Raw genomic sequence first — 69535 nt, 5'->3', positions numbered from 1 at the left:
CTCCCGAGTAGCTGGGACTACAGGCGCCCGCCGCCTCGCCGGGCTAAGTTTTTTGTATTTTTTTTGAGTAGAGACGGGGTTTCAACGTGTTAGCCAGGATGGTCTCGATCTCCTGACCTCGTGATCTGCCCATCTCGGCCTCCCAAAGTGCTGGGATTACAGGCTTGAGCCACCGCGCCCGGCCATTTTTTTTTTTTTTTTTTTTTTTTTTTTCATAGAGATGGGGTGCTCACTGTGTTGCCCAGGCTGGTCTGGAACTCCTGGACTCAAGCAGTTGGCCTGCCCTGGCCTCCCGCTGTGCTGGGATTATGGGCATGAGCCACCATATTGGACTTCCCCTTATTATAATTACTAGTGAGACCTTTTGTCTCCCTTCCTCTAAGAACCCCTCAAGTGCACAGATTTTTTTCATTTTTGTATTCCAGCTCCTTCTCGCAGAGTGTGGTATAGAGACGACTGATCATTGTTGAAGGAAAGAAATGAATAAATTAATGAACAAACAGACAGATGCAGCAACCCCCACCCTTGCCTCCTGCTGGGCTTCTCCTGTCCTGAATCACTCCTGACTGGGGCACACTTGCTTCCCACATGTCAACTCCAAAAATTTCCTTTCTTGCCAAAGTCTGTGTTTACTCATTTTAGCCATACCCCTCTTCCTTGTTTTCTTTTTTTTTTTTAATTTGGTGTGCCACTGGCATGAATCATCCTAGTGTTTGTCTGCATGCCAGACTGCCATGGAGAAAGGGATATGTTTTTTGTTATTATTGTTATTATTATTTTTTTTTAGATGGAGTCTCACTCTGTCCCCCAGGCTGGAGTGCAATCCCCACTCACTGCAACCTGCACCTCCCAGGTTCAAGTGACTCTCCTGCCTCAGCCTCCCGAGTGGCTGGGATTACAGGCGCGTGATACCACACCCAGCTAATTTTTATATTTTTAGTAGAGACAGGGTTTCGCCATGTTGACCAGGCTGGTCTTGAACTCCTGACCTCAGTGACCCGCCCGCCTCGGCCTCACAGAGTGCTGGGATTACAGGCATGAGCCACCGCGCCCCGCGGATGTATTTTGAAATACACTACTTTGGCCGGGTGCGGTGGCTCACGCCTGTAATCCCAGCACTTTGGGAGGCCGAGGCAGGCGGATCACCCGAGGTCAGGGGTTCAAGACCAGCCTGGCCAACATGTTGAAACCCCGTCTCTACTAAAAATACCAAAAATTAGTCGGGTGTAGTGGTGGATGCTGTAATCCCAGCTACTCAGGAGGTTGAGACAGGAGAATTGCTTGAATCCGGGAGGCAGAGGTTGCAGTGAGCCGAGATTGCACCATCACGCTCCAGCCTGGGCAACAAGAGCGAAACTCCGTCTCAATAAATAAATAAATAATAAAAATGAAATGCACTCATTTACTATTCCCCAGTTTGAGTGATTTCTCAGTCCTTCACCTACTTCCTCAACCCGCTTTCTCTCCCACCTTTGCTGCACACCCCAGGGGTCTTCACAATCTCCTTTGTCCACTGAGAAGGACTGAGAAGATTCCTTTGTCTATCGCCAGCCCGTGCCAGGGAGACTCCATCAAAGGGAGTCCGCAGACAGCTTGGCCTGTGTAAAGATTTCAGAATGGGAGAGGAAGAGCAGTCCAGAAGTGATGGACGACCCCAGGGAACAGCATATTGATTGGAAGCTGTTTCAATATGTATATTTCAATGCACCAAGAAAAAGAAAAATACAGGTTCCTAATAAGCATCCATTTCTGAATGTGTAAGTTCCCTGGGAGGAGAGTTTCCAGTCTGTCATTTAATTAAAGCCATGGTATGATTCTCTTCTGGCCCAAGGAAATCGTTACCAATACCACTAATTTTTTCCACAAGGATCAACAGAGCTGGAAACGCCAGCATCCATCTGTAAACAGATCCCAGGAGCAGCCTTCATTGTCCCCAGCTGGTGGAGAGTTCAGCTTTATGACTTGGCTCTGGGCCCTCATGGGGACAGGGGTAGGGTGCTGACATTTACTGAATCCACACCTCTAGTTGCCATACATTTTTAATCTCATCTAATTCCTCACAACAACCCTGTGAAGAAGGTATTATTGTCGTTGCTTCAGACAGACAGAAACGGAAGGTCAAAGAGGTTAGAAGCCACACAGCTAGTCTGCTGGAATTTTTTTTTTTTTTTTTTTTTAAGAGACAGGGTAGGCCGGGCGCAGTGGCTCACGCCTGTAATCCCAGCACTTTGGGAGGCCGAGACGGGCGGATCACGAGGTCAGGAGATCGAGACCATCCTGGCTAACACAGTGAAACCCCGTCTCTACTAAAAAATACAAAAAACTAGCCGGGCGAGGTGGCGGGCGCCTATAGTCCCAGCTACTCGGGAGGCTGAGGCAGGAGAATGGCGTGAACCTGGGAGGCGGAGCTTGCAGTGAGCCGAGATCCGGCCACTGCACTCCAGCCTGGGTGACAGAGCGAGACTCCGTCTCAAAAAAAAAAAAAAAAAAAAAAAAAAAAGAGACAGGGTAGGCCTGGCGCAGTGGCTCATGCCTGGAATCCCAGCACTTTGGGAGGCCGAGGCAAGTGGATCACCTGAGGTCAGGAGTTCGAGAGTAGCCTGGCCAACATGGTGAAACCCCATCTCTACTAAAAATACAAAAATTAGCCAGGTGTGGTGGCGGGCACCTGTAATCCCAGCTACTCAGTTGAGGTGGGAGGCTGAGGTGGGAGGAACGCTTGAACCCAGGAGGCGGAGGTTGCAGTAAGCAGAGATCGTGCCACCGTACTCCAGTCTGGGTGACAGAGTGAGACTCCATCTTGAAAAAAAAAAAGAAAAGAAAAAGAGACAAGGTCTCACTCTGCCACCCAGGCTGGAGTGCAGTGGTGCTATCACAGCTCACTGCAGCCTCGACCTCCAGTACTCAAGCCATCCTACCACCCCAATCTCCCAAGCACACACCACCATACCCGGCGTGTTTTTTTGTTTTTTTGGGTTTTTTTTTGCGACAGGGTCTCCTTATGTTCCCCAGGCTGGTCTTGAAATCCTGGGCTCAAGTGATCTTCCTGCCTCAGCCTCCCAAAGTGTTGGGATTACAGGCATGAGTCACCGTGCTCAGCCTGCTGGATTCTGTAGTCCCGCAGCTTTGTAAGAGCTTGGTCCAGGTGCATCTGTCAGTGGCATTTCTTTATTTAATAAACATTTCTTGAGCACCCACTAGGTCCCAGGGCCTGGCAAATTAAGTTTAAACTTTGTTTTTGGTTTATTCTTTTGAGACAGGGTCTTGCTGGAGAGCAGTGGCACAATCTTGGCTCACTGCAGCCAACATCCTGGGCCCAAGGGATTCTCCCACCTCCGCCTCCTGAGTAGCTGGGACCACAGGTGCATGCCACCAAGCCTGGCTAATTTTTTGTATTTTTTGTAGAGACAGGGTCCCACCATGTTTCCCAGGCTTGAACTTCTGGGCTCAAGCCATTTGCCCGCCTTGTCCTCCCAAAGTGTTAGGATCACAGGTATGAGCCATGGCGCCTGGCAAGTTTAAGCTTTGTAGCCTGGCATATCAGACCTGTTGAAATGGGTCCCCTGACCCCAGCTGACATTTCCAACCCCATTTCCTGAATTTCCCCAGCCTGCTACACCCACTCAGCACCCAACACAAGTGGCCTCTGGAGCAGATGTATTTCATGTCCTGTGCCACCTCCCATTGGCCTATCTTGGGTGTCTGCAGTGGACAGTCCTTGGGGGCTGCTGGGTTCTCACCTTGAGCGCCACCTCCCACACTGCTCTCTACTTCTCTGCCTTAGGGCTTCTGTCAAAGTCACAAAGCTCTCAAGAACGGCCAAGATAGGGGACAGGATATTAACACCCCCAGAGCCATGGCCAATTAACACTGGCTGGACCAAGGCCAGTGGAAATAGAGGTTGGTTAATAAACAGCCCCTGGCTGCTATCTCTGGAGGGCTTTTTTTTTTCTTTCAGACGGAGTCTCAAAGTCTCACTCTGTCACCCAGGCTGGAGTGCAGTGGCGCCGTCTCAGCTCACTGTAACCTCCGCCTCTTGGGTTCAAGCGATTCTCCTGCCTCAGCCTCCCCAGTAGCTGGGATTACAGGCACCCACCACAATGGCCGGCTAACTTTTGTATTTTTAGTAGAGATGGGGTTTCACCATGTTGGACAGGCTGGTCTCGAACTCCTGACCTCGTGATTCACCCACCTCGGCCTCCCAAAGTGCTGGGATTACAGGCGTGAGACACTGCACCCTGACAGGAACCCAGTTTTCTAGAACTTTTGTCACTACAGTCTTGCCTTTTCTAGAAATTACTTTTTTTATTTTTATTTTTTAGACAGGCTCTCACTCCATCTCCCAGGCCAGAGTGCTGTGGCGCAACCACAGGTCATTACAACCTCGACCTCCCAGGCTCAAGTGGTCCCCCCTCCTCAGCCTTCCAAGTAGCTGGGATCACAGCACAGGCCACCACATGTGGTGTTTTTTGTTGGGTTTTTTTTTTTTTTTTTTTTTTTTTTTTTTGTAGAGATCAGGTCTCACTCTGTTGCCTAGGCTGGTCTCAAACTCCTGGGCTCAAGCGATCCTCCCACCTTAGCCTCCCAAAGTGCTGGGATTACAGGTGTGAACCACCGCGCCCGGCCCCCCTTCCTAGAATCTTGTATGAAAGAATGTAGTCTTGGTGTTGGACTGCTGAAACTTAGCCCAGGGTTTCCGAGTTTGATCTGCACTGTTGTGTGTTTACATCTCTTTCCTTCCTTCCCTTCCCCCAGGGTCGGAAATAGGCATTTGAACATACTAGGTGGAGACAGGCATTCAGCCTTCGTTCTAATGCCGTGCCAAAAGCTTTATCATCATCATTTTGCAGATAAACAAGCGTGGTTTGATGAGATTAAGACAGTCATTCAGGGCCGGGCTCAGTGGCTGACGCCTGTAATCCCAGCACTTTGGGAGGCCGAGGCGGGCGGATCACCTCAGGTCAGGAGTAAGACCAGCCTGGCCAACAAGGTGAAACCCCCTCTTCACTACAAAAAAAAAGTACAAAATACAAAAATCAGCCAGGCGTGGTGGCAGGTACCTGTAATCCCATCTACTCGGGAGGCTGAGGCAGGAGAATCCTTGAACCCAGGAGGCAGAGCTTGCAGTGAGCCGAGATCGCACCATTGCACTCCAGCCTGGGCAACAAGAGCAAATCTCCGTCTCGAAAAAAATAAGATAGTTATTCAAGTTTACATAATTCATTCGTTTTCATTGTGGAGGAATATTCCATTGTCTGAATACACCCCCATTTGTTTATCCTCCAGTTGATAGATATTTGAGTTGTCTCTGTGTGGACATATGTTTTCATTTATATTCCCCACAAAAAATAAATATAAATGGTATTGCTGGGTTGTAAGGAAACCGTACGTTTAACTTTTAAAGATATTACCATATAACGTTTTCCAAAGTGTCTGTACTATTTTTTTTTTTTGTATTTTTTAAAATTTTTTTTGTATTTTTAGTAGAGACAGGGTTTTGCCATGTTGGCCAGGCTGGTCTCGAACCCCTGACCTCAGGTGATTCACCCACCTCGGCCTCCCAAAGTGTTGGGATTACAGGTGTGAGCCGCCGCATCGTTTTCCATGATTAACAGCAATGTGTGTGCATCTCATTGTTCTATGTGCATGTCAACAGTTGGTGGTGTCAGTTTTTTAGCTTTAGCCACTTTAGTGGGTATATAATGCTATCTTGTTGTGGTTTAATTTGATTATTAATGATGTACAACATCTTTTCATGTACTTATTGACCATTTGCATATTTTCTTTTGTGAAATGTTTGTGAAATCTTTTGTCCATTTTTTATTGGATATCCTTTTAGAGTTGAGTTGTAATAGTCCTTTTTTTATTTTTATATTTTTTGAGACAAGGTCTTGAGATCTGTTGCCCAGGTTGGTCTGGAACCCCTGGGCTCAAGTAATCCTCCCACCTCAGCCTCCCAAGTAGCTGGGACTACATGCCTGGCTATGTTTGTTTTTTTTCTTTCTTTCTTTTTTCTTGTAGAGACAGGGTTTCCCTATGTTTCCCAGGCTGGTCTTGAACTCCTGGGCTTAAGTGATCCTCCCTCCTTGGCCTCCCAAAATGTTGGGATTACAGACATGAGTCAGTATGCTCTAGTTTGTTTTTTTGTTTGTTTGTTTGTTTGAGATAAGGTCTTGCTGTGTCACCCAGGCTGGAGTACAGTGGCACCATCTCAGCTTGCTACAACATCTGTCTGAGACTCAAGCGATCCTTCCACCTCAGCCTCTCGAGTAGCTGGGATTACAGGCACATACCACCACACCCGGCTAATTTCTGTATTTTTTGTAGAGACCAGGTTTCACCATGTTGTTCAGGCTGGTCTCAAACTGCTAGACTCAAGTGATCCACCTGCCTCAGCTCCCAAAGTGCTAGGATTATAGGCCTGAACCATTGCACCTGGCCTAATTCTTTACATTATTTATTCATGCTCTTTGTCAGATATAGATAGATAGATGGATGGATGGATGGATGGATTTTTTTTTTTTTTTTTTTTTTTTTTTTTTTTTGAGACTGTCGCCCAGGCTGGAGCAACAGTCTGGAGGGCAGTGGCACGATCTTGGCTCACTTGAACCTCCGCCGCCCAGGTTCAATGATTCTCCTGCCTCATTCAGCCTCCTGAGTAGCTGGGATTACAGGTGTGTGCCACCACGCCCAGCTAGTTTTGTATTTTTGGTAGAGATGGGGTTTTACCATGTTGGCCAGGCTGGTCTCAATCTCCTAACTTCAGGTGATCCTCCTACCTGGGCCTCCCAAAGTGCTGGGATTACAGGCATGAGCCACCGCACCCGGCCAGATATATTTTTTGCAGATAATTTTCTCCCAGTTTGTGGCTTGGCTTCTCATTTTATCTGTGATTCTGAATAGTAAATGGTTTTTATTTTGATGAAGCAGCTTTTATTAATTTGTTAATAGTTTGAGCTTCTTGTGTTCTGTTTAAGAAATCTTGGGTAGGCCGGGCGCGGTGGCTCAAGCCTGTAATCCCAGCACTTTGGGAGGCCGAGACGGGCGGATCACGAGGTCAGGAGATCAAGACCATCCTGGCTAATATGGTGAAACCCCGTCTCTACTAAAAAATACAAAAAAAAAAAAAAAAATTAGCCGGGCGAGGTGGTGGGTGCCTGTAGTCCCAGCTACTCGGGAGGCTGAGGCAGGAGAATGGCGTGAACCTGGGAGGCGGAGCTTGCAGTGAGCTGAGATCCGGCCACTGCACTCCAGCCTGGGCGACAAAGCGAGACTCCGTCTCAAAAAAAAAAAAAAAAAAAAAAAAAAAAAAAAAAAAAGAAATCTTGGCCTGGCGCGGTGCCTCACGCCTGTAATCTCAGCACTTTGGGAGGCCGAGGAGGGTGGATCACGAAGTCAGGAGTTCGAGACCAGCCTGGCCAACATGGTGAAACCCCGTCTCTATTAAAAAACAAAAAAAAATTAGCTGGGACTGGTGGCACGCTCCTGTAGTCCCAGCTACTCAGGAGGCTGAGGCAGAAGAATCGCTTGAACCCAGGAGGCAGAAGTTGCAGTGAGCCAAGATCGCACCACTGCACTCCAGCCTGAGTGACAGAGCGAGACTCCTTCTCAAAAATAAAATAAAATAAATAAAAATACAAAAATTAGCCAGGCGCAGTGGCAACTGCCTGTAATCCCAGCTACTCGGGAGGTTGAGGCGGGAGAATGACATGAACCCGGGAGGCGGAGCTTACAGTGAGCTGAGATTGGGCCACTGTACTCCAGCCAGGGTGACAGAGCGAGACTCTGTCTCAAAAAAAAAAAGAAAGAGAGAAAAGAAAATAAATCTTTGCCTAACCCAATATCACAAAAATTTCCCTTATGTTTTATTCTAGGAATTTAATAGTTTTAGAATTTATGTGTAGGTCTGTAATTTTCACTTTCAGTTAGCTTGGGGGTATGGTATCCAATAGGGGTAGAAGGCTTTTTTTTTGCTTGTTTTCCACGTGGATATCCAGTTGTTTCAGGACCATTTAGTAAAAAGGCTATAACGTCCATAACCCCAGCACTTTGGGAGGCCAAGGCGGGCAGATCACTTCAGATCAGGAGTTCAAGACCAGCCTAGCCAACATGGTGAAACCCCGTTTCTACTAAAAATACAAAAATTAACCGGACATGGTGGCACATGCCTGTAATCCCAGCAACTTGGGAGGCTGAGGCAGGAGAATCACTTGAATCCGGGAGGCGGAGGTTACGGTGAGCTGACATCACATCAGCGTACTCCAGCCTGGGCAACCAAGCAAGACTTCATCTTAAAAAAAAAAAAAAAAAAAAAAAAAAAGGCCGGGCGCGGTGGCTCAAGCCTGTAATCCCAGCACTTTGGAAGGCCGAGATGGGCGGATCACAAGGTCAGGAGATCGAGACCATCCTGGCTAACCCGGTGAAACCCCGTCTCTACTAAAAAATACAAAAAAAAAACTAGCCGGGCGTGGTGGCAGGCACCTGTAGTCCCAGCTGCTTGGGAGGCTGAGGCAGGAGAATGGCGTGAACCCAAAAGGTGGAGCTTGCAGTGAGCTGAGATCCAGCCACTGCACTCCAGTTTGGGCGACAGAGCAAGACTCCGTCTCAAAAAAAAAAAAAAAAAAAAAAAAAAATTATTTGGCCATAAAAGTGTGGATCTATTTCTGGACCTTGTTCTGTTTCATGTATATGTCTGTCCTCATGACAACGCCACACTGCCGTGATGACTAAAGTTTTTGGATTTTTTTTTTTTTTGAGAGTCTCGCTCTTGTTGCCCAGGCTGGAGTGCAGTGGTACAATCTCTGCTCACTGCAATCTGCGCTTCCTGGGTTCAAGTGATTCTCCTGCCTCAGACTCCCCAGTAGCTGGGATTACAGGCGCCCGCCACCATGCCTGGCTAATTTTTTTTTGTATTTTAGTAGAAACGGGGTTTCACCATGTCGGCCAGGCTGGTCTCGAACTCCTGACCTCATGATCCACCCTCCCCAGCCTCCCAAAGTGCTGGGATTACAGACGTGAGCCACGGCGCCCGGCCTATTCTGGTTTTTGAGACAGAGTCTCATTCTGTCTCCCAGGTTGGAGTGCAGTGGCTTGATCTCGGCTCACGGCAACCTCTGCCTCCCAGGTTCAAGTGATTCTCCTGCCTCAGCCTCTCAAGTAGCTGGAACTACAGGCGCCCACCACCACTCCCCGCTTATTTTTGTTTTTTTGGTTTTTTGTTTTGAGACAGAATCTCGCTCTGTTGCCCAGGCTGGAGTGCAATGGTGCAATCTTGGCTCACTGCAACCTCTACTCCCAGGTTCAAGCAATTCTCCTGCCTCAGCCTCCTGAGTAGCTGGTATTACAGGTGTGCACCACCATGCCCGGCTAATTTTTGTATTTTTAGTAGACACGGGGTTTCACCCTGTTGGCCAGGCTGCTCTGGAACTCCTGGCCTCTTGCGATCCGTCCACCTCGACCTCCCAAAGTGCTGGGATTACAGGCGTGAGCCACCGCGCCCGGCCGTGTCCAGGATTTTGTGTGGACATGTTTTCTATTTTCTGTTTCTGCTTAGGAGCAAAATTGCTGGCTCGTATGGTCTTACTCTGCATTTCGCTTATCAGAGAACTGTCCGACTGTTTCCGACGCGTCTACGTCATTTTACCTTCCTGGTGTATACGGGCTCCAACTGCTCCACATTCTTTCCCACACTAGCTTGCATTTTTTGTATCATAGCCATCCCAGTGCGTGTGAAGTGGTCTCTCATTGTTGTTTCTCTGGTTTTTGTTTCCTTTTGGGTTTTTTTTTTTTTTTTTTTTTTTTTGAGATGGAGTCTTGCTCTGTCATCCAGGCTGGAGTGCAGTGGCTCAATCTCAGCTCACCGCAAACTGCCTCCTGGGTTGAAGTGATTCTCCTGCCTCAGCCTCCTGAGTAGCGGGGATTACAGGCACCAACCACCATGCCCAGCTAATTTTTGTATTTTTAGTGGAGACGGAGTTTCACCATGTTGGTCAGGCTGGTCTCAAACTCCTGACCTTGTGATCTGCCTGCCTCAGCCTCCCAAAGTGGTGGGATTACAGGGGTGAGCCACCGCACCCGGCCTTGTTTTGTTTTCGAGATAGTCTTGCTCTGTCGCCCAGACTGGTGTGCAGTGGCACAATTGTGGCTCACTGCAGCTTCAAGCACCGGTACTCAAGTGATCCTCCCACCTCAGCCTCCTGAGTAGCTAGGACCACAAGCGCATGCCACCACACTCAGCTAATTATTTTTTTAACTGTCTTGTAGAGACGAGATCTCACTATGCTGCCAGGACTCGTCTCAAAGTCTGGGCTCAAGCTGTGTTCCCACCTCAGCCTCCCAAAGTGCTGGGATTACCGGCGTGAGCCACCGCACCCAGCCTCATCGTGGTTTTGATTTATTTGCCTTTCCCTAATAATTAATGGCGAGCGTATTTTCACGTTCTTGAAATCACCTTTCCAAAATTATGACTGAGACAGTGGAAGATCTAACCTGACCAACTCCGTCTTGCTCCTAACCTCCAAGCTGTCCTTGTTCATTCCTGGGTGTAGCCTGAGCTAACTTTGGGAGAGACTTCATTTATAGTTTATAGTTTAGACAAAGATGGTAACAGCCCTTTCCCAAACAAACCTCCTTCTTCCCTGGGGACAAGACTGCCTTTGTAGGACTAACTTTAGCCCCAAGATTAGAAATTATGGTTTAGGGGCCATGCAGCTGGAGGCTACCAGATTCCAACCCACCCTAAACTGCTCCTAAGACCAGTGCTTGAGATATTTTGGAAACCCTGCCCTTTATGAATCAGCTGACACCACCCAGATCGATAAACTGGTTCCTCTGATCTTGTGGCCTCCACCCAGGAACTGACTGAGGGCAAGACGACAGTTTTGACTTCCTATGATTTCATCCCTGACCAATCAACACTCCTGGCTCACAGGCTTCCCCCACCCGCCACGTTATCCTTAAAAACTCTGCTCCCCTGGCCAGGCGCAGTGGCTCACGCCTGTAGTCCCAGCACTCTGGAAGGCTGAGGCGGGCGGATCACCCAAGGTCGGGAGTTCAAGACCAGCCTGACCAACATGGTGAAACTCCCCTCTCTACTAAAAATACAAAAATTAGCTGTGCGTGGTGGCGGCGCCTGTAGTCCCGGCTACACAGGAGGCCAAGGAAGCAGAATTGCTTGAACCTGGGAGGCGGAGGCGGAGGTTGCAGTGAGCCGAGATCGTGCCACTGCACTCCAGCCTGGGGGACAGGACGCTCACTCTGTCTCAACATAAATAAATAAATAAATAAATAAATAAATAAAAACTCTGCTCCCCTGGCCAAGTACAGTGGCTCACGCCTGTAATCCCAGCACTTTGGGAGGCCGAGACGGGCAGATCACAAGGTCAGGAGATCAAGACCATCCCGGCTAACACGGTGAAACCCTGTCTCTACTAAAAATACAAAAAAAAATTAGCCGGGCGAGGTGGTGGGCGCCTGTAGTCCCGGTTACGCGGGAGGCTGAGGCAGGAGAATGGCGTGAACCCGGGAGGCAGAGCTTGCAGTGAGCCGAGATCACACCACTGCACTCCAGCCTGGGCAACGAAGCGAGACTCTGTCTCAAAAAAAAAAAAAAATCGCTCTGCTCCCCAATTCCCCAGTGCTCACAGAGACTGACTAGAGTAATAATAGAACTCCGGTCTCGCGCACAGCCAGCTCTGCGTGAATTACTTTCTCTATTGCGATCCCCAATCTTGATGAGCCCACCGTGTCTGGGCAGTGGGCAGGCTGAACTCCTTAGGCAGTTACATTCCCACTGGGCATCTATATATTTTCTTTAGAGAACTGTCTATTCAAATTCTTTTTTTTTTTTTTTTTTTTTTTTTTTTTTTTTGAGACGGAGTCTCGCTCTGTCGCCCAGGCTGGAGTGCAGTGGCCGGATCTCAGCTCACTGCAAGCTCCGCCCCCCAGGTTCATGCCATTCTCCTGCCTCAGCCTCCCGAGTAGCTGGGACTATAGGCGCCCGCCACCTCACCCGGCTAGTTTTTTGTATTTTTTAGTAGAGACGGGGTTTCACCGTGTTAGCCAGGATGGTCTCGATCTCCTGACCTCGTGATCCGCCCGTCTCGGCCTCCCAAAGTGCTGGGATTACAGGCGTGAGCCACCGCGCCCGGCCTCAAATTCTTAACCCAATTTTTAGTTGCATTGTTTGCCTTTCTTTTGTTGAGTTGTAAGAGTTTTCATATGTTCTAGATATTGGACCCCTTTTTTTTTTTTTTTGAGACAGAGTCTCGCTCTGTTGCCCAGGCTGGAACACAGTGGCACAATCTCAGCTTGCTGCAGCCTCCGTCTCCTGGGTTCAAGAGGTTCTCCTGCCTCAGTCTCCCAAGTAGCTGGGACTATAGGCGTGTGCCACCACACTCGGCTAATTTTTGTATTTTTAGTAGAGATGGAGTTTCACCATGTTTGTCAGGCTGGTCTCGAACTCCTGACCTCATGATCCACCCACCTTGGCCTCTCAAAGTGCTGGGATTACAGGCGTAGGCCACCGCACCTGGCAAGTTTCACTCTTGCTGCCCAGGTTGGAGTGCAATGGCATGATCTCAGCTCACTGCAACCTCTGCCTCCCGGGTTCAAACGATCCTCCTGCCTCAGCCTCCCGAATAGCTGAGATTACAGGCATGCACCACCACACCCTGCTAATTTTGTATTTTTTTAGTAGAGATGGGGTTTCACCATGCTGATCAGGCTGGTCTCGAACTCCTGACCTCAAGTGATCCAACCACCTTGGCCGCCCAAAGTGCTGGGATTACAGGCATGAGCTACTGCACCTGCCCGGCTTTTTTTTTTTTTTTTTTTTTTTTTTTTTTTTTTTTGAGATGGAGTTTCGCTCTGTCGCCCAGGCTGGAGTGCAATGCCTCAGTCTTGGCTCACTGAAACCTCCGCCTCCCAGGTTCAAGTGATTCTCCTGCCTCAGCCTCCTGAGTAGCTGGGATTATAGGCATGCACCACCATACCTGGCTAATTTTTTGTAATTTTATTTTATTTTATTTTATTTTATTTTATTTTTTTTTTTTTTTTTTTTGAGACGGAGTCTCGCTCTGTCGCCCAGGCTGGAGTGCAGTGGCCGGATCTCAGCTCACTGCAAGCTCCGCCTCCCGGGTTCACGCCATTCTCCTGCCTCAGCCTCCCGAGTAGCTGGGACTACAGGCGCCCGCCACCTCGCCCGGCTAGTTTTTTTGTATTTTGTAGTAGAGACGGGGTTTCACCGTGTTAGCCAGGATGGTCTCAATCTCCTGACCTCGTGATCCGCCCGTCTCGGCCTCCCAAAGTGCTGGGATTACAGGCTTGAGCCACCGTGCCCGGCCATTTTTTGTAATTTTAGTAGAGACAGAGTTTCACCATTTTGGCCAGGCTGGTTTTGAACTCCTAACCTCGTGATCCACCCGCCTCAGCCTCCCAAAGTGCTGGGATTACAGGCGTGAGCCGCTGCGCCCAGCCCTCCTACCTTTTGTTCTGTTTTATTTATGTCTTCCACGGCATTGCTGTTTTTGAGGATTCCATGCCAGTCATCAGGGAGAGCGTCCTGCGTAATCTGGACCCATCTGATGTTTCCCCATAATTCGATCCAGCTTGAGCGTTTTGGCAGATGCTGGTGTGTGCTTCACATGGCATCGTAGCATGACGTTTTCTAATTACTGCAGAATGGGGTCCGTTTGCTTGTCAGGCTGCCAGGGCTCTGCCGATTCCACGCCTCTCTTTCTAGAAATAAGCAAGGAAAGGTCTCATGTGCAACTTGTTTTTCACATTTTGTAAATTACAAAAGCAATAAGGGCTTGTGAAAGAAAACTGGAAGAATCCAGAATTATATAAGATAAAAAACGAACATCTCAGCTGGGGTGACAGAGCAAGGCTCCATCTCAAAAAAAAAAAAAAAAGAGTGAACATCTGTCCCCATTCTGGCACCTCTCCCTGGGGGAACTCTGTCCAATTTGGTGGTTCTCCAACTGGAACTTAAAGAGAAAGAGAGGCCAGGCGCGGTGGCTCACACCTGTAATTCCAGCACTTCGGGAGGCCAAGGCGGGCGAATCACAAGGTCAGGAGGTTGAGACCATCCTAGCTAACACAGTGAAACCCTGTCTCTACTAAAAATACAAAAAACTAGCCGGGCGAGGTAGCAGGTGCCTGTAGTCCCAGCTACTCGGGAGGCTGAGGCAGGAGAATGGCGTGAACCTGGGAGGCGGAGCTTGCAGTGAGCTGAGATCCGGCCACTGCACTCCAGCCTGGGCGACAGAGCGAGACTCCGTCTCAAAAAAAAAAAAAAGAGAGAGAGAGAGACTGACTGACTGAGAGAGACTTGCTCTGGCTAATTTTTTATTTTTTGTAGAGACAAGGTCTTGCCATGTTACCCAGGCTGGTCTTGAACTCCTGGCTTCAAGTGATCCTCCTGCTTCAGCATCCCAATGTGCTGGGATTACAGGTGTGAGCCACCATGCCCAGCCCCCAACTTATTTATTTTGAGACAGAGTTTCGATCTGTCACCCAGGCTGGAGTGCAGTGGTTCACTCATTGCTCACTGCAGCCTCAACCTCCTGGACTCAAGGGACTCTCCCACTTCAGCCCCCCTAGTAGCTGGGACTACACATGTGCAACACCAAGTCTGGCTAATTTTTTTTGTTAAGTTTTTTTTGTGTTTTTTTGGTAGTTTCAGTTTTTGTTTGTTTCACCATGTTGCCCAGGCTGGTCTTGAACCCCTGGGCTCAAATGATCCACCCCACTCAGCCTCCCAAAGTGCTGGGATTACAGGTGTGAGCCACCGCACCTGGCTTCTCTTCTTTTTTTTTTTTTTTTTTTTTTTTGAGATGGAGTCTTGCTCTGTTGCCCAGGCTGGAGTGCAGTGGCACAGTCTTGGCCAACATGGTGAAACCCCATCTCTACTAAAAATACAAAAATTAGCCGGGCCCAGTGGCATGCACCTATAATCCCAGCTACTCAGGAGGCTGAGACAGGAGAATCACTTGAACCCTGGAGGCAGAGGCTGCACCACCACGCCTGACTAATTTTTAGAAGTTTTAGTAGAGACAGGGTTTCACCTTCTTAGCCAGGATGGTCTCGTTCTCTTTTAAACTAATCACTGCTGCCAGTGGCACTGCTGTAAGTCAACTAGCATCTGTCCCTGGAGCTGAGGGCGGGGGGTTAACTGTACCTAAACCACATGGCTGAGACCCCGGGAAGCGTTAATTTCCCCATGAGAAATCACAGCCTTGCTGGCAAGAAAAAAGGAACCGGCAAACAAAAATGTCTGTTCTGGGTTGACGTAAGGACCCTTACAGAACTCTCTGCGGGTGCGGTGGCTCACGCCTGTAATCCCAGCACTATGGGAGGGCCGAGGCAGGAGGATTGCTTGAGCCCAGGAGTTCCAGACCAGCAACTGTAATACCAGGTCCTCGGAAGGCTGAGGTGGGAGGATCACGTGAGCCCAGGAGTTTGAGGCTTTTTTTTTTTTAGAGGGAGTTTCCCTCTTGTTGCCCAGGCTGGAATGCAATGGTGCGATCTCCACTCACTGCAACCTCTCCCTCCCGGGTTCAAGCGATTCTCCTGCCTCAGTCTCCCGAGTAGCTGGGATTACAAACGCCCGCAACCCCGCCCGGCTAATTTTTGTATTTTTAGTAGAGCCAGGGTTTCTCCACGTGAGCCAGGATGGTCTCCAACGCCTAACCTCAGGTGATCTCCCCGCCTCGGCCTCCCAAAGTGCTGGAATTAGAGGTGTGAGCCACCACACCTGGACCATCTGTTTAAGTCTTTTGCCCATTTTTCTCTTGGGCTGTTAATTTTTTTCTTATCCATGTGTAGGAATTCTTTAAATACCAGAGAACTTAGCTCTTTGCCTGTGCTGTGAGTTGAAAATATTTTTCCAAACTTGTCATTTATCATTTGACTTTGCTTATTGCGTTAGTCCATTTTGTGCTGCTATAACAGAATACCTGAGACTGGGAAATGCATAATTAACAGATAATGCAGGCCGGGCGCGGTGGCTCAAGCCTATAATCCCAGCACTTTGGGAGGCCGAGACGGGCGGATCATGAGGTCAGGAGATCGAGACCATCCTGGCTAACACAGTGAAACCCCGACTCTACTAAAAATACAAAAACTTAGCCGGGCGAGGTGGCGGCGCCTGTAGACCCAGCTACTCGGGAGGCTGAGGCAGGAGAATGGCGTGAACCCGGGAGGCGGAGCTTGCAGTGAGCTGAGATCCGGCCACTGCACTCCAGCCTGGGTGACAGAGCGAGACTCCGTCTCAAAAAAAAAAAAAAAAACAGATAATGCACTGGCTCACAGTTCCGGAGAGCAAAAGGCAGCGGCAGGCCTGGTGAGGTGAGGGCCGGGTCTCTGCTTCCCAGCGGAGCCTTGAAAGTTGCGTCATCCAGGGAGGGGGCGTGTTACTCACACGGCAGAGGGCGGAGGGGTAGCCAGCAACAGGCGCCCAGACGCACCCTTTTATACGATGATGGCATTAAACTAACTACTAACTACACATGAGGGCCAAGCCCTTTTATAAGATGAGGGCGAAGCCCCTCCCGGCCTAATCACCTCTTAAAGGTCCCACCTCCTAACACTGTTACAGGCCGGGCGCGGTGGCTCACGCCTGGAATCCCAGCACTTTGGGAGGCCGAGACGGGCGGATCACGAGGTCAGGAGATCGAGACCATCCTGGCTAACATGGTGAAACCCCGTCTCTACTAAAAATACAAAAACTAGCCGGGCGAGGTCGCGAGCACCTGTGGTCCCAGCTACTTGGGAGGCTGAGGCAGGAGAATGGCGTGAACCCGGGAGGCGGAGCTTGCAGTGAGCTGAGATCCGGCCACTGTACTCCAGCCTGGGCGACAGAGCCAGACTCTGTCTCAAAAAAAAAAAAAAAAGAAGAAAATAAATAAAAATAAAAATAAATCAATATGCTATATTCTGTTTACCAATATTGAATTTGTACTTTTTGCATTAATGTTAATGACTGAGATATTTCTACATTTATACATATATATATATATATTTTTTTTTTTTTTTTTTGAGACAGAGTCTTGCTCTGTCGCCCAGGCTGGAGTGCAGTGGCGTGATCTGGGCTCACTGCACGCTCCGCCTCCCGGGTTTACGCCATTCTCCTGCCTCAGCCTCTGGAGTACCTGGGACTACAGGCGCCCGCCACCGCGCCCGGCTAGTTTTTTGTATTTTTTAATAGAGACGGGGTTTCACCGTGTTAGCCAGGATGGCCTTGATCTCCTGACCTTGTGATCCGCCCGCCTCGGCCTCCTAAAGTGCTGTGATGACAGGCGTGAGCCACTGCGCCCGGCCTACATTTATATTTTTAGTGGAGTCTTTCCCAGATTTGCGATCAGCCTTGTGCTCATGTTTTTAGAAGATTTTGGAACTTTTTCTTCTTTTCCTATAGATTGGAACAATTTAAAGAGCCCTGGTATTATCTTTTCTTGAAAGCTTTGGTGACATTCCCGTCTCTTTTTTGTTTTTGAGACGGTGTCTTGCATTGTCGCCCAGCCTGGAGTGCTGTGCTTGATTTTGACTCACCACAACCTCTGCCTCCCGGATTGAAGCGATTCTCCTGCCTCTGCCTCCCGAGTAGCTGGGATCAGAGGCGTGAGCCACGGCGCCTGCCTAGTGCAGTGGGGTTTTTCTTGTTTTTGTTTTTGAGACAGTGTCTTGTCTTGTATTGTACCCTAGGCTGGAGTGCAGTGGAGCAATCTCGGCTCACTGCAAGCTCCGCCTCCCGGGTTCACGCCATTCTCCTGCCTCAGCCTCCCGAGAGTAGCTGGGACCACAGGCGCCACCACCAAGCCCGGCTAATTTTTTGTATTTTTAGTAGAGAGGGGTTTCACCATGTTAGCCAGGATGGTCTCGATCTCCTGACCTCATGATCCATCCGCCTTGGCCTCCCAAAGTGGTGGGATGACAGGCGTGAGCCACCACGCCCGGCCCCTAGTGCAGTGGTTTTAATTGTGTTCGTCGGGACCCTTGCTGGGAGCTATGGAGGGAAGAAATGTCATGTGAATGACAGATGATATTTTATTGACACCAGTGCACACAGCTGCCACTGGAGCAATTATGTGCTTCAAAAATAACAAAACATGTAGTGGAGGAGATTTTCAGTAACATGAAATTACAAAGATTAAATTTTTGTTTTTTGTTGTTGCTGGAGTAAAAAGCTTTAAAGCCTTTTCTTGTATTTAGTTCACGCTCTAGCCTTTTGCGGAGACCAAAATCTGTGCGTGGAATCACCTCCCAAACACGTATCCTGTCGTCAGAGCGCCAGCAACGAATCTAAGTTGCTTCAGGCTATCACAATAACCCTTTCTCTCATCCCCAAAGCTTATCTATAAAATTTGACATTTGCGGCCGGGCGCGGTGGCTCAAGCCTGTAATCCCAGCACTTTGGGAGGCCGAGACGGGCAGATCACGAGGTCAGGAGATCGAGACCATCCTGGCTAACACGGTGAAACCCCGTCTCTACTAAAAATACAAAAAAATTAGCCGGGCGAGGTGGCGGGCGCCTGTAGTCCCAGCTACTCGGGAGGCTGAGGCAGGAGAATGGCGGGAACCCGGGAGGCGGAGCTTGCAGTGAACTGAGATCGCGCCACTGCACTCCAGCCTGGGCGACAGAGCGAGACTCCGTCTCAAAAAAAAAAAAAAAAAAAAAAAAATTGACATTTGCTCATCAGAAGACAATTCCCGATTCTGGGCTTCTTATCTGTGCTGTTCTCCCCCCACAGCTTTGAGACGGCTGCCTGGCTTTGATTACTCCTAGAGTGGAGTGAATGTGATTATTAAGCATAAGAATGAAAGCAAGATAGGGAGACGGAGCATCAGATCCACACTCAGATTTTGCAAAATCAAAACAACAGTTCCAACAGAAGCTGTAACTATGTTTTAGAACAACGTGCTATTTATTAATGGGCTATTTTCTCATCTTCCCTTCTGGGAAAGCTCACTCAGAGAAACCCTAACACACAACCAAAAAGCCTCTGGTTACAAGTGACCTGTGCAAGGTGTCCTGTTTTCAAAGGAAGGGGTTTCAGAATCAGAGAGGATGGAAGACATCTGAATCGGAACTCACCCCCGCACCCTAACCCTGGGAAAAAGGGAGGGGATCCAGATTACTGCCAGCCAGGCGCGGTGGCTCATGCCTGTCATCCCAGCACTTTGGGAGGCCAAGACGGGCAGATCACCTGAGGTCAGGAGTTCGAGACCAGCCTGGTCAACATGTTGAAACCCCATCTCTACTAAAAACACAAAAACTAGCCGGGCGTGGTGGAGGGCGCCTGTAGTCCCAGCTACTCGGGAGGCTGAGGCAAGAGAATCGCTTGAACCTGGGAGGCAGAGGTTGCAGTGAGCTGAGAGCTCACTATTGCACTCCAGGCTGAGCAACAGAGCGAGACTCCTTCTCAAAAAAAAAAAAAAAAAGAGAGAGAGAAAGAGAGAGAGAGAGAGAATATTAGCTCCTCCGTGTTCCTCCAAAAGGCAGAAACTAAATCCCCAAGGGGCAAATCTACCAAGGCTGATCCACTCCCCACCACATTGCCCTACTCCAACCCCACCACCCTCAACCATCCTCCCTGCCTTCCAGTGGAATTAGGAACGGAACAGAACTCCATCGCAGCCAATCTTGGTTACCCACTGATTTAATCTGATTCCCACTCTGAGGAGAAAGTATATGAATTATTATAAACCCATCTGTTCCCTCTCTTTTCTGCAAAGACAAGGACCCGGGGCTGGGTAATAATACTGATGGCATTACTAGAGGTCTCTAGCTCACTGGTGTCTCCCTCCCCCCTTCCCCCAACAGCGCATAATTTGAAGATTTTCTTTAAAAAAAAAAAAAAAAAAAAAAAAAAGACCTTAACACCCCCAACTAATGTTTTCCGAACAGTAATAATTATAAATTCCAAACAAAAACGTAGCGGCATGTGTCTGTGTGTGCGTCTCTTCCAGGCTTTTCATTTCAATAGATCTGCTAATTAAAAGCTATAATTTAACAAATAATGACCTAACCATCTCACTTTGAAATCAAACAAAAACCTACCACTAAAATGTTGGACTAGATAAAGATAATGAATCTGGGTGCAATTCACACTCCGGCTGGGCCCAGGCTGGCCCCCTTCCAGCAACGGGCCTGCGCTGCGATTAGCAGAAATAGCTTTTCCAGCCATTTGGAGCAAACTCACTACAGGGAGGACAAGTGAGCAATTTAGGAGTCTAAGAGTCTTTTTGGACCCACTCCCACTGCTGATGGAGCATTTATCTCTCCCCTGCCCTCCTTCATTGACACTTGGTCAATTTCATTTTCTCCCCGGCCCTCTTTGGCCCCTGGGGGAGATAGTTATTTCTTAAGTAACAAGCCGGAAGGATTTGTGGAAAGGAAAACTAGCAGCGAAGCCAGGTGAAGATGCCCACTGAATCCGGCATCCTAAATGTTTGATAAAATAATAAATGATGGGCCGGGCGCGGTGGCTCACGCCTGTAATCCCAGCACTTTGGGAGGCCGAGAGGGGCAGATCACGAGGTCAGGAGATCCAGACCAGCCTGGCTAACATGGTGAAACCCCGTCTCTACTAAAAATACAAAAAAATTAGCCAGGCGTGGTGGTGGGCGCTTGTGGTCCCAGCTACACGGGAGGCTGAGGCAGAATGGCGTGAACCCGGGAGGCGGAGCTTGCAGTGAGTGGAGATCGCGCCACTGCACTCCAGCCTGGGCGACAGAGAGACTCCGTCTCAAAAAAATAAATTAATTAAAAATTAAAAAAATAAATAAATAATGGGCCGGGTGCGGTGGCTCACGCCTGTCATCCCAGCACTTCGGGAGGCCGAGGTGAAAGGATCACCTGAGGTCAGAAGTTCGAGACCAGCCTTTCCAACATGGTGAAACGCTGTCTCTACTAAAAATACAAACATTAGCCAGGCGTGGTGGCGTGCGCCTGTAATCCCAGATACTCGAGAGGCTGAGGCAGGAGAATCTCTCTTTTTTGAGCCGGAGTCTCGCTCAGTCTCCCAGGCTAGAGTGCAATGGTACGATGTCGGCTCACTACAACCTCCGCCTCCCAGGTTCAAGTGATTCTCCTGCCTCAGCCTCCCGAGTAGCTGGGATTACAGGTGTGTGCCACCATGCGTGGCTGCTTTTTTTTTTTTTTTTTTTTTTTTTTTAAATAGAGACAGGGTTTCATCATGTTGATCAGGCTGGTCTCAAACCCCTGACCTCAAGTGATCTACCCGCCTCCGCCTCCCAAAGTGCTGGGATTACAGGCGTGAGCCACCGCGCCCGGCCAAGAACTGCTTGAACCCGGGAGGTGGAGGTTGCAGTGAGCCGAGATCGTGCCATTGCACTCCAGCCTGGCGACAGAGCAAGACTCTGTTTAAAAAAAAAATATTTTTAATGTAAAAAACAATGAAATGATAAAATAAGCAATGAAAGCAAGATTGTTTCCCACCTACCGCAGCCCTTCCCTGAGCTGGGAATTGGGCACCTGTGCCAGGTTAAACATAGCCCGGTGTTCTGGAACCTTCCCCGCAGCACCAGCTCACACCAGTCTGCGGAGAGGCTGCCCAGCTCCTGCACAGGAAACGCTCGCGCTCCGTGGGAGGAGCCTTCAAACACCGCCCCTTCCTGGAGTCCCGGCGGGAACTGGAGAGAACTGGGGACTCTGGGAAAGCGCTGCGGTGCAGCAAAGAGCTCCCCGCGGAGCTGAGGCAGAAAGACCGGGCGCTGGCTGAAGCCCCAGGAGAACCCAGAGCTTCCACACGTCGGACCTGTCTGCAGGCGCAGGGAGGAGGCGCCTCCGGGTGTGCAGAGGTCACACGGCCACCCGAGGACCTCGGCCTAATCCTGCCTTGAAATCTTAAATCCCAATGTCCGGCGGGCGCGGTGGCTCACGCCTGTAATCCCAGCACTTTGGGGGGCCAAGGCGAGTGGATCACAAGGTCAGGAGTTCGAGACCAGCCTGGCCAATGTGGCAAAACCCCATCTCTACTAAAAATTCGCCGGGCGCAGTGGCTCACGCCTGTAATCCCAGCACTTTGGGAGGCCGAGGTGGAAGGATCACCTGAGGTCAGGAGTTCAAGACCAGCCTGGCCAACATGGTGAAATCCCATCTCTACTGAAAATACAAACATTAGCCGGGCGAGGTGGCGGGCACCTGTAGTCCCAGCTACGCAGGAGGCTGAGGCAGGAGAATCGCTTGAACCCGGGAGGCAGAGGTTGCAGTGAGCCGAGATCGCGCCACTGCACTCCAGCCTGGGCAACAGAGCGAGAGTCTGTCTCAAAATAATAATAATAATAACAATAATAGCCGGGCGCGGTGGCTCACGCCTGTAATCCCAGCACTTTGGGAGGCCGAGGTGGGCGGATCACAAGGTCAGGAGATCGAGACCACGGTGAAACCCCGTCTCTACTAAAAATACAAAAAATTAGCCGGGCGCGGTTGTGGGCGCCTGTAGTCCCAGCTACTCGGGAGGCTGAGGCAGGAGAATGGCGTGAACCCGGGAGGCGGAGCTTGCAGTGAGCCGAGATCGCGCCACTGCACTCCAGCCTGGGCGACAGAGCGAGACTCCGTCTCAAAAAAAAAAAAAAAAAAAAAAAAAAAAAAAAAAAAAAAAAACAATAATAATACAAAAAAATTAGCCAGGCGTGTTGGCGGTCGGTCGCCTGTAATCCCAGCTACTTGGGAGGCTGAGGCAAGAGAATTGCTTGAGTCCAAGAGGCAGAGGTTGCAGTGAGCCGAGACTGCACCATTGCACTCCAGCCTGAGCGACAAGAGCAAAACTCCATCTCAAAAAAGAAAATTAAATACATAAATAATAAAGCTTTGCTAATCCCATTTAATGATGTTGGATTTGGGTTTTCAAAGGCTGCTATTTCATAGATGAACACATTGACATAATCCCAAATCTTTAGAGCAAAAGTATCAAATGTCAATTTTTTGCGTCACCAGCCTGACTAGCAGTGACCCGAGACAGGCTTTCACAGCTGGGCTGCCACAGATGCGTGTACTAATTGATTTTATAGAATCTGTGTCATCACTAATTGGGAATATTCGTATTTCAAAAGAGGCAGAGTAGGCCGGGCGCGGTGGCTCAAGCCTGTAATCCCAGCACTTTGGGAGGCCGAGACGGGCGGATCACGAGGTCAGGAGATCAAGACCATTCTGGCTAACATGGTGAAACCCCGTCTCTACTAAAAATACAAAAACTAGCCAGGCAAGGTGGCGGGCGTCTGTGGTCCCAGCTACTCGGGAGGCTGAGGCAGGAGAATGGTGTAAACCCAGGAGGCGGAGCTTGCAGTGAGCTGAGATCCGGCCACTGCACTCCAGCCTGGGCGACAAAGCGAGACTCCGTCTCAAAAAAAAAAAAAAAAAAAAAAAAAGAGGCAGAGTTCAAGTTCAAGCCATTCTTCCTCTCCTTCTTTTGACTAAGAAGGGACTGGTTCAGGACAGAATTCCACCTTGTTTATCTCTGCATCTTCCAAGCACCTCACAGTCCTTATAAAGATCAAGGCGGGGTGGGGGGACGCGTGGTGGGTCACGCCTGTAATCCCGCCACTTTGGGAGACTGAAGTGAGTGGACTGCTCGAGCCCAGGAGTTCGAGACCAGCCTGGACAACATGGTGAGCCCTGTCTTTACAAAAAACACAAAAATTACCCAGGCGTGGTGGCAGGTGCCTGTAGTCCCAGCTACTCATGAGGCTGAGGTGGGAGGACTGCTTGAACCCAGGAGGCAGAGGTGACAGTGAGCTGTGATCACGCCATTGCACTCTAGCCTGGGCGGCAGAGTCAGATCCTGTCTCAAAAAGAAAGAAAAAGGGCCGGGTGTAGTGGCTCACACCTGTAATTCCAGCACTTTGGGAGGCCAAAGTGGGTAGATCACTTGAGGTCAGGAGTTCAAGACCAGCCTGGCCAACATGGTGACACCCCATCTCTACTAAAAACACAAAAATTAGCCGGGTGTGGTGGCCGGCACCTGTAATCCCAGCTACTCAGGAGGTAGAGGCGGGAGAATTGCTTGAACCTGGGAGGTGGAGCTTGCAGTGAGCCGAGATGGCGCCACTGCACTGCAGCCTGGGTGACAGAGCGAGACTCTGCCTCCAAAAAAAAAAAAAAAAAGAAAGGAAGAGAAAATAAAAGATCAAGCCTGACAATCATGATATATGCATTAAATGGACTCTGACCATCCGTATTCCTTCGGACTCCTCACATTGCCATTGCAAACAACAGCTAAAGTAACAGGTCAATACACTGTTTCAATAATAAAGAGAGTATTTTGACCCATGTAACTGAAGAGTTTGGGGATAGATCTTTAGGCGTGGTGAGATCTAGTATTCAAACAATGTGACCAAGAGCCTGGTTTTTCTCTTACCGCATTTCCCGGCTCTCTTTTCTTGCTGCAAATGGCTGCATTCTCTGACCTGTTCCCATCTTCACGGTTGCCTGGTGAAGACGGTCATTTCCCAGAGCTAGAGCCATGCTCATGTATGTCCAGCAGGTGCGAGTCTATTCAGGCAATTTCCACAAAGGAGGTATTTCATTCCTGGCAGCTCCAGCAAACATCTCTGGGCATCTTATTGGCTCTGACTGGCAACTGCCCGTCCCTGAACCATGTGCTGTGGCCAAGAGGGGAGTCTCCGACAGGCTTACGCCGATCCCGTTCAAAGTGCTGAGGACAAAGGAGTGGAGATGCTCCAACAGAAAAGGGAGATTTTTTTTTCTTCCTTTTTGGTTTTTTCTCTTTTTTTAGACAGGGTCTCACTGTCGCCCAGGCTGGAGTGCAGTAGTGCGATCTCAGCTCACTGCAACCTCCACCTCCCGGGTTCAAGCGATTCTCCTGCCTCGGTTTCCCAAGTAGCTGGGATTACAGGTGTCTGCCGCAATGCCCAGCTAAATTTTGTATTTTTAGTAGAGACGGGGTTTCACCATGTTGGCCAGGCTGGTCTCGAACTGCTGACCTCAGGTGATCCGCCCGCCTTGGCCTCCCAGAGTGCTGGGATTACAGGCGTGAACCACCGCACCCGGCCAAGAGAGATCACTTTAGTGAGAGAAGGAAGGGTGGATGCCAGGAAAACAAGCAGAAATGCAAACCACACCGGCGGGCTCCTGGTGGGTGGAGGTGCTGGGTGGGAGCAGTTTCCTTTCTGGCTTCTCTCTCAGGGCTCTCACTGCAGCAGCTTCAACGGTGAGAGCTGGAGGCCACAGAGCCGGGGCCCATCCGGCTGTGTGTCGGTGGGGGCAGGGGGACAACGGCTGATGCCCTGTGCTCACCAGTCCACCCCTCACCAAGCTGCCCCGGCTGCCCAGCACTTCCTTCTTCCTTTCCCTCACCTGCCAGACTCCTGTCTCTGAGGCAGTTCTAGTCTCTTTGATCATGTTCAGCTGCCTCAATTGCATGCACATGAGGGAAATTTTTCTGATTCCTTGTAGGCCTGAAACCCCCTTTTTATTTTTGCTTTTTAGAGACTGGGTGTCGCTTTGTCGCCCAGACTAGAGTACAGTGACACGATCTTTGCTCACTGCGGCCTCAAACTCCTGGGCTCAAGGGATCCTCCCACCTCAACCTCCTGAGTAGCTGGGACTACAGGTGCATACCACCACCCACAACTAATTTTTTAATTTTTTGTAGAGACAGGGTTTCTTAATAATGATGTGTCAGTATGGATTAATTAATTGTAATAAATGTACTACAGTCATGTGATATGTTAATAACAAGGAAATGGGTTCAGGGTATATGGGGGACTCTTGGTATTAGCTTCTCACTTTTTCTGTCCATCTTTTTTCTTTCTTTCTCTTTTGAGGCAGTTTCACTGTTGTCCCCCAGGCTGGAGTGCAATGACACAGTCTCCACTGAGTGCAAGCTCCGCCTCCGGGGTTCAAGTGATTCTCCTGCCTCAGCCTCCCAAGTAGCTGGGATTACAGGCACCCACCACCACACCTGGCTAATTTTTGTATTTTTAGTAAAGACAGGGTTTCACCATGTTGGCCAGGCTGGTCTCGAACTCCTGACCTCAGGTGATCCACCTGCCTCAGGGTCCCAAAGTGCTGGGATTACAGGCAGGAGCCACTGCACTCGGCCTAATTTTTCTGTACCTCTAAAATCATTCTAAAAAATAATGTTCATTAAAGCATGAAAAATGGGCGGGCGGTCACAGCAATTCACAAGGTCAGGAGTTCGAGACCAGCATGGCCAACATGGTGAAATCCTGTCTCTACTAAAAATACAAAAATTAGCCAGGCGTGGTGGTGCACGTTTGTAATCCCAGCTACTCGGGAGGCTGAGGTGGGAGGATTGCTTGAGCCCAGGAGGTCAAGGCTGCAGTGAGCTGTGATTATGCTACTGCCCCTCAGCCTGAGTGACAGAATAAGACCATGTCTCAAAAAAAAAAAAAAAATGAAAACCAGAAACAGAACCACCCCCCCCACAAAAACCCTTGAAAAATCAAAAAGCAACTGGAGAGAGGGAATAATAGCTAGCGGCTCAAAGTGTACCTTCTGTGAGGATGAGACTGGAGATGCTTCCCCGCTCCCCGCCCCAGCAACAGGGTTATCTTCAGACGGCAGGAGGAGAGGACGTGCAAGCGGGTGAGACAGATCTCTCTGTGGCAGGAAGCTGAGGGTTCACACCTGTTGGCCTCAATTTTTCCTGAGACAGGAGAGGTGGGCTGTGTGCAATGAAACTGTGGGTTGCAAGCGATGAAGACTTGGAGATCCCCCAAGAGAAGCGCAGGAGAAACCTGACCGGGGCAAAAGAGCAGTTTCCTCTCCCAGCACTGATGAGAAGAGATAAAACTTCAGTTTGTGCAGGGGCTGCCCCAGGTGGACAGCATCAAGCAGCAGGGCCTTAGCCCAACTAGAGGCCTGAATTAAGCGCTTCATGGGGTTCCATTTTTTTTTTTTTTTTTTGAGATGACAGAGTCTTGCTCTGTCCCCCAGGCTGGAGTGCAGTGATATGATCTGGGCTCACTGCAACCTCCACCTCCCAGGTTCAAGCGATTCTCCTGCCTCAGCCTAGAGTGGCTGGGATTACAGGCGCACGCCACCACGCCCGGCTAGGCTAATTTTTGTATTCTTAGTAGAGACGGGGGTTTCACCATGTTGGCCAGGCTGGTCTCGAACTCCGGACCTCAAGGGATACGCGCCCGCCCAGGTCTCCCAAAGTGCTAGGATTACAGCCGTGAGCCGCGCGCCCGGCCTGGAGTTCCACTTTTTGACCAGAAGAGGGCGCCGGGATTCCACGTTTGTTCTTCACGCCCCACGTTTCTCTTTCCAAAGTTGCTGAGGTTTGGATTTCGGAGTAAAAAGTTCCCTTCGGAGTTCGCCACAGTGATGGCGGGAGGCGGTGGGAGGGTCGGCGAGGGCCTTGCGCCTTCGCTTGTTCACCCCGGTGGGGAGCCAGGGAGAAGAGTGTGGGAACTGGATGAAGATGTCGGCGGAACGGTCACCCGGAAACGGGAACGCGGCTCTGAACGTTGGAAGAGAAGCTGCAGCTGGAAAGAGACATTTGACCTTGAAGGAGTTGTCGGAAGAAGAGGAGCCGATCAAAAGAGGCGGAAAAGGAGTGAGTGGGGAGAGATGCCAGGGAGAGGAGCCCAGTGCCCGCCGGGCAGGTGGCTCGGCCTGTAGTCCCAGCGCTTTGCCAGGCGAGGCGCGCGGAGTTCGAGACCAGCCTGGCCGACAAAGTGAGCCCCACCCACCCCCATCTCTACGAAAATAAAATATAAAAATAAATTAGCCGGGCGCGGTGGCTCACGCCTGTCATCCCAGCACTTTGGGACCAAGGCCGAGGCGGGCGGATCGCGAGGTCAGGAGATCGAGACCATCCTGGCGAACACGGTGAAACCCCGTCTCTACTAAAAATACAAAAAAATTAGCCGGGCGCGGTGGCGGCGCCTGTAGTCCCAGCTACTCGGGAGGCTGAGGCAGGAGAATGGCGCGAACCCGGGAGGCGGAGCTTGCAGTGAGCTGAGATCCGGCCACTGCACTCCAGCCTGGGCGGCAGAGCGAGACTCCGTCTCAAAAAAAGAAAAAAAATTAAGTAAATAAAGTAATTGAGAACGGAAGCTTTGCAGTCCAGGAGAACTTACTGAGACTCAGTTTTCTCATCTGGAAACGGGGCGACGGATAACAAGGACCGTGCAGAATCCCCCTACGCGGGCGCCCCCGGCTCAGAGCCCGGCCCTGGGAGGCTGGAGCCGAGGGAAGCGCCAGGAGCGGGGTCTGCAGCCCCGGCGCCTCCCGCGACCCCCACTTGCCGCGGGATTCAGGCGGGTGGCGACCCCCGAGTCCCTCCCCTGGGGCGCCTCCCGACGCGTCCCGGCCCCGGTCTTAGCTCGTAAATCTCCTTCACACAGAGACCCATAAATCAGGGGCCGGCGGAGGGACCCCCCAGCTCCCTGCCCCCGCCCCACTCCTGGAGAGGCGGGGGGCGCAGGAAGCCCCTGGGATGGGGGCCGTGGCTTGTTAATTACAGGTCGTGGGGCCTGATTTATGGGGGGCGGGCCGCGTGCTGCGCGGGGGCTGGGCATGTCTGGGGAAGCCCAGACGGGTTCCAGGAGGCCTGAGGGGCTCCTAAGTTCTTAGGGCCTTGTTGAAAAGACAGTCTGGAGAGTCATCCACCATAACATGTTCCTACGTAAATAAAATATAAACGTAGTAATACGCATGGCTAACGCAATGGAGAGAGTGTGTGCCCAGCTGTGCTAAACACTGTATCAATTCACCAAATAGTTACTGAATGCCTATTGGGTGCCAGGAATCTTGCGTGTATATATATTATCTGCTGAATGTCACCAGGCAGCTCTGAAAGTCGTTATGGTTCCCATTTTGCAGATGGAGAAATCAAAAGAGAAGTGATTGATTTGTCCAAGTTCCCTTGACTAGTGAGTAGTGGGTTCAGGAATCGTACACCTCGACTCTGTCCTCCAAGCTTAACCTGCTTGGACTAGGTTATTTTACCACCTGCTTCGCTGGCTTCCTGCTCCACCCATGAGCTGCCTGACATTGAGCAAGTGTCTTAGCCTCTCTGAGCCTCAGTTCTCCTCAGGAATAAAAGAGCATTCTGCCCTACCTAACACACAAGGAGTTAGGAGGATCCAATTTAAAGGAAATTTATGAAAGTGCTTTAAAAATTCTCTCAAGTTCCACATGAGGCTGGGCATGGTGGCTCAGGCCTGTAATCCCAGCACTTTGGGAGGCTGAGGCGGGTGGATCACAAGGTCAGGAGTTTGAGACCAGCCTGGGCAACATGATGAAATCCCATCTCTACTAAAAATACAAAAATTAGGTGAGACAGGTGGTTCACACCTGTAATCCCAGCTACTTGGGAGGCTGAGGCAGGAGAATCGCTCGAACCCGGGAGGTGGAGGTTGCAGTGAGCCGAGATCACACCATTACACTCCAGCCTGGGAAAAAAAAGAAAATTCTATATGAAAGAGTATTAGGCCGGGCGCAGTGGCTCACGCCTGTAATCCCAGCACTTTGGGAGGCCGAGGCGGGTGGATCACGAGGTCAGAAGTTTGACACCAGCCTGACCAACATGGTGAAACTCTGTCCCTACTAAAAATATAAAAATGAGCCAGGCATGATGGCGTGTGCCTGTAGTCCCAGCTATTCAGGAGGCTGAGGCAGGAGAATCGCTTGAACCCGGGAAGCGGAGGTTGCAGTGAGTGGAGATTGCACCACTCTCCAGCCTGAGTGACAGAGCGAGACACCGTCTCAAAAAAAAAAAAAGTATTAGTTTAAGGTGACTTTAGGTACTGTAATGGATAAATCCCCAAATCTCAGTGGCTTAAACATGAAGATTTATTTCCTGCTCATGGAGTCTCATGTGGTGTCTCTGGTCAGGCAGTATTCCTGGGCAGCTCTCCTCCTGCCACGATGAGGGCCCCAGACTTCTTCCTCTTGTCTTCAGTTTGTGGCCCCCATGGCTGGCCTAACGGACCTGAAGCCTGCAGGACGGGACATGGAGGCTGCACAGGTATTGGAGGGAAGTTCGTATGGGTGGGCCTGCAAGTGGCACGCATCAGTCCTGCTCACAGTCACCGGAGAACTCAGTCAACTGCAGGAAAGCCTGGGAATGGAAGAACTGCTGCATTCATTACATCTTGCCGAGTAACAGACGACCTCAAAACCGACTGCTTTAAAACAACCATAAACATGTGTTACTTCAGTTTCTGTGGGTCAGGGTTTTAGGAGCGACCTTCCAGGGTGGTTCCCTCCTCTTCTTGTTCATGACGGAGGATGCATGTGAGTCCTAGAGCTCCTGCAGCCCTTTTGCCACTATGAGGTAAGCCACCTTGAGAAAGAAAATATGAATTAGGCACGGTGACTCACACCTGTAATCCCAGCACTGTGGGAGGCCAAGGCGGGTGGATCACGAGGTCAGGAGTTCAAGACCAGCCTGGCCAACATGGTAAAATCTAAAAATACAAAACTTAGGCGGGTATGGTGGCACGTGCCTGTAATCCCAGGAACTTGGGAGGCTGAGGCAGGAGAATTGCTTGAACCTGGGAGGCGGAGATTGCAGTGAGCCGAAATCCTGGCTACTGCACTCCAGCCTGGGCAACAACAGAGCAAGACTCCGTCTCAGAGAAAAAAAAAAAAAAAGCGAGAAAGAAAATACGGAGAAGAGATATGAAATAATCACAGAAGAAGAGTTATAGACCAGGCGAAAGGATAATCAAATTCCTGTGGAAGTGTAAAGAGCCAAGAACACCCAAGAGAATTCTGAAAGTGAAAAACAAGCCGGGCGCGATGGTTCATGCCTGTAATCTCAGCACTTTGGGAGGCCAAAGCAGGCAGACCACAAGGTCAGGAGATCGAGACCATCCTGGCTAACACAGTGAAACCCCATCTCTACTAAAAATGCAAAAAATTAGCTGGGGGTGGTGGTGGGCGCCTGTAGTCCCAGCTACTTGGGAGGCTGAGGCAGGAGAATGGTGTGAACCAGGGAGGAGGAGCTTGCAAAGAGCCGAGATCGCGCCACTGCACACCAGCCTGGGCGACAGAACGAGACTCCGTCTCAAAAAAAAAAAAAGAAAAAGAAAACCGAGACTGCAAGATTGCCTAGCCAGATAGGCATTACCCAGAAATGGTTGGAGGTGGCATGGCGGATATGTGGCATTACAAATCACTGGAGGCAGGGTGAACAGGTCACCAAAAGGAGTTGGAAAGATTGGTAACTGGGTTCCAAGGATGACAATAATAATTAAAGCAATAATAATACTGGCAATAGGAATGTAGTAATGGATGCCATTTATTGACACCTACAAAGTGTTAGAAATATACTTTTTTTTTTTTTTTTTTTGAGGCAGGGTGTCACTGTGACCCAGGCTAGAGTGCAGTAGCTCAATCATGGCTCACTGAAGCCTCCACTTCTCGGGCTCTAGCTGGGACCACAGGCACGTGCCACCATGCCCAGCTAGTTTATTTATTTATTTTTTTTTAGAGACAGGATCTTGCTGTGTTGCCCAGGCTGGTCTGGAACTCCTGGCCTCAAGCAATCCTCCTGCCTTGGCCTCCCAAAGTGCTGGGATGACAGGTAGGAGCCACCATGTCTGACCAGAAGTCTACTTTTCGCTTCTCCACAAGGGAGGTGTCATCTTTTTTCCTTTTTTTTTTTTTTGAACACAGTCTCGCTCTGTCGCCCAGGCGGTGCGATCTCAGCTCACTGCAAGCTCCGCCTCCTAGGTTCAAGCAGGTAATACATGTCTGCCTCAGCCTCCCAAGTAGCTGGGATTACAGGTGCACACCACCAGGCCCGGCTAATGTTTTGTATTTTTAGTAGAGATGGGGTTTCACCTTGTTGGTCAGGCTGGTCTCAAACTCCTGACCTCATTATCTGCCCTCCTAAGCCTCCCAAAGTGCTGGGATTACAGGCACGAGCCACTGTGCCCGGCCTATAATTCCTCTCAAACAGATGAGAAAGCCGAACCTCAGGAGGGTAGCGAAGATCTCTTGAGCCCACACATGGCTCTCAGCCTCTTGGGCACCAGGTAGGAACCGTTTTTCCTCCCAGTAACAGAGCCCTTTCCTGAGAGCTCCCGGCCTTCAGCAGCCCTGGGCCTGGGAGGCGGAGCTTGCTGTCCACACCAAGCCAGCACCCACCTACCTACCCCCCTACACCCGCTCCCAACTCCCCCACCCCCCCTCCACCCCTGCCCTGGCCCGGACCTGGAATTCCTTCTCCAGACTGACTCTGGGGCAGACCTAAGGCTGATTAGACACCAGCTAAAAGCACAGAGGCCTCTTTGTCATTTCTTTAATGAGAAGCCAATCGCCAGGTCATTAGTGGGTGGAGGTGATGAGCAGTTTGGTACTGGGGTGGGAGGGAGGAGAATGCTCTTGCTTCTCTGGATGATTTACAGATGCGGTGGACATGCTGGCTGGGGAAAGGAGCAGAGGGTAGAAGAGGAGAAAGTTGATATTCACAGAGTTCCTTCTGGGAGCCAGGCCCTGCACCGAGAGCATAAAAACATGGTATTTCATTTAATCCTACAGCAAACTTGATGAAGCAGTACCACTGCATACCCCATTTTACAGACAAGGAAACGGAGGCTCAAAGACGTGAAGCATCTTGGCCAAGGCTACACAGCTAGTAAATGATGAGCTTATTCCAGAACCTACACAACAGTCTGCTGTTCAGTGTTACAGGCAGGGCTGGGGTAACTGCAGGTGAAGAGCCAAGCAATATTCCAGCATTAGAGCAAGAAAGAACAAGCTGTCGGCAGGTGCTGGATTGGGGGACGCTGCTCTGTGGGCTGAGAGTGGCAGCAGCAGAGAGGACCAAATGTGTGCATGAGCTTGTTAGAAAGAAACCCTGGGGTATTGAGTATGTTCTCCAGAAAAAGGATAATAATAACAATAACTAATTATTAACTTTTTTTTTTTGAGATGGAGTCTCACTCTGTCAACCAGGCTGGAATGCAGTGGCATAATCTCAGCTCACTGCAACCTCTGCCTCCCCGGTTCAAGCGATTCTCCTGCCTCCTGACAGCCATCCTGGTCGACCTCTCTGACTCCCAAGTCAATCCCAGCTTCAAGAGGTGCAGCAGGTAACTTAACCTCTCTGACCCTCACTTTCTTCATCTGTGAAATGGATTGGTAACTGCCTCATAAGAGAGCTGTGAGCATTAAATGACACCATGCACAGAAAGCCCTTAGGACGGTACCTGGCACATTGTGGGCACTTAATAATTAGTTATTATCTGCCAGGCATGGTGGCTCATGCCTGTAATCCTGGCACTTTGGGAGGCTGAGGTGGGTGGATCACGAGGTCAGGAGATCGAGACCATCCTGGCTAACACGGTGAAACCCCGTCTCTACTAAAAATACAAAAAATTACCCGGGTGTGGTGGCGGGCGCCTGTAGTCCCAGCTACTCGGGAGGCTGAGGCAGGAGAATGGCTTGAACCCGAGAGGCGGAGCTTGCAGTGAGCCGAGATTGTGCCTGGGTGACAGAGGGAGACTCCATCTCAAAAAAAAAAAAAAAAAAAAATTATTATTATTGGCCAGGTGCGGTGGCTCACGCCTATAATCCCAGCACTGTGGGAGGCCAAGGTGGGTGGATCACCTGAGGTCAGGAGTTCGAAACAAGCCTGACCAATATGGTGAAACCCCGTCTCTACTAAAAATACAAAAAATTAGCCGGGCGTGGTGGTGGGCGCCTGTAATCCCAGCTACTCGGGAGGCTGAGGCAGGAGAATCGCTTGCCTGGGGACGCAGAGTTTGCAGTGAGCCGAGATAGCGTCACTGCACTGCAGCCTGGGCAATAGAGTGAGACTCTGTCTCAAAAAAAAAAAAAAAGCAAAAAAGTCTGGGAAATTAAGGTTGGGAAACTCATAAGAATTACAGGAGGCCGGGCGCGGTGGCTCAAGCCTGTAATCCCAGCACTTTAGGAGGCCGAGACGGGCGGATCACAAGGTCAGGAGATCGAGACCATCCTGGCTAACACGGTGAAACCCCTTCTCTATTAAAAAAATACAAAAAAACTAGCCGGGCGAGGTGGCGGGCGCCTGTAGTCCCAGCTACTGAGGAGGCTGAGGCAGGAGAATGGCGTAAACCCGGGAGGCGGAGCTTGCAGTGAGCTGAGATCCGGCCACTGCACTCCAGCCTGGGCGACAGAGCGAGACTCCGTCTCAAAAAAAAAAAAAAAAAAAAAAAAGAATTACAGGAACCTGGGCAGCTAGACCCACGGCCAAGCCAGGAACCTCCTCTAGATGCCAGTGTGGGACGTGGAGGGCCACCGGCCCTGGCACTGGCGCCGTGATTTCTCCACTGTTACCTGTTTGTTTCTTTGGGACATCACTCCAGATTCAAGTCAGGCAGTCAAGTGCCTGGACTGGTGTCTGTCCCAGTTACCAGAAATCTCTGCCACGCAGAGCCCCACCACGGAGGCTCCCTTCTCCTCAGACAGGTAGGCTGTTCAAATGCGGCATAGGAAACAGTGATAACAAAACATCCACCACGGTGCACGCCTGCAGTCACAGCTACTCGGGAGGCTGAGGCAGGAGAATCACTTAAACCCGGGAGGCGGAGGTTGCAGTGAGCTGAGATTGCGCCACCGCACTCCAGCCTAGGCGGCAGAGTGAGACACCGTCTCAAAAAACAAAAATCACTGGTCGTGGGTGTCCTGGGTCCAAGGTGACCATGTGCCCTGGCTTTCTTGTCCCCATGTCCATGGTTGGAACTTTGTAGAGAGTGTCTGAACTAAGGCTTCTGCTCTTAAAGGAGGATATGGAGATGACACCCCTTTTTGTCATCTGCGTTATCCCATTGGCACCCCCACATGTCAATTCTATTTTCCAAACAGGTGTTGACTCCATGCCCTTCTCTCACCGTCGCCTGCATAGCTCAGGCCCCCCCCTTCCTCCAGGATCTTTGCTTCCTAAGTAGAATTTGTCTTAACATTCATTCTCCACACTGCTCAAAGAGCTCTAGCGGAAATTCAAATACAACTGTCATTCCTCAGTTTAATAACCTTTTGCGGTACCCAGCTGCCTACAGGATGAAAAGCTTTTGGCAGGACGCCTGGTGATCTCCAACCTTGTCTCCCATCACGCCCTGGCCTCATATTTGGTGGTTTGGCAAAGTCACTTTCCTGTATTTTCCGCATCATCCTGTGACGGTTTACACTTCCAGGGCCTGGCACCTGCTGTTCCCTGTACCTCCTGTCTGCTTGGCAAATTCATCCTTTGAATTTCATCCTTTGAAATCCAGTTCAGGGCCGGCGCGGTGGCTCACGCCTGGAATCCCAGCACTGTGGGTGGCCGAGGCGGGCGGATCACTTAAGGCCAGGAGGAGTTGGAGACCATCCTGGCCAACATGGTGAAACCCCGTCTCCAGTAAAAATACAAAAAATAGCTGGGCATGATGGTGGGTGCCTGTAATCCCAGCTACTCGGGAGGCTGAGGCAGGAGAATCGCTTGAACCTGGGAGGTGGAGGCTGCAGTGAGCCGAGATCGCGCCACTGCACTCCAGCCTGGGCCACAGAGCGAGACTCCGTCTCAAAAAAAAAAAGAAAAACAGAAACGTTGTTGAATGAATGCATGAAGGGGCAGAGGCTGAAATTGCGCCCCTACGTCTCCCACACTGGGCCGCGTGTGGGTCGCCCGGGAGAGGAGGAGGCTCAGGGCTTCCTGGGACCCGCTCTCTGGAGGGGGAGGGTTCCAGGCCCCCGTGGGCGGCTCCCGGACTTTCTCTCCCGGGCGTTCTGTCCTCCCTCGGGGAGCGGCGCCGGAACTTCCGGAGGAAGAGCCGGAACTTTTGAACCCCAGGCCCCGCCCGGCGCTAATAGGCACCTTCGCGGCCGCCGGCGGAGCCGCCCGACCCTAAATCACGCCGCCCCGCCCGCCCGCCGCCTCCGCCCGCCCGCCGCCTCCTCCCGCCCTGGCCGAGAACTCGCGCTCCCGGGCACGGGCAGGTGCCGCGGAAATGCCGGGGCCGCCGCTCGCTTTGAAGTCGGCCGCGCCCCGCAGCGCCCGGGAGTCCCGGTTCCAGGAGGGGGCGCTTCTCCCGGGTCCTCGGGGTTTTCACGTGGGGCCGTTTCCTGACCTGCGCGGGGAAGGGCGGGAACGGCCGGGAAACGCCACCGGGAAACGCGCGCTGCGTGGGCATTTTCTTTGCTTTTACTTACCTTGTTTTTTGTTTGTTTTTGAGACGGAATCTCCCTCTGTTGCCCAGGCTGGAGTGCAGTGGTGCTATCTTGGCTCACTGCAACCTCCGGTTCCCGGGTTCAAGCCATTCTCCTGCCTCAGCCTCCCGAGTAGCTGGGACTACAGGCGCCGCCACCACGCCCGGCTAATTTTTGTATTTTCTTAGAGACGGGGCTTCACCATGTTGGCCAGGATGGTCTTGAACTCCCGACCTCGAGTGATCCGCCTACCTCGGCCTCCCAAAGTACTGGAATTACAGGCGTGAGCCACTGCGCCCGGCCTCTAGCTGCTTTATAATTCCACATATATTGCAGATTTGGGGGAAATAGAACCCGGGAAATGCAGATGTCCTTAGGATGGTTTCATCCTACTGGGCAAGGCAGACAATCACAGAAGTAAATACATACACTGTGCTTCCTAATGCCTTGTTATTTTCTTCTATGGAGACATTCAGTTTGAAATAATGGGGTTACTGGCAACGCTCTCTTGGCGAGATGGATGTGAACCACACACCCATTCCAATGCCACAGGCCTTGGCATTTTGGAGGCATTTGGGTTGTGACTGGGAATGAGTGGCCCTCAGGTACTCCAAATAACTCAGCTGTGGATGCCGGAAATCCCACTGGGGGTCTTTCTCTGGGAATAAACATCTTTTTTCTGAGACCCTCTTTCAAATGCAAATCCCTGGGGGAAGAGGAGAGAGGCTGCTCATTGAGTTCATAACCTGGCAGAGCTGTGTCACGAGATAGGGCTGCCCGAGGGCTCTGGACCCCAAAGATGCCCCTGATGGGGACCCAGGGCTGCAAAGGGATCTTCCCCTTCACCCTCTGCTGCCGACTCAGCCCAGCTCTGTCTGCAGAAGGGGAGTCAAAGGGCAGTGGAGGGAGAGTCAGGCCCAACCAAAACCCGAACCCCAATTGCCGCCAGCCGCACTCCATAGCTGAAAAAGCCGGAAGCTCTGGGCCAGCCTTACCTGCAGGGCCCTGCCCCTCCCATATGAGCCCTGCTGGCACACTCGTGCTTTTCCCAATGACATCTCTGTGGTTGCCCACAGGACTTGACAAGACCTTTCAAGGTTTGTTGTTGTTGTTATGAGATGGAGTCTCGCTCTGTGGCCCAGGCTGGAGTGCAGTGGTGGGATCTCTGCTCACTGCAACCTCCGGCTTCTGGGTTCAAGCCAGCCTCCTGCCTCAGCCTCCCGAGTAGCTAGGATTACAGGCACCCGCCACCACGCCCGGCTAATTTTTGTGTTTTTAGTACAGACGGGGTTTTATATACCCTGTTGGCCAGGCTGGTCTCGAACTACTGAACTCAAGTGATCCACCGGCCTCGGCCTCCCAAAGTGCTGGGATGACAGGCGTGAGCCGGCACCCAGCCCTCTGCCACTCTTTATTTCTATCAGCTTTCCTGCTAGAAGCCAAACTTAGCACCGTATCTGGGAGTGGGGAGGAAGAATGTGGAACCCAGACACCCCACAGCAGCCCCCGAGCGAGGCAGGGCAAGGTCCCCCGTGCAGCGTGGCCGGGCTGCCGTCTGGTCCCCGCTTACAAGAACCTGCAAGCTTCCCTCCTCGCTTTCCTTCTTCCCCTCGGTTCCTCCCTCGCCGACCTACCTGGAGGCCGGTAATAATGCAGGAGGAGGGAGATGGATGGATGGGAGGGCGGGGCGCCGCGTGGTGCCATAAAGCCCAGCTGGAGGGGGCCTGTCTCGGGAGTGTCCAGCCCCAGGAGCCGGGGACCGTCCGCGTAGCGAGCCGGGGCCGGGGCAGGGGGCAGACGGCAAAGGGCAGAGGGCCGGGACTGGGGCAGAGGGTGAGGGCCCGGACTGGGGCAGAGGGTGAGGGCCCGGGGAGGCCATGCTGCGGGGCGAGCCAGGACTAGGCCTCAAGGCGCGGAAGGGGGCCGAAGGCTCTGCGGAGGACTTGGGGGTCCCCTGCCCCGAGCCCGGGGGTGATTTGGGGGTGCTGGGGGCGAACGGCGCTTCCCCTGGCCAGGGCAAGGCAGAAGAGCCGGCTGGGAGGAGGCGCGCGCGGCCAGTGCGGTCCAAGGCGCGGCGCATGGCGGCCAACGTGCGGGAGCGCAAGCGCATCCTGGACTACAATGAGGCCTTCAACGCGCTGCGCCGGGCGCTGCGGCACGACCTGGGCGGCAAGAGGCTCTCCAAGATCGCCACGCTGCGCAGAGCCATCCACCGCATCGCCGCGCTCTCCCTGGTCCTGCGCGCCAGCCCTGCCCCCCGCGAGCCCTGCGGACACCTGGAGTGCCACGGCCCAGCTGCGCGCGGGGACACCGGAGACACAGGCGCCAGCCCCCGGACGCCTGCAGGGCCCAGCCTCGCACGCCCAGACGCCGCCCACCCCTCGGTGCCGTCTGCGCCCCGCTGTGCCTCGTGCCCTCCGCACGCGCCCCCGGGACGGCCCAGCGCGGTGGCCGAGGGGCCGGGCCTAACCCAGGCCTCCTGGGGAAGCTGGCGCCGCTGTCCGGGGCCTTCCTCTGCCGGGCTGCCTCCCTGGCCGCGGGGCTACCTGCGAGCCGCTCCCAGGATGGGCCACCCGCGCTCCTGACCAGCCTCGAGGCACCAGCGGGGCTGGAGGGAGGCCGCGCTGGCAGCTGGACTACAAAAGCCGGGACTGCAAAGGCGTCCTGGACAAGAGCAGAACTGGACGGGCTGAGACTTGGCGTGAAAGAGACGCGGCCTCCCTAGAGACAAGGAGCTCTGGGGCCTGAGGCTGCCCCCCACATCCCAGCCTGGGCCAGAGAGAAGGAGCTCCAGGGCCTGGGGCTGCGCCCCCGCATCCCAACCTGGGGAGGCATTTCCCAGAAAGGCTCAGGATCCTGAGCTCATCTTGGACTCGAACTCGTCTTGGAGCCACCTTCGCACCCCTGCGCCTCCGAGCCCTGTGTGCTCTCGCTGCTTTTAGGAGAGTGAGGGCTTTGGGGCAGCAGGTGTGGGAGCGTGGGAGTGCGGGTGGGGCCTGCTGTGGTCTCGTGGGCACATGAGTGCGGAGTCCCCTTCCCCTGCCTGCGCTGCTGCCCAAGCCTGATCCGGGAGAGGCAGCAGCAGCAGCCAAATAAAAAGGAAAAACTCATTTCTGTCCGATACCACGACTCCAGTGGGCCCAGTGGCCCAGGGTGGCAGGAACGCCTGAGGGCCCCGGGCTCGCCTTGGAACGCTGGGCGGGGCCTAAGGCCCACAGGTCGGCGCCTGGGGGAACTCGTTCATAGCAAGACCCCAGGTGTGGCTGAGCACTGTGGGGGCCCAAGGGGAGGAAAAAGACATCCAGAGACCCCCTCCCTGCGTCCCCTGGGGTGGGAGAGGGCATGATCAGGAGAGGGGTCAAGGGGGCCTGGGAGGGTAGGGATGCGGTCAGCCCCGTCTCTGGACCTGCCTGGAGTGAGCCACAGCGAAGGGAGAGTCTGGCCGGGTCTCAGGGAAGGAGGCCAAGGGCAGGGCTGAGGATTGGAGGCCTGTGAGTCCTGCGTGCATGTACCTCGAGCGACAGGCAGGAAGAACTCCCAGGGAACTGTGGCCCAGGGCCCCCATGATGAGGGGCCGACTTGGAACCCAGGAAGGATTCTGGGGAGGGTGTTGAGTGAGGGCAAAGGGGCCTCAGGTCAAGCCGGCTGAGCGAGTGAGAGGCACAGCCAGCTGCCCCGGGAGTTTTGTCCAGAGAGCTGACCTGCCTCTGAGACGAGCTGGTGTCTGGCCCGGATCAGGCTAAGGGTCTAATGCGGCAGGGGCTGCCTGCTAGGCCAGAGCCCAGAGGTGCTGGGGGAGAGCTGGGCTCTTGCCAACAGGAGAGGGAAGGGTTCTCCACAGCAGAGTGGGGATCCCACAGAAGCTAGAGAAACGCCATTAGGCATAAACCCAGGGAGAGTTTCCCAGAGCACGTGGGGTGAGGCCCACCACTACAATTAAAAATGCCTGTGCTGTCTGCAAACCCCAGCCCTGGCTGGCGCGCTCGGCATCCTGTCCCCAGCCACAGCCCTTAGGGTTCCCAATTGCACAGGAAGGCATGGCACAGACCACGGGAAGGCTTTGACTCTACTCAGCGGGGACGTGGGGTCTAGCCAGGAGCAGCAACACGTGAGATGCTGGCCCCAGCCCTGCCCGCCGAGCCCCACAGTGCCACGGGCTGCCAGTGGGAAGGAAAGAGCCAGGCCTGCCCCAGTCCAGCCCCTGCTCAGCCGCCTCTCTCAGCCTCTAGTTCCTCCCCTCTGACATGAATAATGATTCCAGGGTGGCTGTGAGGATTGTAAGTGGTTCGTAAAGGACCGTTTCTGGCACACAGAAGGTGTTCAAGGTGTTCACAAGCTGTAACTGTTTGTGTACTATTAGGATCTTATGAGAAACCAGCTTAGACAAGGCTGTAGCCGTGTTTCAGCCTCAGGTATTTATCATCTGGAAACATGATACAAGGACCAGCAAGTCCTGCTTTCCTAAATTCCAGGACTGAAAGAAATAAGGGGGCCGGGCACGGTGGTTCACCCCTGTAATCCCAGCACTTTGGGAGGCCGAGACGGGTGGATCACCTGAGGTCAGGAGTTTGAAACCAGCCTGGCCAATGTGGTGAAACCCCATCTCTACTAAAAATACAAAAATTAGCTGGGTGTAGTAGCGCACACGCCTGTAATCCCAGCTACTCAGGAGGATGAGGCATGAGAATTGCTTGAGCCCGGGAGGCAGAGGTTGCAGTGAGCCAAGATTGTGCCACTGCACTCTAGCCTGGCCGACAGAGTGAGACTCTCTCAAAAAAAAAAAAAAAAAAGAAAGAAAGAAAAGAAAAGAAAAGAAAGAAGTAAGGGTTCTACTCCCCCACCCTGTCACGCTCTCAGCCTGGAAATAGCAAGGACACCCCTGCAGGCAGAATCCTGGCGCAGCAGCCCCATGAGTTCCGTGGGAGGGATGTCACAGTTCTGGACTTCCGTCTCCTCACTGACCAGCTGAGTGATCTTGGGCCAATCACCTGGCGGCTTTGAGCCTCGGTGTTCCTATCTGTAAACGGGCTAGAATAAGTACTTACATCATAGGCTGTTTTGGAGACTAAATGGGACGATAAATTTAACGCACTAGCATAGTGCTTGGCCTATATAAACACTCACTGAGTGGAGGCTGTTCAGACATACTCAGTTCACAAGGTTGTTACAAGGAGAGAATGCATGGGAAGCTGTTTTATAAACTGTAAAGTCCAGGACACACTGGCTGCTATCATGGTTTTTCCAGGGCTGTGTGTTTGGGTGCACACGTTGTGTGTTTGCGTGCTGATATGTATTTGCCTAGGATTCTGAGTTTGTGATATGTACATATTTTGTGTGTGTTTATATAGATGTGTGGCTGCTTGGATATTTGCGTGGGTATCCATATACGTTATCAACCTGAGAGGTGCTTCCTCATCTCTCTGATGCCACAGGGGATCCTGGGCCTGAGTAGCCTTAGTTATGTACTGTTTAGGTTTTCTGGAACCCTTGCTTGATTTTTCTGTCTGCTTCCCAAGATTATATCCATTCTCCAAGATGACTGATATGTGGTGAAGAAAAGATTTTGTGATTATTAAAAAATGGTGGTTATGGCCGAGCACAGTGGCTCAAGCCTGTAATTCCAGCACTTTGGGAGGCCGAAGCGGGCGGACCACGAGGTCAGGAGATCGAGACCATCCTGGCTGACACAGTGAAACCCCGTATCTACTAAAAATACAAAAAATTAGCCATGCATGGTGGCGGATGCCTGTAGTTTCAGCTACTTGGGAGGCTGAGGCAGGAAAATGACGTGAACTTGGGAGGCAGAGCTTGCAGTGAGCCGAGATCGCACCACTGCACTCTAGCCTGGGCGACAGAGTGAGACTCTGTCTCAAAAAATAAATAAATAAATAAAAATAATTGTGGTTATCCATTGAGATCACAGGATTTGCCCAAATATTGTTTAAAAGGCACAATGATAGGCATGAAATGCATAGAAAAAGGAAAATGCCAGAAAGGAAAGAGACAGGTGTAAGACAGAGCCACTAAGTCATGGCTCACTGTAGCCTTGACCTCCTGGGCTCAGGTGATCCTCCCACCTCAGTCTTCCTAGCAGCTGAGAATACAGGCGTGTGCCACCATGCCAGCTAATTTTTGTATTTTTTGTGAAGATGGGGTTTTGCCATATTGCCCAGGCTGGTCTCAAACACGTGGGCTCAAGTGATCCTCCTGCCTTTGTCTCCCAAAGTGCTGGCATTACAAGTGTGAGGGGCCTGGCCTTAATTTTCTTTCTTTGTTTTTGAAATGGAGTCTCTCTGTCGCCCAGGCTGGAGTGCAGTGGTGTGATCTTGGCTCACTGCAAGCTCTGCCTCCTGGGTTCACGCCCTTCTCCTGCCTCAGCCTCCTAAGTAGCTGGGACTACAGGCGCCCACCACCACGCCCGGCTAATTTTTTTTTCTTTTTTTTTTTGGTATTTTTAGTAGAGACGGGGTTTCACCGTGTTAGCCAGGATGGTCTTGATCTGCTGACCTCGTGATCCACCCGCCTTGGCCTCCCAAAGTGCTGGGATTACAGGCGTGAGCCACCGCGCCTGACCAGATTTTCATTAGATTCTTCATCATTGTTTTTTAAAAAGGTGAAAAATTAGGCCCGGCCAACATGGTGAAACCGGCTGCAGCTGGCCCAGCTGTTGCAGGAAATTGGACCAGGATTCCCAGATCTTTATGTTAAAAGTCTGAAACTCCAATTTTTTATAAAGACAGGGGTCTTGTTCCATTGCTGAGGCTGGAGTACAGTCACGGCTCACTGCAACCTCAGACTTCTGGACTCAAGTGATCCTCCCAAACAGTGGGGAATACAAGTGCCTGGCTTGAAACCCCAATTTTAAATATGAAATAAAGTGTTTAAAAATCATGTGTTGAGGCCAGGCGCGGTGGCTCAAGCCTGTCATCTCAGCACTTTGGGAGGCCAAGGTGGGCAGATCCCCTGAGTTCAGACGTTTGAGACCAGCCTGGCCAACATGGTGAAACCCCATCTCTCCTAAAAATACAAAAATTGGCCGGGCGTGGTGGCAGGTGCTTGTAATCCCAGCTGCTCAGGAGACTGAGACAGGAGAATAGCTTGAAACCGGGAGGTGGAGGTTGCAGTGAGCCGAGATAGCACCACCGCACTCCAGCCTACGTAACAAGGGGGAGACGCCATCTCAAAAAAAAAAAAAAAGTTGAATCAACACTGTGCCAGCCAAACCCACCTTGTGTGATGAATACAGCCCACAGGCCTTCACGTAAGACCTAAGTGAGAAGCTGCCTGGAGCACCTGCAGACTGGAGCGGGCCCTGGGCAGCTGGCTGCGCTCACAGCGGGGACCCCAAATCCGCTGCTGCCTCCCTCTTGCTCGCTCCACTCTGGTCATTCCCCTCATCACTACCTGCCACTAGGTGGCGCTGAGAATCCAGCATCCTACGCGGGCGGAACGAACGGGTCCCTAATTCCCCCCACCCCAGCCGTCCAGGCAGCCTCGTGCCAGGGACTACTCTGGGGACTTCTTAGTTATTTCTTTCCTCCTTTCATGCAATCAAAAATTTAACATATAGCCAGGCGCGGTGGCTCACACCTGTAATCCCAGCACTTTGGGAGGCCGAGGCAGGCGGATCACCTGAAGTCAGGAGTTCGAGACCAGCCTGGCCAACATGGCGAAACCCTGTCTCTACTAAAAATACAAAAATTAGCCAGACGTGGTGGTGGATGCCTGTAATCCCAGCTACCCAGGAGGCTGAGGCAGGAGAATCGCTTGAACCCGGGAGACAGAGGTTGCAGTGAGCCGAGATCACACCACTGTATTCCAGCCTGGGCAACAGAGCAAGACTCTGTCTCAAAAAAAAAAGGGGGGGGTCTTGTTCTGTTGTGTAGAGGTGTGATTATGGCTCACTGCAATGTCAAACTGCTGGATTCAAGTGATCCTCCTGAACAGCAGGGACTGTAAGTGCCTGACTTGAAACCCCAATTTTTTTTTTTTTTTTTTTTGAGACAAAGTCTCATTCTGTCACCCAGGTGAGACTGTCTCAAAAAAAAAAAAAAAAAACAAACATTAAATTTTCGACTAGGCACATTTTTAAAACAGAAGAAATCAATAATGTTGATTTTAATAATGTTTTATTTAACCCAATATATCCAAAATATTATCCTTTCAATATGTAATCAATAAAAAGTATTAATGAGACATTTTACATTTTTTGTGTGTTTGGACCCAGTCTTCGACGTCTTGTATTTTACACCCACAGCACATCTCAACTTGGATGAGTCACATTTCAAGGGCTCGGAAGCCACATGTGGCTAGGGGCTACTGAATTGGGCTGGGCAGCTGTCGTCCCTCCACCCGGGCGTCAGCTCCTAGGCTGTACCATGGAATTCTGCCCAACTGGATACTGGCTTGGAGCCTCAGGGGTCTCAGGACCCACCTAGCCACCCTGTGCAGGAGCTTTCCTGTTATACAGGATTATCATCTTTCTGGATGCTCCTGAGCAGGGGAGCCCAGCTCGTTCCCAGGCCCCACACCTGGCCTCCCTGAGGACTGACAGGAGGACGAGGCAGCTCCCCAAGGTCTTCATCTTGCAAATAACGATGGGTTTCCTTTAAAAATTCTTTTTTTCTTTTTTCTTTTTTTGTTTTGAGACAGAGTCTCACTCTGTCACCCAGGCTGGAGTGCAGTGGCACAATCTCTACTCACTGCAAGCTCCACCTCCTGGGTTCACACTATTCTCCTGCTTCAGCCTCCTGAGTAGCTGGGACTACAGGCGCCCACCACCACGCCCAACTAATTTTTGTATTTCTAGTAGAGACGGGGTTTCACCGTGTTGGCCAGGATGGTCTCGATCTCTTGACCTCTTGATCTGCCTGCCTTGGCCTCCCAAAGGGCAGTGATTACAGGCATGAGCCACTATGCCTGGCCTGAGCAAAATTCGTAATATAGTCAAATTTATGAAACCTGAAAAGTTGTCCCAAAGCCACAAATATTGTTTTTGTTTGTTTGGTTTTTGAGACGGAGTCTCGCTCTGTCGCCCAGGCTGGAGTGCAGTGGTGCAATCTCAGCTCACTGCAACCTCCGCTGCCTCCCAGGTTCAAGTGATTCTCTTGCCTCAGCCTCCTGAGTAGCTGTGGTTACATGCACCGGCCACCATGCCTAGCTAATTTTTGTATTTTTAGTAGAGACGGGGTTTCACCATGTTGGCCAGGCTGGTCTCGAACTCTTGACCTTAAGTGATCCACCTGCCTCAGCCTCCCAAAGTGCTGGGATTACAGGTGTGAGTCACCATGCCCGGCTGAATTTTCAAATCTTATTCATTTCCAGGTGTCCTTTCAGCCCCATATCTCCCATTTGAGCAGCACGATCACTGCAGCCTTGACCTCCCAGGCTCAAGCCATTCTCCTACCTCAGCCTCCCAAGTGGCCGGGATTACAGGTGTGCACCACCACGCCCACCTAATTTTTGTATTTTTTGTAGAGATGGCAATTTTCCATGTTGCCCAGGCTGGTCTCAAACTCCTGGGCTAAAGCAATCCTCCTGCCTCGGCCTCCCAAAATGCTGGGCTTATAGGCATGAGCCATGGCACCCCGCCTGATTGTAGGATTTTAAACTATTTCATGCAACCACTTTTTTTTTTTTTTTTTTTTTTTTTTTTTTTTTTGAGACGGAGTCTCGCTCTGTCTCCCAGGCTGGAGTGCAGTGGCCGGATCTCAGCTCACTGCAAGCTCCGCCTCCCGGGTTTACGCCATTCTCCTGCCTCAGCCTCCCGAGTAGCTGGGACTACAGGCGCCGCCACCTCGCCCGGCTAATTTTTTGTATTTTTTAGTAGAGATGGGGTTTCACCGTGTTCGCCAGGATGGTCTCGATCTCCTGACCTCGTGATCCGCCCGTCTCGGCCTCCCAAAGTGCTGGGATTACAGGCTTGAGCCACCGCGCCCGGCCCAACCACTTTCAAACCACACACACACATCCCTGGTGGCTCCAGGTCACACTTGTAAAACCATGTAAGGAGAGGCGTCAGGGATATAGAGAGAAAGAGATGCCGAGGATAGAGAAGAAGGCAGAGACAGAGGGAGAAAACCTCAGAGAGAACAAAGACGCAGAGGAGAATCCAAGAGGACAAACAGCCTGAGGCCCTTCCGAGCTGGCATCTTCCCAGAACGGCTCGGACCTAGCGGCTCTTAACACCACAGAGTCGCTCTGATGGGCATGAGGCGGACCCAACACTCCCCCTTATCCTCTTCCCCACCTGGTGGTGAGCTACATAGAAACCCTTTCATGGGGCCCTGCTGGTCCAGGCAGGATCCAGGGGCTGCCCTGGTGCTCACACCTCCCCTTCCCTTCTGGAGTCGGGAGCCAGGCTTTGGCCTGGATGCTCCTAGCGGTTGGGGGTCAGGGGCTGGGTGGGATGCAAGAGGGGGTCTAGGGTCTAGCATTTCCCAGCAGAGACGAAGAAGTACAGGCTTGCTTTGGAAGCAGCAGCAGAGGGCTCAGTTCCTAGGACAGCTGAAGACACACCCCGTGGGGCCCGGTGCGTCTTTCTCCCCATCCAGAGCCCCGCCCTGAAGAGCATGGCCCTGAAGCTGCAACAGAAACCGGAGGCTGGCTCAGGTCCCTCTGGGCTGGGCTGGGCTGGGATGGGCCGGGCTGGGCTGGGCTGGGATGGGCCGGGCTGGGCTGGGCCGGGCTGGGCAGGGCAGAGCTGGGCTGGGCTGGGCTGGGCTGGAGCAAAATGCTGCCAGGGTAGTTCTCTGGGGAGAGGGGAATTGAAAAGGAAAAGCATCACCAAGGAGGGGGAGAGGGAGGGAGGCCGTGTGGTGCACACACACACACACACACACACACACACACACACACACACAGCCTCCCTGAGAAGAGGCGCATTCCCCTCTCTGCTCTCTGAGATTTCTGTTGCTTCCCTGCCCATCTGTGCTCTCAGCAGCACCAGCAAAGTTGGCCTCAAACTTGAACGAAGCTGCAGGCTCCAGCATCTTTCTGGGAGCGCCGCAGGGGCAGCAGGCAGGCCACAGCCTCTGAACTCAGCTGGCCTTGAGAAGCCCAGCCCAACCCTTCCAGCACCCAGCCCGCCCTCCGTCGCCTGAGGGACGCCTCTGCCCCCGACCTGGAGGCCCTCAGTCAGGGCTGGGCAATGGTGCACTGAGGTCCCTCCAGAGTCCCTTGTCCCAGCCTGGAGCTGCAGCCGTGCAAGGCCCAGGCCCACATGGCCAATCTTGTGCAGCCCGAGCTTCCTTCAGCACAGGAGCCAGGCTCCACCGCACCCCTGGACCTGCCGGAGATGGAGAAACTCCTCACCAAGGCAGAGGACAAGGAAGACAAGACCCTCAATCTGTCCAAGACCCTCGCGGGGCCTCTGGACCTGGAGCAGAATGGCCACGGCCTGCCCTTCAAGGCCATCTCCGAGGGGCACCTGGAGGCCCCACTGCCTCGGTCCCCCTCCCGGGCCAGCTCAAGGAGGGCGTCCTCCGTCGCCACCACCTCCTATGCCCAAGACCAAGAAGCCCCCAGAGATTACCTCATCCTGGCCATCGTCTCCTGCTTCTGCCCCGTCTGGCCCCTCAACCTCATCCCCCTCATCATTTCCATCATGGTAAGTGCTGCTCTTTGTTCCAGGGGCGGGGGCTGGGCCCAGGGCTGTGTGTCCCCCGGGCAGGCACCAAACACACTGCCCAGGGTGTGGAGAAGGGAAACACCTGGGAGTGGGGGGCTTGAGGAAGATTCCTTTCCTCGCTGGCCTCCTCCTTCCCCTTCGAGAGGGGCCCTGGGGCCGGGAGAGCTCCCGTTCTGTTCTCTCATCTCCGCTTCTGGGCATCAGAGCTTGACTTTGTGCCTATGGCTGCTGGGGAGGGGCACTCAGGGAGCTGCCTGGTGGTACATCCCTCAGGGCAGAAAGATACCCAGCTGGGGGTCTTACTGTTTTAGGAGGGACGGGCGGTTCCAAAGAGTCATCACCGAGTAGGGCTGTCTCAGCAGAGGTTGCACCAGACGGGGATCCCAGGGCCCCGTGTGTCCTCCCAGGCCACCTGGACATGCTCCCAGCCTCTGCCAGCTCTGGTTTCCAAAAGTCACAGCGGCTTCCCTGCAGTGGGCTGAGGGCTCCGGGGCCAGGTTCCCCCGAGGGGCGTACAAAGCGGGGAGAGCTGGCAGGCTGCTCCTCCCCAGGCGTGGAGCTCCCTCCGGAGCCCTCTGCACCTCCTCAGCTGGGCTGATTTCAGCCTCCGTCTTCACGGCAGGGGAGGTCTGGGTCACAAGTGAAAACTGTGAGAGCCAGAGGGCATGGCCCGCCATGCCCAGGAAGGGGCATGTGGCCGGGTCTTCACGTCTATGGGGTTTTGAATGGTCTTAGACTGTACCCAACCCAAGCCATTTGGGTAGAGCTACTTATAAAGGATTTCATAGAAAATGTCAGCAGATATTGGCAAATGACTTTTGAAGTCGAGGAAGAAGAGAGAGTTATGAAAGGGCGGGGAGAGGGAGAAGCAGGGCCCAGCAATGATTTCAGAGTGAGGTCAGGGGCAGGGGGCAGAAAACTGCTGGCCCAGGCTGGTCAGGGCCAGAGGACTGGTGGGGGGTGGGGGGCGGGCAGCTCTCCCAAGAGGGACTCCCTGCAGCGTCACCATCACCGAACCCCCAGGAGCTGTCCTCTGAGAAAGGACATTTCTTCAAACAACTCTGTCTACTTCAGTGAGGCCCAGCCTCCCACCAGGGAAGCCTTCCGCATCCCACCAAAGCTAGTACCACATTTCAGGACATCAGGGGGCCCTGGAGGGACTTGGCATGGGCTCTGGAAGCAGGGCTGGGCAGGGGCCTTCCGGGCAGCTCTCTGTGATGCCTGCTGTACCTGGGGACTGCTTACAGGTAGAGCCAGGACCCAGGGGTGCAGCCAGTGTCTCTGGGCAGGGCCCACCTCTTGGTTACAGGGAAAGGCCTCAGGAGGGGAGACCAGATTTGGGGAGGGAGCCACCCAAGGGCTCAGGAGAAAACAGCTGCTGGAATCCATCTCCAGGTAGGGTGGCAGGGTGCAGGCTGGGCAGGACCTGCCTCTGTCAAAGGGAGCCTAAGTCTAAGGCGAGAAGACCACAGAAACCTGCCCCCGTGCGTTTCTACTTTTTTTTTTTTTTTTTTTTCCAAGACAGAGTCTTGCTCTGTCACCCAGGCTGGAGTGCAATGGTGCGATCTTGGCTAACTACAACCTCTGCCTCCCAGGTTCGAGCAATTATCTTGCCTCAGCCTCCTGAGTAGCGGGGATTACAGGCACCCGCCACTACACCTGGCTAATTTTTGTATTTTTAGTAGAGACGGGGTTTTTCCACTTTGGCCAGGCTGGTCTTGAACTCCTGACCTCATGATCTGCCCACCTTGGCCTCTCAAAGTGCTGGGATTACAGGTGTGAGCCACTGAACCTGGCCTGTTTCTACATTCGTTAAAGGTTTTGTTTTGTTTTGTTTTGTTTTGTTTTGTTTTGTTTTGTTTGAGACGGAGTCTCGCTCTGTCGCCCCAGCTGGAATGCAATGATGCGATCTCGGCTCACTGCAAGCTCCGCCTCCCAGGTTCATGCAATTCTCCTGCCTCAGCCTCCCAAGTAGCTGGCATTACAGGCGCCCGTCTCTGTGCCCGGCTAATTTTTGTATTTTTAGTGGAGATGGGGTTTTGCCATGTTGGCCAGGCTGGTCTCAAACTCCTGACCTCAGGGAATCCTCCCATCTCGGTTTTGCAAGGTGCTGGGATTACAGGCATGAGTCCACCACACTCGGCCCATTTTACGGTTTTTGAGTCAGGTCTGATGAATACTGGGCTGGACACAAGGAATACAGTGCTGACCAGACACCGTTGCCAATTCCCCAGAGCCTCCAGTCCTGCGGGGAGGAAGTCTTTTTTTTTTTTTTTTTGAGACGGAGTCTCGCTCTGTCACCCAGGCTGGAGTGCAGTGGCCGGATCTCAGCTCACTGCAAGCTCCGCCTCCCGGGTTCACGCCATTCTCCTGCCTCAGCCTCCCGAGTAGCTGGGACTACAGGCGCCTGCCACCTCGCCCGGCTAAGTTTTTGTATTTTTAGTAGATACGGGGTTTCACTGTGTTAGCCAGGATGGTCTCGATGTCCTGACCTCGTGATCCACCTGTCTCGGCCTCCCAAAGTGCTGGGATTACAGGCTTGAGCCACGCGCCCCGCCCTTTTTTTTTTTTTTTTTTTTTGAGACAGAGTCTAGCTCTGTCGCCCAGGCTGGAGTGCAGTGGCCGGATCTCGGCTCACTGCAAGCTCCGCCTCCCGGGTTTATGCCATTCTCCTGCCTCAGCCTCCCCAGTAGCTGGGACTACAGGCGTCTGCCACCTCGCCTGGCTAGTTTTTCATATTTTTTAGTAGAGAAGGTGTTTCACCGTGTTAGCCAGGATGGTCTCAATCTCCTGACCTCGTGATCCACCCGTCTCGGCCTCCCAAAGTGCTGGGATTACAGGCTTGAGCCACTGCACCCGGCCGGGAAGGAACTCTTAAACAGATTCTTACGACATATTTCAAGAAGCACCCATGCTAGACATAAACTTAAGGTAATTAGCTGGGAAAGTCATTCAAACGGCTCTTCTCCCCGGCATTCCTGTCTGCAAAATGGGCATAACCGTAATGCCTGCACGAGAGAGCCGTGAGGGGGTGAAATGAGACGGGCCACACCCAGGGCTTCAGAACAACACCAGGAGGGTGTGGGGCTCTGACAGGGAAAGGGTATGGTTTTTTGGGGGTTTTTTGTTATGTTTTGTTTTGTTTTTGAGACAAGTCTCGCTCTGTTACCCTGGTTGGAGTGCAGTGCCACAATCTCGGCTCACTGCAAGCTCCGCCTCCAGGGTTCACGCAATTCTCCTGCCTCAGCCTCCCAAGTAGCTGGGACTACAGGCGCCCGCCACCTCGCCCGGCTAATTTTTTGTATTTTTAGTAGAGACGGGGTTTCACCGTGTTAGCCAGGATGGTCTCAATCTCCTGACCTTGTGATCCGCCCGCCTCAGCCCCCAAAGCGCTGGGATTACAAGCTTGAGCCACCGCGCCCGGCCCCAGGGTGATGGCAGCGGGGAGCCTCCCGGGGGAAGTGGGAAGGCATCGTGGTGTTTTAGAAATGGCTTTATTGAGATATAACTTGGCCAGGTGCAGTGGCTCACGCCTGTAATCCCAGCACTCTGGGAGGCCAAGGCGGGTGGATCACGAGGTCAGGAGATCAAGACCATCCTGGCAAACACAGTGAAACCCCATCTCTACTAAAAAATACAAAAAATTACCTGCGCGTGATGGCAGGTGCCTGTAGTCCCAGCTACTCGGGAGGCTGAGGCAGGAGAATGGCGTGAACCTGGGAGGCAGAGCTTGCAGTGAGCCGAGATCATGCCACTGCACTCCAGCCTGGGCGACAGAGCGAGACTCCGTCTCAAAAAAAAAAAAAAAAAAAAAAAAGAGAGATATAACTCACATACCATACAATGCACCCATCTAAAGTGTATTCACAGACAGGTGCAACCACAGCCACAGTCAATTTGGAACATTTGCCTCATATCCAAAAGAAACCCTGTACCCTGGCCGGGCGTAGTGGCTCATGCCTGTAATCCCAGCACTTTGGGAGGCCGAGGCGGGTGGATCACCTGAGGTCAGGAGTTCGAGACTAGCCTGGCCAGTATGGTGCAACCCCATCTCTACTAAAAATACAAAAAATGTAGCCAGGCGTGGTGGCGGGTGCCTGCAATCCCAGCTACTTGGGAGGCTGAGGCAGGAGAAACACTTGAACCCGGGAGGCAGAGGTTGTAGTGAGCAGAGATCCAGCCACTGCATTGCAGCCTAAGTGACAGAGTGAGACTCCATCTCAAAAAAAATAAAAGAAAGAAACCCTGTCCCCTTTAGCCATCACCCTCCATCCCTGACCCTCCCAGCCCCAAACAACCACTCATCTCCTCTCTGTTTCTCTAGATCTGCCTATTCTGGACATTAAATGATAAATGGAATCATACAGTACGAGGCCTTGTGTTCCTGGCCTCGTTCGCTTTGCATAACGTCTTTAAGCATCATCTCTGCCTTGGCAGCACGTCGTAGGCTTTGCAGCCGAGAGGAGTGTGGTTGGATCTCCATTTTGGTGGATCGGTCTGGGGCAGGGTGAGAGGAGGGGATGAGGCTGGATATTTAGCAGAGGGGACCCTTGTAGGAATGCAAGCGAGAGGCGAAGAGGCCGGGCCCAGGGCCAGGGACAGAGACAGAGGGGCTCTGACACCCTCTCAGAGTTGGATGCACTGACCACTTTATTCATTCAGTCGACCTGAATGGCAACTTGCTTGTGTTGAGGGAACTAAGTAGCAGAGGACAGTCAGGGCCCCGTGAATGAATGTGCCTCTTTTATGAACCAGGCACTGTGTTGACATTTGCGAAGCAGATGGATCGGATAAGTAGACAGTCTGGCTGACATGGCAGAGGGCTGCAAGGGTGTTGCGGGAGAGGGAGGCGGCAGGGACTTGCTCTAGGAATTTAAGTTCTGGCCAGGTGCGATGGCTCATGCCTGTAATCCCAGCACTTTGGGAGGCCAAGGCGGGTGGATCACTTGAGGTCAGGAGTTCAAGACCAGCCTGGCCAACATGGTGAAACCCTGTTTCTTTTAAAAATACAAAAAGTTAGCCAAGCGTGGTGGCACATGCCTATAATCCCAGCTACTCAAGAGGCTGAGGCAGAAGAATCACTTAAACCCGGGCAGCAGAGGTTGTAGTGAGCCAAGATCATGTGACCGCACTCCAGCCTGGGCAATAGAGCAAGAGTCCATCTCAAAAAATTAAAGAGGGCTGGGTTCGGTGGCTCACGCCTGCAATCCCAGCACTTTGGGAGGCCAAGGTGGGCGGATCATGATGTCAGGAGTTCAAGACCAGCCTGGCCAACATGGTGAAACTCCATCTCTACTAAAAATACAAAAATTAGCCAGGCGTGGTAGCGTGCGCCTGTAATCCCAGCTACTCCGGAGGCTGAGGCAGGAGAATTACTTGAACTGGGACCCAGGAGGCAGAGGCAGAGGTTACAGTGAGCCAAGATTGCACCACTGCACTCCAGACTGGGCTACAGAGCAAGACTCTGTCTCAAAAAGGGAAGGCGCCGGGCACGGTGGCTCACGCCTGTAATCCCAGCTCTCAGGGAGGCAGAGGCAGGAGGATAGCTTGAGCCCAGGAGTTCGAGACCTGCCTGGGTAATATAGCGAGACCCCATTCTCCACAAAAAAAAAGGAAAAAAATAAAATAAAATAAGCGCAACTCCCCTTAAAAAGGGAAGGGAAGGGAAGGGATGGAGAGGAGAGGGGAGGGGAGGGGAGGAGATGGGAGTAGAGGGGAGGGAGAAACTGGAGCCACATGAGAGATGTAGAGTCTCTAACATCTAGAGAGGGGCTGAGGGGAGTGGACAGAAAAATGTTTTGAAAAGGAGATTCCAGGAGGTGGAAGGAAATCTAGGAAAGAGGGAGAGACGCCCAGGGAGGAGAGAGTCTGAAGGAGGGAGGAGCCAGCTCTGAGGCAGCTCAGGTTCAGTGAGCATGGAGGCATCCACTGCCTTGGCCACACGTAGATCCCTGATGACTGGGAGATGGAAGGGCCTCGGCAAAATGGAGAGGGATGATTGATGAGCTGAGGTCTGGGAAGCAGTGAAGAGATGGGATCCAGAGCCCAGGAAAAAGATGCCCCGTCCCTGGGAGCTTGAAGGAGAGGCTGTGAGGGCAGAGGCAGATGGAACTGCTCAGAGCAAAGGGGCTAGCTCACGCTGTGTGCCCTCCAGGCCTCCAGGGATGTGGGCCCAAGGTCATTTGCTGAGAACTAGGGGCCTGGTGGCAGCAGGGAGAGGAGGTGACCAGGCACAGACAGGTCAATGGCCCGAGGCCTCTGCTGAGGCTGGAGACCACGGATGTGAGATGTTATCAGCCTGTGGTGTGTTATCGGTCTGTGGGGGTGTTGTTATCAGCCTGTGAGGTATTATCAGCCTGTGGGGTGTTATTAGCCCGTGGGTTGTTGTTATCGGCTTGCGGGGTGTTATCGGCCTGCAGGGTGTTTTCAGCCTGTGGGGTGTTATCAGCCTGTGGGGTGTTATCAGCCTGTGGGGTGTTGTTATTGGCCTGTGAGGTGTTGTTTTCTGCCTGTGGACTGTTGTTATTGATCTGTGGGGTGTTATCGGCCTGTGGGGTATTGTTATCAGACTGGGGGGTGTTGTTTTTGGCCCATGAGGTATTGTTGTCGGCCTGTGGGGTGTTGTTCTCGGCCTGTGGGGTGTTGTTCTCAGCCTGTGGGGTGTTGTTGTTGGCCTGTGGGGTGTTGTTGGCCTATGGGGTGGTGTTGTCAGCCTGTGGGGTGTTATCAGCCTGTGGGGTGTTGTTGTCGGCCTGTGGGGGTGTTGTTGGCGGCCTGTGGGGGTGTTGTTGGCGGCCTGTGGGGTGTTGTTATCAGCCTGTGGGGTGTTGTTGGCCTGTGGGGTGGTGTTGTCAGCCTGTGGGGTGTTATCAGCCTGTGGGGTGTTGTTGTCGGCCTGTGGGGGTGTTGTCGGCCTGTGGGGTTTGTTGTCGGCCTGTGGGGTGTTGTTGGTGGCCTGTGGGGTGTTATCAGCCTGTGGGGTGTTGTTGGTGGCCTGTGGGGTGTTGTTATCAGCCTGTGGGGTGTTGTTGTCGGCCTGTGGGGTGTTGTTGTTGGCCATCCACGTGTGATTTGCTCCAGCTGTAGGTGCAGGTTCCCAGACATGCGTATCGGGTCACCCCAAGGCTGAGGATGGCAGAGCTGCCGTGAGAGCAGGGCCAGGTGGCGAGGAAGACACTGGCGAGGTGGCTGAGGTGACCCACCGAAGGGTTGGGCTGGGGTGGGAGGGAGCAGGACCAGGGAGATGGTAATAAACTTGGAAGAGAAAAGCGGCCACAGGCTCAGAGAAGACAAAGGGCATGAGAGGGTGAGAGGGAAGTTAGGAGTTGAGTTTCAAAGCAGGAGTTGGGTCGGGGGATGGCAAAGGGGTGGAGTGTAGTTGTGGAAATGAATTTCTAAAGGGAAAAATCAGCAGCCAGGGAGGAGGGAGTTGAGGGAGCCCAGTGCTGAGGGCTAATATCACTAATATTCACTGAGTACCTACTACATGTTAGGGACCGTTCCAAACTCTTTTTTTGTTGTGTTGTTTTTAAGACAGAGCCTCACTCTGTCACCCAGGCTGGAGTGCAATAGTGCGATCTCAGCTCACTGCAACCTCCACCTCCCAGGCTCAAGTGATTCTCCTGCTTCAACCTTTCAAGTAGCCAGGCCTACAGGCACATGCCATCAAGCCTGGCTGATATTTGTATTTTCAGTAGAGACGACGTTTCACCATGTTGGCCAGGCTGGTCTTGAACTCTTGCCCTCAGGTGATCTGCCCATTTCAGCCTCCCACAGTGCTGGGATTACAGGCTTGAGCCACCGCGCCCGGCCCTCTCATCCAATTTCTAAGAACAAGATTGCCCTCCCCACTCTGTCCACAGGCCGTCCCTGAGCTCTAGTCCAGACCTCAGCCTCTCTCTGCTGCCCGGGGGCATCATGGCACCCATCACTCGGTCTCATCCCCCTTCCCTCTCTGCAGCTCTCCTCCTTTCCCATCTGAAAGAAACCCCTTTTGTCCACCCAGTTGTATTTGCTCTGCCATCACCCTCTTCGCATCCACAGGTGAGCTCCTAAGAGCTGCCTCCGAGACATGCTGTCTGAGCTTCTTCATCCCCCTCCGGGCTCCTTATCCCCCCACGGGCTCCTCATCCCCACAACTGGCTCATCCCTCACGGGCGGCTCATCCCCCACGGGCCCCTCATCCCCCGCGGGCTCCTCATCCCTCCGCGGGCCCCTCATCCCCCCACCGGCCCCCATCCCCCCGCGCGTTCCTCCTCCCCCACCGGCCCCTCCTCCCCCCACGGGCCCCTCATCCCCCCACGGGCTCCTTTGAAACCCTCCTGCCAAGGGTAAGCACGACCCAGCATTGCCAATAGTTTGATATTTCGTCCTTATCTTGCTTGACCTATGCGGGACAGGGCACTGTCAGCCACTCCCTGCTTCTTTCCCATCTTGCACTTCCCAATTGCTGCCCTCCCGCCCTCTCCCGCTCCTCCTCAGGCTCCCTTCCAGCCTTCTTTTCCCCAGCACCCCCTTTATTTATGAGTCAGTGTTCCCCACAGTCCTGTCTTTCCATCTGCCCCGCCCACAGTCCTGTCTTTCCATCTGCCCCGCCCACAGTCCTGTCTGTCTTTCCATCTGCCCCGCCCACAGTCCTGTCTGTCTTTCCATCTGCCCCGCCCACAGGCCTGTCTTTCCATCTGCCCCGCCCACAGGCCTGTCTGTCTTTCCATCTGCCCCGCCCACAGGCCTGTCTGTCTTTCCATCTGCCCCGCCCACAGGCCTGTCTGTCTGTCCATCTGCCCCGGGATGGCCTCAGCTGCATCCCTGTGTGACGACTCCTGCACAATGAGGCCGGTTTTTCCAAGTACAGCTACACCCCGTGGCACTCCCCACCTCTGCCCAAATCCAAGCCCGAACACTGCACGGCCCTCTTCCTGGTTCCCAGCTGGAGGAAGGGCACCTCCACTCATCCTGCACCCAAGCCGGGAACCCTGGAATCCTTCGAGTCCAGTTCCTCCTCCACCCTCCATCTCACCTTTCACCAAAACCCATGGATTCTACCTTCAGAACTTCTCAAATCTGAACTCTTTTTCAATCCTCTACTTCGTTCCAGTCTTTGAAACTGTCTGCTCCCAATCTCCAGCCCATACTCTACACAGTAGTCAGAAAGATCATTCCTAAAATGAAAATCTGATCCTGTCCCCACTTCATATCCTTCATTGGCTCCCTGTACCTGCAGGACAAAATCCTGACTCCCTTATGGGACCGTCAGGCCCTTTTTGTTTGTTTCTTTGTTTTTGAGATGGAGTCTCGCTCTGTCACCCGGGCTGGAGTGCTGTGGTGAGATCTTGGCTCACTGCAACCTCTGCCTCCCAGGGTCATGCCATTCTCCTGCCTCAGACTCCCAAGTAGCTGAGACTACGGGCACCGCCACCACGCCTGGCTAATTTTTTGTATTTTTAGTGGAGTTGGGGTTTCACCATGTTAGCCAGGATGGTCTCGATCTCCTGACCTCGGGATCCATCCGCCTCGGCCTCCCAGAGTGCTGGGATTACGGGTGTGAGCCACCACGCCCCACTTTTTTTTTTGTTTTGTTTTGAGACAGAGTCTCACTCTGTTGCCAAGCCTGGAGCACATGGCATGATCTCGGCTCACTGCGGCCTTCGCCTCCCAGGCTCAAGCGATCCTCCTGCCTCAGCCTCCCGAGTAGCTGGAGCTCCAGACACACGCCACCACACCCAGCTAATTTTTGTATTTTTAGTGGAGATGGGGTTTCACCATGTTAGCCAGGATGGTCTTGATCTCCTGACCTCGTGATCCATCCGCCTCGGCCTCCCAGAGTGCTGGGATTACGGGTGTGAGCCACCATGCCCCACTTTTTTTTTTTTGTTTTGTTTTGAGACAGAGTCTCGCTCTGTTGCCAAGCCTGGAGCACATGGCATGATCTCGGCTCACTGCGGCCTTCGCCTCCCAGGCTCAAGCGATCCTCCTGCCTCAGCCTCCCGAGTAGCTGGAGCTCCAGACACACGCCACCATGCCCAGCTAATTTTTGTATTTTTAGTGGAGATGGGGTTTCACCATGTTAGCCAGGATGGTCTCGATCTCCTGACCTCGTGATCCATCCGCCTCGGCCTCCCAGAGTGCTGGGATTACGGGTGTGAGGCACCACGCCCCACTTTTTTTTTTGTTTTGTTTTGAGACAGAGTCTCGCTCTGTTGCCAAGCCTGGAGCACATGGCATGATCTCGGCTCACTGCGGCCTTCGCCTCCCAGGCTCAAGCGATCCTCCTGCCTCAGCCTCCCGAGTAGCTGGAGCTCCAGACACACGCCACCACGCCCAGCTAATTTTTGTATTTTTTGTACAGATGGGGTTTTGCCATGTTTCCCAGGCTGGTCTTGAACTCCTGACCTCAAGCAATCTGCCCACCTTGGCCTCCCACAGTGCTGAGATTACAGGCATGCGCCACTGCTCCTGGCCCAGGGCCCTTGTTGATCTGGCGTTTTCCCCCTCCCCAGTAGCTTCTTGTACCACATCCACATCATGGTCTGTGCTCTGCCCCCATCTCTTCGTCTATGAAATGGACTAATCACAATCCCTGCCTCGTTGGAGTGTTAGGAAGGTGATACGGCTTGGCTGTGTCCCCACCCAAATCTCATCCTGAATTGTAGTTCCCACAATCCCCTCGTGTCCTGGGAGGGACCCAGTGGAGGTCACTGAATCCTGGGGCAGTTACCCCCATGTGTTGCTCTCGTGATAGTGAGTTCTCATGAGATCTGGTGGATTTTTTTTTTTTTCCTGAGACAGAGTTCTGCTCTTGTTGCCCAGGCTGGAGTGCAGTGGCATGGTCTTGGCTCACTGCAACCTCCGCCTCACAGGTTCAAGCGATTTTCCTGCCTCAGCCTCCCGAGTAGCTGGGATTACAGGCAGGTGCCACCACGCCCAGCTCATTTTTTGTATTTTTAGTAGAGACAGGGTTTTTCCATCTTGGTCAGTCTGGTCTCGAACTCCTGACCTCAGGTGATCCGCCCACCTCAGCCATGCAATGGTGCAATCTCAGCTCCCTGCAACCTCCGCCTCCCGGGTTCAAGTAATTCTCCTGCTTCAGTCTCCTGAGTAGCTGGGATTATAGGCACCTGCTACCACACCCGGCTCATTTTTGTATTTTGAGTGGAGACAGGGTTTTGCCATGTGGGCCAGGCTGGTCTTGAACTCCCGATTTCAGGTGATCCACCCACCTCGGCCTCCCAAAGTGCTGGGCTTACAGGCATGAGCCACCGCACCAGCCAATGTGATGGTTTTATAAGGGACTTTCCCCTTTTGTTCAACACTTTTCCTTCCTGCCACCATGTGAAGAAGGACGTGTTTACCACCCCTTCTGCCATGATTGTAAGTTTCCTGAGCCTCTCCAGCCATGCTGAACTGTGAGTCAGTTAAACCTCTTTCCTTTATGAATTACCCAGTCTAGGGTATGTCTTTATTAGCAACATGAGAGCAGACTAATGCAGAGGATGAATTGCTCTAATGGGTGGCAGCATTTAGCATTGTTCCCAGCACGAGATATATGTTGCAAGAGTGCCAGGGTTTATTATTCCTCTGGCAGAGCTGGAGGAATCTTGGTGGGCTTCACAGAGGAGGTGGCCTTGGCGCCACCCCTTAAAGGATGGAGGGATTTGGACACGTGGTGTTTTGGAGAAGCAGGAGAAATAGCCAGAACGAAGCCCTGTGGAGGTCGGCGCTCGAACCTCGAGCAACTGAGATCGGCTGGGCCCAGTGGTTGTGGAAGAAAATAGTGGAGGATGAAACAGGAAATGTAGGCCAGGCGCAGTGGCTCATGCCTGTAATCCCAGCACTTTGGAAGGCTGGGATCACCGAGGTCGGGAGTTCAAGACCAGCCTGACCAACATAGTGAAACCCTGTTGCTACTAAAAATGCAAAATTATGGCCGGGCGCGGTGGCTCAAGCCTGTAATCCCAGCACTTTGGGAGGCCGAGACGGGCGGATCACGAGGTCAGGAGATCGAGACCATCCTGGCTAACACAATGAAACCCTGTCTCTACTAAAAATACAAAAAAAACTTAGCCGGGCGAGGTGGCGGGCGCCTGTAGTCCCAGCTACTTGGGAGGCTGAGGCAGGAGAATGGCGTAAACCCGGGAGGCGGAGCTTGCAGTGAGCTGAGATCCGGCCACTGCACTCCAGCCTGGGTGACAGAGCGAGACTCCGTCTCAAAAAAAAAAAAAAAAAAAAAAAAAAAGCAAAATTAGCCGGGCATGGTGGATGCTATAATCTCAGCTACTTGGGAGGCTGAGGCAGGAGAAATGCTTGAACCCGGGAGGCGGAGGTCGTGGTAAGCCGAGATCTCGCCATTGCACTGCAGCCTGGGCAACAAGAGCCAAACTCCATCTCAAACAAATACACACACACAGGAAATGTAAAGCTGGCCTGCATTTGGACTTTGTTCTGTGGAAGACCCTGAGCAGCTGGGATTGCCTCAGCCACCATCATCCCACTGAACCTTCGCAACAGCTCCCGACTCATCTTCCTGTGATCCCCACGCTGCAGGCAGAACAGTGTTTTGGAAATCTGTATCCAGTCCTATCATTCCAGATTCACATCCTACACCGGTCCCTACTGCTCATGGTGTAAGGACCATTCTCCTGGTGCTTCTCGAGCCCGGCCTGGCCTGGCCCTGCCCACCTCTGCAGCCTCGCCCTCCTCCCTCCATCAGCCCCAGCCACGCTGACCTCCGTCCAGTCCCTCCTACCTCCTCAGTCAGCGACTGTTTTTTGAACATCTACACATTTGCCATGCAGCACCTTCGTACATGGCTGCTCTCTCCGCCTGGGATACTCCTCCTTCCTTTGGAAACAATCGAATTCTTGCTCATCCTTCTCCACATCTCAGCTGAAATGTCCTTCCTCCAGGAAGTCTTCCCCAGTTCTCCCCTTTCACGAGCTCTCCTGGTACCACGTGCCTCTCCTTTGTCATGCTACCCACAGTTGCATTTTTACCTTTCTTTGTGTGATCACAAACGCAGCCAGTGGGCTGGAAGTTCTGTGACAACAGGAACCGGATGCTTCTCCATGCCGCTGCGTCCCAGGGCCTCGCATAGTGCCTGGTATAAATACAGACAGTGTGAATCGGGGACATGAGCCTGGTATAAGTCCAGACAGTGTGAATCAGGGCATGAGCCTGGTATAAGTACAGTGTTAATCAGGGCATGAGCCTGGTATAAATATACACAGTGTGAATCGGGGTCATGAGCCTGGTATACATACAGTGTGAATCGGAGGTATGTGCCTGGTATAAATACAGTGTGAATTGGGGACGTGGGGAAAGGGTGAGGAAGAACAGAGACTGGTGCTGGGGGGATATTTGAGAGGAAAGAGGCCAGGCACAGTGGCTTGCACCTGTAATCCCAGCACTTTAGGAGGCCGAGGACGGATCACCTGAGGTCAGGAGTTCGAGACCAGCCTGGCCAAAATGGTGAAACCCCATCTCTTCTAAAAATACAAAAATTAGCCGGGCGTGGTGGCGGGCGCCTGTAGTCTCAGCTACTCAGGAGGCTGAGGCAGGAGAATGGCGTGACCCCGGGAGGTGGAGCTTGTGGTGAGCCAAGATCATGCCACTGCACTCCAACCTAGGCGACAGAGCAAGACTCTGTCTCAAAAAAAAAAAAAAAAAAGAAAGAAAGAAGCATAAAAAGCTGCTCAACAGGCCGGGCACAGTGGCTCACGCCTGTAATCCCAGCACTTTGGGAGGCCGAGGTGGGCAGATCACGAGGTCAGAAGATCGAGACCATCCTGGCTAACACAGTGAAACCCCGTCTCTACTAAAAATAACAAAAAATTAGCTGGGTGCGTTGGCAGGTGCCTGTAGTCCCAGCTACTCGGGAGGCTGAGGCAGGAGGATGGCGTGAACCCGGGAGGTGGAGCTTGCAGTGAGCCAAGATTGCACCACTGCACTCCAGCCTGGGCGACAGAGCAAGACTCCATCAAAAAAAAAAAAAAAAAGCTGCTCAACTGTCACAGACAGGTTTATTTCAGAGAGTAAACCGGAGAGGGGCTTCTGGCCAATTTTGGTCAGGACTGTTCTCTCTTACAGACTAAGGATATTTAAGGGTTTTGGAAGCTGGGGGCTTATCACAGGTTTGGAATGTTTCTACGTGAGGAAAAGTTGACCGTGGGCTGGAACGTCTCTGGTCGGAGGGGAGGTGTCTTAGGGTTGGCATGTTTCTGATTGGAGAGGGGTTCATCTCGGGGTTGGCATGTTTCTGGTTATGCTGACATTAGCCATTAGGCTGATGTTTTGGGGCTGGATTTAGGCGGTTTTCTAATCAAGGGAGACTTAGAGTTTGTTCAAGATAGTGATGCTCCTGCTTTATCACAGAGGGCAGAGGAGTCATCATGGAGAGGGAGGAGCTCAGGCCTGGGCAAGGAGGAGGAGAGACACAAGGCATAGGTTGAGTTTGGTGATGTTGCGGGTTGAGTGTGATGATATCACACTGTCCCGGATGGAGCTTGGAATGAAATGCGGGGCTGGGTGGAGGTTGGTTAGAATTCTGAGCACTGAAGAGAACAGGACCCCAGGAGGCCACCTGCAGAGAGAGAACAGAGAGACGAAGGGGCAGGGCTCTGAGGTTCAGTTTCTTCCTCAGGGAGGTGCGGCTGCATTGCCAAACCCCCAGGGTGACTGAGGCTAAATGAAGTAATCTAGGTACAGACTTTAGCAAGCTGCCTGGCATGAAGTAAACTCATCATCTTCGTCATCATCTTCATCACACTTAACCGCATTTCCATGTTGAACTCAGGAGCCTCAAATAATCAGAAAATAAAATAACAAAGAGACTTCCCTGAGACCCTGAAACCAGCCACACCATCAGAGAACTCCTGCGTGTGCCTGTTCTAGGGAGGCAGGGACACAGGACCCTTAGAGACGCTTGGCCCCACCTCCTACCAAGTCACCCCAGGAACCTCCTAGGACCTCTGTCCTCACCCTCATCCGTTTTCACTAGGTTCAGGAAGAACAGAGCTCACTGAGAAGGAGTGATACATACAACGGGGCCCCTAGGAAGCCACATGTGGCCCCACCCAGTCCTGGTCTCCCCAGGCAAGCACGAGGCGTTTCATGCTTTTGTGTGATCGGGAAAGTGGGCTCGATTGAACAAGAATGTGGTTCTTGGGTGGGAAATGGAGGCTGTGAAGACAGTTGTTTTTTTTTTTTTTTTTTTTTTGAGAGAGTCTTGCTCTGTCACCCAGGCTGGAGTGCAGTGGCACGATCTTGGCTCACTTCAAGCTTCGCCTCCCAGGTTCATGCCATCCTCCCGCCTCAGCCTCCCGAGTAGCTGGGACTACAGGCGCCGCCACCATGCCCAGCTAATTTTTGTATTTTTAGTAGATACGGGGTTTCACCATGTTGGCCAGGATGGTCTCGAACTCCTGACCTTGTGATCCACCCGCCTCAGCCTCTCCAAGTGCTGGGATTACAGGCGTGAGCCGCTGCGCCCGGCCGACAATGTCTCTTTTTATGGCAGTGGGGGTGGAGGGTGCTCACGGGGGACAGGAGGCCGGTGTGTCGGCTGTAGGAAGAGCCCAGGGGCTGTCTTTGATCCCAGTGCCTCTGCAGAAGTGAGCCTTGCGCTGGAGTCCGGGGGGCCTGGCCTGGCTGTTCTTGCCAGTTGGCCTGGAGCTGGTCCACTTTCTCAGGCCCTCAGTCTCTAGCCTCCCACCTGCCACCGCCGCCCCCTCCACCACCACCCTGAGAAGCGCCAGGCTTTCTGGTTCTGCTCCCAGCTGTCCCCAGCCAGTAAGGGACAGGCGTGGTTAGGGGTCAGCACAAGAGGCCCCGGCCACTTCTCCAGGGGGAACCCTCTTTCTCTCCCCTAGAGTGTGGGCTGGCATGGGGACAGGATGGAGGCCCAGGCTCAGGACCACCCCAGGGCTGCCTGCTGAGGCCCATGAAGCTGACAGGCTTCCCGGTTCCCGGGGTCTCTCCACGCTCTCTCCGCAGTCTCGAAGTAGCATGCAACAGGGCAACGTGGACGGCGCCCGGAGGCTGGGCCGCCTGGCTCGGCTGCTCAGCATCACCCTCATCGTCATGGGCATTGTCATCATCACGGTGGCCGTGACCGTCAACTTCACAGGTGAAACCCAGCTCCTTGGAGAGGAGGGGGCCAGCTTGCCCGGTGGGAGGACTGCGCAAGGGTGTACCCAGCCTCAGGGACAGAGGTGGTGGGTTGGGGGAAGGAGAAGGGACGGTGGGGGCCCCGGCCTTATCTTCCCACTCCAGAAAAGCGACCAGTTCCCAGCAGGGACCGGCCGAGCAGGGAGGGGCTAGCAGGCTTGTCTGATGCCTGGAGAGTGAATCGATGGCAAGGGTGTGGAAAGTGCACAGCCTCAGAGTCAGCGGCCAGGAGCTCCAGCCTCAGCTCTGATGGGCCTGGGACCGGGCCGGTTCCTGACTAGCTAAGCCTCAGTGTTTGCTGGTATCAAGTGGCAGGAAAGAGCCTTCAGCACAGAGGCTTTTGTAAGCATCACCCCAGATAACGGATGTGACTGTGCTTTGTAAACACTAAAATCCCCGCACAGCCAGCCGGGGAACCCCAGAAGCAAGCAATGTATATGGTAGAATTCAATTTTTATACTTTTAGGAGAGATGGGGTTTCACCACGTTGGCCAGGCAGGTCTCGAACTCCTGACCTCAAGTGATCCGCCTGCCTCGGTCTCCCAAAGTGCTGGGATTACAGGCGTGAGCCACCGTGCCCGGCCAGAGTGGCACACATTTTAATCAGTCCAGTAACTAAGCAGGGAAAGAAGTGTCAATAGTTACCTAGCGAAAGTCTCAGGACTGATTCAGATTGGCTCAGTTAGGGTTGCATGCCCACCTCTAACCCAGTGCCCACCTCTGAGCCGGTCCCGAGGACGCAGTCTTCTTATTGGCAGGCGTTCAGTTTCTCCAAGAACCCCAAAACAAAGAAGTCCCCAATCCTCAGCCTTATCCCTATTACCATTTCCCACTGGGAACCAGAAACCCAAATCCTCCAATCAGGGACCTGAAGAGCCAGGGTTCTGAGCCCTGTTCTGCCTTATCTGTTCTTTTCTTTACAGTTCAGAAGAAATAAACTTAACCAGGGAGCTGGGCTAGCAGAGGCCGGCCCTGGCCATCAGGAGACCTCTGACCCACACATCCCACACACCGCGGGAGGCCGGGGTGGTGACTGTCAAGCATTCCCCTGTCCCCAAGTTCTAAAAGCACAAACTCAGAGGGAAACTCCCCAGTCACCCATTGTCAGCCGCCATCCGACGGGAAAGCCTGGAGAGAGGAAGGAAAGCTCAGCGAACCCGACGGGCGACGTGGTTTACTCTCCTGGGCGTGTCCTGGGATTTCAACCCCAGCACTCTGGCTTGTTTCTCGTTCGCACAATTTCCCGGGTTCTACCAAAGAGCGAAACTGCCAGGATGCGGAAAAAACCCAGCCCCACAAACGAGACACACGCCGGCGGGGAGAGACGCAGCAGAGTTCCTTCGTGTCTGTGGACCAGGAGCAAAGACGTGGGGCCTCATCTTTTGTATTTTTCTCAAGCGGGGAGAGAACAGACTGTTTGCATGCTTCGTGTCACACGCCTGCTGCGATCCCAGCCAGGGCCCCAAGCACAGAGGTGGAGCTGTGCTCAGCACAGGCCCGGGACACCCCCGCCACCCGCCGCAGGACCTGTGGGGGTGCAGCTCCCGGGAAGGAGGCAACCGCCTCACTTGACATCCTCCGCTGCAAAGGTGATGGTGCCGAGAGGCAGGCGTGTCTGTGAAGACAGGTGCTGGGACGGTGTGACCCGCATGCCTCTTCCCAAACCTGTCAGCTTCGGAAGCATCTCTAGAGGACTCTGGTCCCAGGATGTCTCCCAGGACAAGCCAGTCTGCCTGTTCCTCCTACTTCTGCTGTAGCCCGGGGCACCGACCAGCCCTGGCCAAGGTCAGTCAGTGGGGAGGGCCGAGGTCTGAGCTCTCGTCCTGCCATGGCCTCTGCAATGGCCTGGGATGCGAGCTCGGGGCCCCGGTGGTGTGTCTCAGGTGGTGGTTTCAGGCCTCCAGCCCAGCCCTATGCTCTGCGCTTGGCCCTGGGCCCCTGGCCATCCACAAACAGCCGGGGCCTTCCCTGGAGGAGGTTTTGGGACCATTCCTGGGGGACTTCCCAAGGGGTCCCAGGCTGTCAGGGGCGTTTGTGCCACCTGCAAGGGCGTGGGCCAGAGTTTTTATGGGGGTCTGTTTGACAGTCCTGAGACCGAGGGAAGGGCTCGGCTGAAGGGCCCCGTCTGCAGAGTAGGGGGACCAGGTTTGGGAATATACTTGCATGCACAGAGCCTGGGGCCTGGATGCCATGGCCTGTCTTAGGACCTAATGGGATCCCCGAAAGGAGCCAAGCGGGGTCGTCGGCCTCTTCCCCCGTCCCAGGCCCATGATTTTCCCTAGACTTCTCCCTGGCCCAGGCTCCAGCCACAGGCACCTCTCCTGCCCCCGCCTACCCCCCCGCCCCCGACTGCAGCTCCCGGGCCTTGGAGAGGGGAGCTCCAGGCTGTCCTGCCCTAGGAGGCCCCACCTCACAACCAGAGTCAACGCCTTCATGGGAAGGGTTCCCAGCCACAGTCAGGCTGGCCCAAGGCTGTTGAAGTCAGCATCCTTTGTGCCCCATCAGGACCCTCCTGCCTCCTCTCCAGGGCCCTTGTTCATCTCCCCACCCTCCTCAGAGGCCCAGCACAGAGGTTCTGTCTGCAGGGAGGGGCCCTGGGTCTATGCACAGCTGGAGCTCTGAGCCTTCCGGAGCCCGTGGGACTGCTGCAGGGCAGGGGTGCAGGGCTCAGGGGTGCCAGGTTGGTCCTTTGGAGCTGGTGTTCCTACGTCCGTCCCCCACCTGCAGAATAAACTCCAGCCTCTCCTGGTCATACAGAAGGGACTGGTTGGGTTTGCTTAATGGGATCTTTGAGGCCAAAACCGATGCCCCTATTTGTGGGGGAAGGGTGTGAGCACTGAGTCTTTGTGTCACTCGTGAAGTCACGTGACACGGGGGAGACGTGAGGTCGATGGAACTGGCCCCGCACGGGCTCTGGAAGGAGATGATGCATGGGTGTTTTCCCGGCAGGCCCCCGGGGTCCTCAGCCTCAGCAACCCAGGGAGAGGAGAGAAACGAACCGATGGTTGAGGGATTGTCACGGGAGGAACACGATACCCGAAGGGACTCTAGGTGCCCTCGGAGCGCACACATGCTCAGACCTTTTCACACCCGCACAAATAGGCTCCGCCATGCACTCCTCCACACACACACACACACACTTGTTCACACTCAGAACCCAGGACAGCCCACAGGCCCTGCTTAGGGGAAGCCACTGCAGATGCCCCAGGAATGGGCACAGCCAGGGCGCTCTTCCAGGCAGGCGAGGATGACTTGAGAGTTTCCTCGGGCGCCAGGGACAGAGCTCAGAGGCCCCCGAGGTGTGTGGAGGAGGCGGAGGCCCGCAGAGCACAGAGCAGGAGGAGAGCTCGGGCCCTGGAGGAGAAAGCCATTCTGGACGCCAGGGGACCTGGACGGAGGGTCCCCCAGCCCCTGCCCCACACCACCTGGACGCCGGAGGGGTCAGTGGCCCTGCTGACCTGCATGAACACAGTGGCCCAGCTTAAGGCACTAACCCAGCCTCTCCCTGTGACCCACAGGGAGTATCAAGACCCACCCCTCACACTGCCTACACCAGTGACACCGCTGTGTGTCTTCGCATGGAAAGAAATAAACCTGAATGTGCATGCTCGCCTCCGGCCTGTTTGTGCTGCGGGGGTCAAGGGGGTTCCAAACAATAAGGGGGTGAGCAGTCTACTCCGCCTGTGGCCCCAGGGTCAGGCTGAGGCTGGGCACCGGGAACCTGGCACACTCCGTGGCCAACTCGAGGCATTCCTCTGGGCAAGTCACTTGTCCCCTCCAGGACTCAGTTTGTCCAACTGTAAAATAGGTGGTAATGCCAGTCCCATCTCCCTTTAGTCCTTTCTGCATAGATCTCAGGCATGGAGAGAAGAGGGCAGGCAAGAGTTCGAGACTAGGCTGGGCGCAGTGGCTCAAGCCTGTAATCCCAGCACTTTGGGAGAACGAGGTGGGCGGATCACAAGGTCAGGAGATCGAGACCACAGTGAAACCCCGTCTCTACTAAAAATACAAAAAATTAGCTGGGCGCGGTGGCGGGCGCCTGTAGTCCCAGCTACTCAGGAGGCTGAGGCAGGAGAATGGCGGGAACCCGGGAGGCGGAGCTTGCAGTGAGCCGAGATCGCGCCACTGCACTCCAGCCTGGGCAACAGCGTGAGACTCCGTCTCAAAAAAAAAAAAAAAAAAAAAAAAAAAAAAAAAAAAAAAAAAAAAAAGAGTTCGAGACCAGCCTGCAACATAATGAGACTCTGTCTCTACAAAACATTTAAAAATCAGCCAGGCGTGGTGGTGTACACCCGTGGTCCCAGCTGCTCAGGAGGCTGAGGTGGGAGGATCGCTTGAGCCAGAGAAGTTGGAGCTGCAGTGAGCCAAGCCATGTCCCTGCTCCTGGCTCCCAGACCTCCTGGGACAGTCCCTACACCACCAGGTTCCCCTCCCTGCTGGCCTCACTACTGAGACACTCTCTGCCTGCCTAGAGCGCTTCCTTTAGATCAGAGTCACATGGTCCAGGAAGGCTGTCCCACATGTCTGCATCCCCAGGGTTCAGTACGGGGCATGGCATGTAGCAGGTGCTGAGGCCAAGTCTGTAGAAGGAAGGAGGCAGGGCCCCAGCCACCAGGAGCCTCCGGGTTGCAGGTTTCCTGTGAGTGAAAGCTCCTTCCATCCAGACTGGAGGCCACAGCACCGCTTCCTGCATGCCAGGTGCCGGGCTCCCTGCTCTGCTGGAATTACCTCATTTAATCCTCACAACGCTTCCACGAGGGATCCTCCCCTTTTCCTGGGAAGAAATAAAACTCAGAGAGATCCAGGGGCTTAGCCAAGGTCATACAGTCAGGAGCCAGCCAGGGGCTTAGCTGAGGTCATACAGTCGGTAGCCAGTGGAGCAGGACAGTCCCCGAGAAGCATGCTGTGGTGAGAGGGGCCTCTCCAGCTCTGCCGAGGGAGTTGACCGTTTCCACATCCTATAACTGCTGCCAGCACTTTGGGAGGCTGAGGTGGGCAGATCACCTGAGACCACAAGTTTGAGACCAGCCTGACCAATATGTTGAAGCTGACAAGCTTCAAAATAAACATTGATTGAACTGAAAGATATGATATACATGTATACTTACACTTTTTTTTTTTTGAGATGGAGTTTCGCTCTTGTTGCCCAGGCTGGAGTGCAATGGCGCGATCTCAGCTCACTGCAACCTCCGCCTTCCCAGGTTCAAGCGATTCTCCTGCCTCAGCCTCCCAAGTAGCTGGGATTATAGGCACCCACCACCACGTTGGCTAAATTTTGTATTTTTAGAGATGGGGTTTCACCATGTTGACCAGGCAGGTCTCGAACTTCTGACCTCACGCCGCCCAAAGTGCTGAGATTACAGGCATGAGCCACTGCGCCCAGCCATCTGGAGGTCATTAAGGTGAAATGCCACCAGTGTAATGTCAGCAACTTAGCCACACTCAGGTGAGCTGGCCCCTTCTACACACCCTCTGTCCGCGACAGCCACGCCCTTTTACAGCAGGCATGGGGGCCTGAAGTTTCTTTGGGATCATTTGTCAGACACTGATTTCAGGAGTTTAAAAGCAGGTTGGGAGGAGAACATGAAAGGGGAAAGTGA

The 69535-nt window shown here is 53.1% G+C and overlaps 2 protein-coding genes and 1 long non-coding RNA gene across 4 annotated transcripts; 2 read left to right on the top strand and 1 right to left on the bottom strand.

The window, feature by feature from the left end:
- Window positions 1–32186: 32186 nt before the first annotated feature.
- LOC126938907 (uncharacterized) lies at window positions 32187–48380 on the bottom strand. The gene is made up of 3 exons (XR_007720223.1): window positions 48075–48380; window positions 33357–33484; window positions 32187–32467 (listed from the first exon to the last, which is right to left on the bottom strand). It is a non-coding gene; the product is annotated as an uncharacterized LOC126938907 (long non-coding RNA).
- BHLHA9 (basic helix-loop-helix family member a9) lies at window positions 37874–40908 on the top strand. The gene has a single exon (XM_050763591.1). It carries the CDS (start codon window positions 38020–38022, stop codon window positions 38725–38727), a length of 708 nt encoding a protein of 235 aa, XP_050619548.1. The 5' UTR covers window positions 37874–38019; the 3' UTR covers window positions 38728–40908.
- Window positions 46950–67537, top strand: TRARG1 (trafficking regulator of GLUT4 (SLC2A4) 1). 2 transcript variants are annotated; one of them, XM_050763598.1, is made up of 3 exons: window positions 46952–47750; window positions 63762–63894; window positions 64859–67537. In XM_050763598.1, exons 1-3 carry the CDS (start codon window positions 47364–47366, stop codon window positions 64870–64872), a joined length of 534 nt encoding a protein of 177 aa, XP_050619555.1. In that variant the 5' UTR covers window positions 46952–47363; the 3' UTR covers window positions 64873–67537. The 2 variants fall into 2 exon arrangements, with proteins under 2 accessions (XP_050619556.1, XP_050619555.1); XM_050763599.1 differs by lacking the exons at window positions 63762–63894; window positions 64859–67537 and adding an exon at window positions 63638–63727 and having other exon boundaries at window positions 46950–47750.
- Window positions 67538–69535: the final 1998 nt, after the last annotated feature.

This window comes from Macaca thibetana, chromosome 16 (assembly GCF_024542745.1).
Source record: "Macaca thibetana thibetana isolate TM-01 chromosome 16, ASM2454274v1, whole genome shotgun sequence".
NCBI classification, from domain to species: domain Eukaryota; kingdom Metazoa; phylum Chordata; class Mammalia; order Primates; family Cercopithecidae; genus Macaca; species Macaca thibetana.
This window is presented reverse-complemented; position numbering and strand designations above follow the sequence as displayed.

Bases quoted from the DNA above. Each gene is read 5' to 3' on its own strand.
- BHLHA9 (XM_050763591.1), top strand. From the start codon at position 38,020: ATGCTGCGGGGCGAGCCAGGACTAGGCCTCAAGGCGCGGAAGGGGGCC.
- TRARG1 (XM_050763598.1), top strand. From the start codon at position 47,364: ATGGCCAATCTTGTGCAGCCCGAGCTTCCTTCAGCACAGGAGCCAGGC. The intron at 47,751-63,761 runs GTAAGTGCTGCT...CTCTCTCCGCAG, and splicing joins CCCTCATCATTTCCATCATG to TCTCGAAGTAGCATGCAACA.